This window comes from Anomaloglossus baeobatrachus, chromosome 1, assembly GCF_048569485.1.
Source record: "Anomaloglossus baeobatrachus isolate aAnoBae1 chromosome 1, aAnoBae1.hap1, whole genome shotgun sequence".
NCBI lineage: Eukaryota > Metazoa > Chordata > Amphibia > Anura > Aromobatidae > Anomaloglossus > Anomaloglossus baeobatrachus.
In genome coordinates, this window is record NC_134353.1 from 89042153 (window position 1) to 89110424 (window position 68272).

Below are 68272 nucleotides of genomic sequence, written 5' to 3' on the forward strand. Positions count from 1 at the left end.
ACCAGTGATCACAGCCATATCTGCACCAGTGATCACAGCCATATCTGCACTAGTGATTACAGCCATATCTGCACTAGTGATCACAGCCATATCTGCACTAGTGATCACAGCCATATCTGCACTAGTGATCACAGCCATATCTGCACTAGTGATCACAGCCATATCTGCACTAGTGATCACAGCCATATCTGCACTAGTGATTACAGCCATATCTGCACTAGTGATCACAGCCATATCTGCACTAGTGATCACAGTCATATCTGCACTAGTGATCACAGCCATATCTGCACTAGTGATCACAGCCATATCTGCACTAGTGATCACAGCCATATCTGCACTAGTGATCACAGCCATATCTGCACTAGTGATTACAGCCATATCTGCACTAGTGATCACAGCCATATCTGCACTAGTGATCACAGCCATATCTGCACTAGTGATCACAGCCATATCTGCACTAGTGATCACAGCCATATCTGCACTAGTGATCACAGCCATATCTGCACTAGTGATTACAGCCATATCTGCACTAGTGATCACAGCCATATCTGAACTAGTGATCACAGCCATATCTGCACCAGTGATCACAGCCATATCTGCACCAGTGATCACAGTCATATCTGCACTAGTGATTACAGCCATATCTGCACTAGTGATCACAGCCATATCTGCACTAGTGATCACAGCCATATCTGCACTAGTGATCACAGCCATATCTGCACCAGTGATCACAGCCATATCTGCACTAGTGATTACAGCCATATCTGCACTAGTGATCACAGCCATATCTGCACTAGTGATCACAGCCATATCTGCACTAGTGATCACAGCCATATCTACACTAGTGATCACAGCCCTATCTGCACCAGTGATCACAGCCATTTCTGCACTAGTGACCACAGCCCTATCTGCACCAGTGATCACAGCCATATCTGCACTAGTGATTACAGCCATATCTGCACAAGTGATCACAGCCATATCTGCACTAGTGATCACAGCCATATCTGCACCAGTGATCACAGCCATATCTGCACCAGTGATCACAGTCATATCTGCACTAGTGATTACAGCCATATCTGCACTAGTGATCACAGCCATATCGGCACTAGTGATCACAGTCACTGTCGGGGTGATCAGTTATATGTCTGCGCTGGGTGTTCCAGTCACTGATGAGGGTAATCACATATAGTGGACGCCAGAAGTTTCCATCCACTCTCTAGAAAGACATATCTGCAGGTTTTCTCACTATCTACCATGAAATCAGAATAAACCTTTCCCATTTTAGGTCAATTATGAACCAAAATTATTTATATTTGCCAAATGCAGAATAATGAGAGAGAATGTTTGTTTTAAGATATTTTTATTACTACACCTTTAAACAATATGGGACAGCCTATATGATGATGTCATGCCTTTGAAAGCTTCTGATAGGCTTATTGGCAACATCTGAGTTAGAGACACACCTGTGGATGTATTTTAATGCACACATGAAACACACTGCTTCTTTGTATAGCATCATGGGAAAGTCAAAAGAAATCAGCCAAGATCTCAGGAAGAGAATTGTGGACTTGTCTGGTTCATCCTTGGGTGTAATTTCCAGATACCTGAAGGTGCCTCGTTCATCTGTACAATTATGTGCAAGTACAAACAAGATGGGAATGTCCAGCCATCATACCACTGAGGAAGGTGATGGGTTCTGTGTACCAGAGATCAATGTGCTTTGGTCAGACATGTGCATATCAACCCAAGAACAAAAGCAAAAGACCTTGTGGAGATGCTGCCGGAAGCTGGTAAGATTGTGTCATCATCCACAGTGAGACGAGTACTGTATCAACATGGGCTGAAAGGCCTCTCTGACATTAAGAAGCTATTACTCCAAAAGAAACACAAAAGAGCCAGATTAATATTTGCAAATGCACACAGGAACAAAGACCTTAATTTTTGGAGACATGCCCTGTGGTCTGACAAAACTAAAATTGAACTGTTTGGCCATAATGACCATTCTTCATGAAATAACAATTTCGGAGCATCTTTTCTTAAAATCTGTCCACTCCTCTGTTATTCCTTGTGGTAATGTATGGATAGATAGAGCAAGGTGTTATCAGTGTGGGGGGGGGGGGGTCCCTACATGGTCTCACGCTGTCCAATCAGTGCTGTTAGTACCAGATTATGCCAAGACACACCTATTTGACAGGAATAGTTACACCAAGTTGTCAATTTATATATAGATTTTCGGGATGAAAAATAAAGGAATGGCACAATATCGAATTATACATTTCTCTTTTATAGGGAATGCAAGTGTAAAACAGACACGTCAGGAGAGCTGGAGGCAGAAAAGCCATGGAAATAGTTTTCATCGTAAGATCTGTCCGTCTCGTGCTGCTGTTTAGCAAATGTCATCTGAGTATTTACAGAGGAGACAATGCAGCGGTCTGGTGAAACAGTATCAGGGCCCGGAGATAGGGTTACCGCCTCCAGGATCCAACCTATACCAGTCACACTCTGCTGCACATCTTCATTGCAGGATGCCCCTCCACATACAACCTGCGCTGCACGAATTCCTCCATATCGGCCCTGATCTTCACTTTCACCCCAAGTAACACAAAGCTAACGATGGAATATTCCCAGGCCCTGCACCGACCAAGATATGTGAGCGGCAACACGCAGTGTCCTCACTGCACGGCAGTGCCAGGGATGATTTCTTGAACATTTTATAATGCCGGGGTGCTTCAAGAAAACCATATTCTCCTTAGCTTCTGCGTTAAGTTTCGTGTCGTTCTTGCTGATCGTTGTTGCCATGGCGACACAAAAATGGATGACTGGGAAGACACTATGTCAGACAGGAGTTGATTTGGTCAACGCTTCGGATCCGGAGCTGGTCAAGTTTATTGGGGATATCTACTATGGACTTTTTCAAGGGGGCAAAGTGCGCCAATGTGGATTGGGAAAGCGGAGTTTCACGTTCAAGAGTGAGTACACTATTATTGTGACTATGATGCTATTCTGTATGGGGGGCTATGTGGGGCCCATTATTCTGTATGGAGGGCTATGTGGGGCCCATTATTCTGTATGGAGGACTATGTGGGTCCATTATTCTATATGGAGGACTATATGGGGCCCATTATTCTGTATGGGGGGCTATGTGGGTCCATTATTCTGTATGGAGGGCTATGTGGGGCCCATTATTCTGTATGGAGGGCTATGTGGGGCCATTATTCTGTATGGAGGGCTATGTGGGGCCCATTATTCTGTATGGAGGGCTATGTGGGGCCCATTATTCTGTATGGAGGGCTATGTGGGGCCCATTATTCTGTATGGAGGGCTATGTGGGCCCATTATTCTGTATGGTGGACTATGTGTGGCCCATTATTCTGTATGGAGGACTATGTGGGGCAAATTATTCTGTATGGAGGACTATGTGGATCCATTATTCTGTATGGAGGGCTATGTGGGGCCCATTATTCTGTATGGAGGACAATGTGGGTCCATTATTCTGTATGGAGGACTATGTGGGGCCCATTATTCTGTATGGAGGACTATGTGTGGCCCATTATTCTGTATGGAGGGCTATGTGGGGCCCATTATTCTGTATGGTGGACTATGTGGGTCCATTATTCTGTATGGAGGGCTATGTGGGGCCCATTATTCTGTATGGAGGACAATGTGGGTCCATTATTCTGTATGGAGGACTATGTGGGGCCCATTATTCTGTATGGAGGACTATGTGTGGCCCATTATTCTGTATGGAGGACTATGTGGGGCCCATTATTCTGTATGGAGGACAATGTGGGTCCATTATTCTGTATGGAGGACTATGTGGGGCCCATTATTCTGTATGGAGGACTATGTGGGGCAAATTATTCTGTATGGAGGACTATGTGGGGCCCATTATTCTGTATGGAGGACTATGTGGGGCAAATTATTCTGTATGGAGGACTATGTGGGGCAAATTATTCTGTATGGAGGACTATGTGGGGCCCATTATTCTGTATGGAGGACTATGTGGGGCCATTATTCTGTATGGAGGACTATGTGGGGCCCATTATTCTGTATGGAGGACTATGTGGGGCCATTATTCTGTATGGAGGACTATGTGGGGCCCATTATTCTGTATGGAGGGCTATGTGGGGCCCATTATTCTGTATGGAGGACTATGTGGGGCCATTATTCTGTATGGACGACTATGTGGGGCCCATTATTCTGTATAGAGGACTATGTGGGGCAAATTATTCTGTATGGAGGACTATGTGGGGCCCATTATTCTGTATGGAGGGCTATGTGGGGCCCATTATTCTGTATAGAGGACTATGTGGGTCCATTATTCTATATGGAGGACTATGTGGGGCCCATTATTCTGTATGGAGGACTATGTGGGGCCATTATTCTGTATGGAGGACTATGTGGGGCAAATTATTCTGTATGGAGGGCTATGTGGGGCCCATTATTCTGTATAGAGGACTATGTGGGGCCCATTATTCTGTATGGAGGGCTATGTGGGGCCCATTATTCTGTATGGAGGACTATGTGGGGCCCATTATTCTGTATGGAGGACTATGTGGGGCCCATTACTCTGTATGGAGGGCTATGTGGGCCCATTTTTCTGTATGGGGGGCAATGTGGGGCCCATTATTCTGTATAGAGGACTATGTGGGGCCCATTATTCTGTATGGAGGACTATGTGGGGCAAATTATTCTGTATGGAGGACTATGTGGGGCCCATTATTCTGTATGGAGGGCTATGTGGGGCCATTATTCTGTATGGAGGACTATGTGGGGCCCATTATTCTGTATGGAGGGCTATGTGGGGCCCATTATTCTGTATGGAGGACTATGTGGGGCCCATTATTCTGTATGGAGGACTATGTGGGGCCATTATTCTGTATGGAGGACTATGTGGGGCCCATTATTCTGTATGGAGGACTATGTGGGGCCATTATTCTGTATGGAGGACTATGTGGGGCCCATTATTCTGTATGGAGGGCTATGTGGGGCCCATTATTCTGTATGGAGGACTATGTGGGGCCATTATTCTGTATGGACGACTATGTGGGGCCCATTATTCTGTATAGAGGACTATGTGGGGCAAATTATTCTGTATGGAGGACTATGTGGGGCCCATTATTCTGTATGGAGGGCTATGTGGGGCCCATTATTCTGTATAGAGGACTATGTGGGTCCATTATTCTATATGGAGGACTATGTGGGGCCCATTATTCTGTATGGAGGACTATGTGGGGCCATTATTCTGTAAGGAGGACTATGTGGGGCAAATTATTCTGTATGGAGGGCTATGTGGGGCCCATTATTCTGTATAGAGGACTATGTGGGGCCCATTATTCTGTATGGAGGGCTATGTGGGGCAAATTATTCTGTATGGAGGACTATGTGGGGCCCATTATTCTGTATGGAGGGCTATGTGGGGCCCATTATTCTGTATGGAGGACTATGTGGGGCAAATTATTCTGTATGGAGGGTTATGTGGGGCCCATTATTCTGTATAGAGGACTATGTGGGGCCCATTATTCTGTATGGAGGGCTATGTGGCCCATTATTCTGTATGGAGGGCTATGTGGGGCCCATTATTCTGTATGGAGGACTATGTGGGGCCCATTATTCTGTATGGAGGGCTATGTGGGGCACATTATTCTGTATGGAGGACTATGTGGGGCCCATTATTCTGTATGGAGGACTATGTGGGGCCCATTATTCTGTATGGAGGACTATGTGGGGCCCATTATTCTGTATGGAGGACTATGTGGGGCCCATTATTCTGTATGGAGGGCTATGTGGGGCCCATTATTCTGTATAGAGGACTATGTGGGGCCCATTATTCTGTATGGAGGGCTATGTGGGGCCATTATTCTGTATGGAGGACTATGTGGGGCCCATTATTCTGTATGGAGGACAATGTGGGGCCCATTATTCTGTATGGAGGGCTATGTTTGGCCAATTATTCTGTATAGAGGGCTATGTGAAGCCCATTATTCTGTATGGAGGACTATGTTAGGCCAATTATTCTGTATGGAGGGCTATATGGGCCCATTATTCTGTATGGAGGACAATGTGGGGCCCATTATTCTGTATGGAGGACTATGTTGGGCCAATTATTCTATATGGAGGACTATGTTGGGTCAATTATTCTGTATGGAGGGCTATATGGGGCCCATTATTCTGTATGGAGGACAATGTGGGGCCCATTTTTCTGTATGGAGGACTATGTTGGGCCAATTATTCTGTATGAAGAGCTATATGAGGCCAATTATTCTATATGGAAGGCTATATGGGGCCCATTATTTTGTTTGGAGGACTATGTGGGGCCCATTATTCTGTATGGAGGACTATGTGGGGCCCATTATTCTGTATGGAGGGCAATGTGTGGCCCATTACTCTGTATGGAGGGCAATATGGGGTTCATTATTTTGTATGGAGGGCTATGTAAGACCCATTTCCCTGTATGGAGGATTATAATTAAGAAAAAGCAAAGTTCATTGTGCGTTCCGTTCACACTGTGTAGTGGATGTTTGGTTTATGCAGTGGGAAAGCTCTTAGTATATATGTCCAACATAGCCATTTGCCCCTCTTCATCCAAAAGAATATGCATATACCTTTATTTTATATATATATATATATATATATGTATATATATATATATATATATATATATATATATATATACGTATATACAGGCCAAATGTTTGGACACACCTTCTCATTCAAAAAGTTTTCTTTATTTTCATGACTCTGAAAATTGTAGAGACACATTGAAGGAATCAAAACTATGAATTAACACATGTGAAATGAAATACTTAACAAAAAAGTGTGAAACAACTGAAAATATGTCTTATATTCTAGGTTCTTCAAAGTAGCCACCTTTTGCTTTGATTACTGCTTTGCACACTCTTGGCATTCTCTTGATGAGCTTCAAGAGGTAGTCACTGGAAATGGTTTTCACTTCACAGTTGTGCCCTGTCAGGTTTAATAAGTGGGATTTCTTGCCTTATAAATGGGGTTGGACCATCAGTTGTGTTGTGCAGACGTCTGGTGGATACACAGCTGATAGTCCTACTGAAAAGACTGTTAGAATTTGTATTATGGCAAGATTAAAGCAGCCAAGTAAAGAAAAACGAGTGGCCAGCATTACTTTAAGAAATGAAGGTCAGTCAGTCCGAAAACTTGGGAAAACTTTGAAAGTGTCCCCAAGTGCAGTGGCAAAAGCTATCAAACGCTACAAAGAAACTGGTCACATGAGGACTGCCCCAGGAAAGGAAGACCAAGAGTCACCTCTGCTGCGGAGGATAAGTTTATCCGAGTCACCAGTCTCAGAAATCGCAGGTTAACAGCAGCTCTGATTAGAGACCAGGTCAATGCCACACAGAGTTCTAGCAGCAGACACATCTCTAGAACAACTGTTAAGAGGAGACTTTGTGCAGCAGGCCTTCATCGTAAAATAGCTGCTAGGAAACCACTGCTAAGGACAGGCAACAAGCAGAAGAGACTTGTTTGGGCTAAAGAACACAAGGAATGGTCATTAGACCAGTGGAAATCTGTGCTTTGGTCTGATGAGTCCAAATTTGAGATCTTTGGATCCAACCACCGTGTCTTTGTAGAAAAGGTGAACGGATGGACTCTACATGCCTGGTACCCACCGTGAAGCATGGAGGAGGAGGTGTGATGGTGTGAGGGTGCTTTGCTGGTGACACTGTTGGGGCTTTATTCAAAATTGAAGGCATACTGAACCAGCATGGCTACCACAGCATATTGCAGCGGCATGCTATTCCATCCGGTTTGCGTTTAGTTGGACCATCATTTTTTTTTCAACAGGACAATGACCCCAAACACACCTCCAGGCTGTGTAAGGGCTATTTGACTAAGAAGGAGAGTGATGGGGTGCTACGCCAGATGACCTGGCCTCCAGTCACCAGACCTGAACTCAATCGAGATGGTTTGGGGTGAGCTGGACCGCAGAGTGAAGGCAAAAGGGCCATCAAGTGCTAAACATCTCTGGGAACTCCTTCAAGACTGTTGAACGACCATATCTGGTGACTACCTCTTGAAGCTTATCAAGAGCATGCCAAGAGTGTGCAAAGCAGTAATGAAAGCAAAAGGTGGCTACTTTGAAGAATAGAATAGAAAAGAATATAACACATATTTTCACTTTTTTGTTTAGTATTTCATTCCACATGTGTTAATTCATAGTTTTGATGCCTTCAATGTGAATCTACAATTTTTAGAGTGATGAAAATAAAGAAAACTCTTTGAATGAAGGTGTGTCCAAACTTTTGGTCTGCACTATATATATATATATGTGTGTATATATATATATATATATATATATATATATATATATATATATATATATATATATATATATATATATATATGTACATATAAAGCTCAGTGTATGTGTGCATGTATGTATGTATGTCCGCTAAAGGAATTTGCACCATCGCATTTACAATCACAAAATTTTGCACAAACACCCCAAATTTAACCCGCGCTTTATAGTTACTCTCCAAAATCCTGCATCCATTAAACTGAATGGAGGTGGGAGCTAAATGCTTTTAATAGCAACTGTCAGTGGTTGCTATAGGAACAAAATAAACTGTTATTATAAGAAGCTTATGTGTGAGGTAATATGATCTCGGTGGAGAGACGAATAGAGAGAGACAGAAAGAGACAGACAGAGACAGACGGGCAAAGAGACAGACGGGCAAAGAGACAGACCTGGAAAGAGACAGACGGGAAAGAGACAGCCCTGGAAAGAGACAGCCCTGGAAAGAGACAGCCCTGGAAAGAGACAGACCTGGAAAGAGACAGACCTGGAAAGAGACAGACCTGGAAAGAGACAGACCTGGAAAGAGACAGCCCTGGAAAGAGACAGACGGGGAAAGAGAGAGACGGGGAAAGAGACAAAGACAGATGGGGAAAGAGAGAGACAGACAGACACACATATAGAGACAGACACAGAGATAGAGAGAGACAGACAGACACAGAGATGGAGACAGACATACTGATACAAATACAGACAGAGATAGAAACAGACAGACAGAGACATAGACACAGACAAAGAAAGAGACAGACAGACAGCGACACACAGACAGAGACTGGGAGAGAGACAGAGAGACAGTTACTATCCCCCTTGAATTTTTCAACCTTTCCCCACTTTTCAGGCTTCAAACATAAAGATAAAAATGTTAATGTTATGGTAAAGAATCAACAACAAGTGGGACACAATTGTGAAGTTGAACGATATTTATTGCTTATTTTAAACTTTTAAAAAAAATAAATAACTGAAAAGTGGGGTATGCAATATTATTCTGCCCCTTTACTTTCAGCACAGCAAACTCACTCCAGAAGTTCATTGAGGATCCCTGAATGATCCAATGTTATCCTAAATGACTGATGATGATAAATACAATCCTCTGTGTGTAATCAAGTCTCTGTATAAATGCACCTGCTCTGTGATAGTCTCAGTGTTCTGTTTAAAGCACAGAGTGCATCATGAAGACCAAGGAACACAACAGGCAGGTCTGTGATACTGTTGTGGAGAAGGTTAAAGCCGGATTTGGTTACAAAAAGATTTCCAAAACTAAACATTCCAAGGAGCACTGTGCAAGCGATCATATTGAAATGGAAGGCGTATCATACGACTGCAAATCTACCAAGACCCGGCCGTCTCTCAAAACATTCATCTCAAACAAGGAGAAGACTGATCAGAGATACAGTTAAGAGGCCCATGATCACTCTGGATGAACTGCAGACATCTACAGCTGAGGTGGGAGAGTCTGTCCATAGGACAACAATGAGTCGTACACTGCACAAATCTGGCCTTTATGGAAGAGTGACAAGAAGAAAGCCATTTCTCAAAGATATCCATAAAAAGTGTCGTTTACAGTTTGCCACAAGCCACCTGTGAGACACATCAAACATGTGGAAGAAGGTGCTCTGGTCAGATGAAACCAAAATCGAACTATTTGGGCACAATGCCAAACGATATGTTTGGCATAAAAGCAACACAGCTCATCACCCTGAACACACCATCCCCACTGTCAAACATGGTGGCGGCAGCATCATGGTTTGGGCCTGCTTTTCTTTAGCAGGGACAGGGAAGATGGTTAAAATTGATGGGAAGATGGATGGAGCCAAATACAGGACCATTCTTGAAGAAAACCTGTTGGAGTGTGCAAAAGACCTGAGACTGGTATGGAGATTTGTCCTCCAACAAGACAATGATCCCAAACATAAATGGAATGGTTCACAAATAAACATATCCATCGTATAGCTATTTGCAAAGGAAGAATGGGCAAGAATTTCAGTCTCTTGATTTGTAAAACTGATAGACACATTCCCCAAGCGACTTGCAGCTGTAATCGCAGCAAAAGGTGGCGCTACAAAGTATTAGCTTAAAGGGGACGAATAATATTGCACGCCCCAAATTTCAGGTATTTATTTATTAAAAAAGTTTAAAATAAGCAATAAATTTCGTTCAACTTCACAATTGTGTCCCACTTTTTGTTGATTTTTCACCATAACATTAAAATTTCTATCTTTATGTTATTATATATATATATAATAATATATAATATAATATATAATCAGTGCTCAGCAAAGATGAGTCACCCCCTTTGAAAACTAAGATGTTAATCAATATCTCACTGAACACAGGAAGGATTTCATATAGTTTTCATGTAACATTTTTTAACCCATAACATGAAAGTAAAGGTAAGATAACTTTTGCTACAAAATAGTCAATTGTACTCAAATTAGTTGATGCAAAAATGAATACACTCCACATCAAAAACTAATTTATCTAGTATTTTGTAGGACCTCCATGATTTTTAAGGGGAGCATCAAGTCTTCTAGGTCTGGAATGTATGAATTGGTGACATATTGCAACATCTATCTTTTTTCCATTCTTCAAGTGCGACCTCTTTTAGAGCCTTGATGGAGAATGATGACAACTTGTCTCTTCAGAATTCCCTATAGGTGTTCAATTGGGTCCAGATCAGGAGACACTCGGCCACTGAATCACTTTCACCCTGTTTTTTTTCAGAAGTGTAACAGTTGTGTATAGGATCATTGTCATGTTGGAAAACTGCACTTCTACCAAGAGCACGTAGTGATGAAGGCATCTTTTCTTTCACTATAGAGCAGAACATCTGGGAATTCCTGATACAATCAATGAAATGTAGCACCTGACATCAGCATTACTCATGCAGCCTCACATCAGGTCACCACGTTTCACTGTAGGCACCATACATTTACAAAAATGAATTTAGAAAATACGTGGTGTCCACAATGAAACCTGGTGGTGGCAGTGTCCATATTTGCGTGCGGGCTGCTTTTTTTGGAAAATTCAATTTGATTTGAACTTATTTGATGCAAATAATAAACATAGAAAAATAATTTAAATAATCATACTCACCCAGCCTTAACCTGTCCTGGTCCGCTTGTCGTCTTCTGTCCAGTCCCTGATGTATTCTCAACATCTCATCTCTAGAATGCTTCTATGTAAGATGATGGTATATTAAGCTGTGATAAAGCAACAAAGCTAGACAATGGGAAATTTGTAGTCATCGCTTGTTAAAGGGAACCTGTCACCAGTTTTTTGCCCTATAAGCTGCCGCCACCACCAGTGGGCTCTTATATACAGCATTCTAACATGCTGTATATAAGTACCCAGGTTGCTGTGTAAAACATAAAAAACACTTTATAATACCTAACGATCTCGCTGTGGTGGATTCTAGTCACATGGGTGTCTCCGTTGTCCAGTGCCGCCACTGCCTCTTTCAGCCATCTTTGTTCTTCTTCTTCTGTAGCCACGGTGCATGACACGTCCTACGTCATCCACACTCGCTGTCATTGAGGTCCGGCGCAGGCGCACTTTGATCTACCCTGAGCAGGGCAGATCAAAGTATTGTAGTGCGCCTGTGCGGGATCGGCGAGTGTGTATGATGTAGGATGCATCATGCACAAAGGCTTCAAGAGGAGGACGAAGATGGCCGAAAAAGGAGGCGCCCGTATGGCCCAACTCCACCACAACGCGACCGTTAGGTGAGTATTTTAAAGTGTTTTTTTATGTTCTACACAGCGGCCTGGGCTCTTATATACAGAATGTTAGAATGGTGTATATAAGAGCCCAGTGGTGGTGACCGCAGCTTATAGGGCAAAAAACTGGTGACCGGTTCCCTTAAAGCTTCCTCCCTTCCCTTTAAGCTTTTTCCCTTGCTTTTGCATAAGGAAAATATGCGGGCGAGAAGGATCGAAAAGTTGAAATTTAAACACCCGATCCTTTTGTTTTCAGGAAATATATGAAGCTTCTGGCAGCGACTTTTTCCTCTTTCTCATGTGCCCATGTGATGTGTATGGGGGGGAGAGATAGTGAGTGTTTGGACAAGAGCTATCTGATATATATGGCCAATTTTAATTCATAATTAATAGCTTTTGCGTCTTTGCTATAAACTTGATACTTATCGTTTTGGTATTTTGGTTGCATAATGTGCCACTGTAAAACGAAAGGGAAAAATTTAGGTAAGACTCCTAATGGAATCTTTGTTTAAGGTAGATCCAGAGGACGGGGCCAAATTAGCTATCTGTACAGATATAATATATAACTCAGAAGCAATGACCACAGAAACTGTGTTCACTCTTTGAGTCAGTATAGGTGACTGACTCGTGTAATGAATAGCTCAGATATTAGTATAACATTTCAACCTTCAGACATGTACAAAAGTATCAAAATCTGTCTTTTCTCATACATCAAAACCGTATAGGGAGGTTCAGGGAGGAGCGTAGGAACATAGAAACACACATTTCATCCCACAGATAACACATTCCTTCTTTGTGTGAAACCACTAATAAGACTTTTACTTATTATTATAAAAGCCTTCACTGTTCATTGTTCATTATGGCTTCATTATCTTTGTTAACCCCCTCTTGAACATACAGCTTAGAATCATATTATGGCGTCTGTGCGATTGTCATATAGACACACAGATAATTATGCAACAACATCTATATTTTGATTATTTACGTATACAGATAATCTTATTACATTTGATCAAACAACCTATAGCCCAGGCTACCCTCACAATAGCATTTGAGGAATTAAGGAATTTTTGATTCATCCATCAAAACTATATACAGTTAGGTCCAGAAATATTTGGACAGTGACGCAATTTTCGCGAGTTGGGCTCTGCATGCCACCACATTGGATTTGAAATGAAACCTTTACAACAGAATTCAAGTGCAGATTGTAACGTTTAATTTGAAGGTTTGAACAAAAATATCTGATAGAAATTGTAGGAATTGTACACATTTCTTTACAAACACTCCACATTTTAGGAGGTCAAAAGTAATTGGACAAATAAACCAAACCCAAACAAATTTTTTTTATTTTCAATATTTTGTTGCGAATCCTTTGGAGGCAATCACTGCCTTAAGTCTGGAACCCATGGACATCACCAAACGCTGGGTTTCCTCCTTCTTAATGCTTTGCCAGGCCTTTACAGCCGCAGCCTTCAGGTCTTGCTTGTTTGTGGGTCTTTCCGTCTTAAGTCTGGATTTGAGCAAGTGAAATGCATGCTCAATTGGGTTAAGATCTGGTGATTGACTTGGCCATTGCAGAATGTTCCACTTTTTTGCACTCATGAACTCCTGGGTAGCTTTGGCTGTATGCTTGGGGTCATTGTCCATCTGTACTATGAAGCGCCGTCCGATCAACTTTGCGGCATTTGGCTGAATCTGGGCTGAAAGTATATCCCGGTACACTTCAGAATTCATCCGGCTATTCTTGTCTGCTGTTATGTCATCAATAAACACAAGTGACCCAGTGCCATTGAAAGCCATGCATGCCCATGCCATCACGTTGCCTCCACCATGTTTTACAGAGGATGTGGTGTGCCTTGGATCATGTGCCGTTCCCTTTCTTCTCCAAACTTTTTTCTTCCCATCATTCTGGTACAGGTTGATCTTTGTCTCATCTGTCCATAGAATACTTTTCCAGAACTGAGCTGGCTTCATGAGGTGTTTTTCAGCAAATTTAACTCTGGCCTGTCTATTTTTGGAATTGATGAATGGTTTGCATCTAGATGTGAACCCTTTGTATTTACTTTCATGGAGTCTTCTCTTTACTGTTGACTTAGAGACAGATACACCTACTTCACTGAGAGTGTTCTGGACTTCAGTTGATGTTGTGAACGGGTTCTTCTTCACCAAAGAAAGTATGCGGCGATCATCCACCACTGTTGTCATCCGTGGACGCCCAGGCCTTTTTGAGTTCCCAAGCTCACCAGTCAATTCCTTTTTTCTCAGAATGTACCCGACTGTTGATTTTGCTACTCCAAGCATGTCTGCTATCTCTCTGATGGATTTTTTCTTTTTTTTCAGCCTCAGGATGTTCTGCTTCACCTCAATTGAGAGTTCCTTAGACCGCATGTTGTCTGGTCACAGCAACAGCTTCCACATGCAAAACCACACACCTGTAATCAACCCCAGACCTTTTAACTACTTCATTGATTACAGGTTAATGAGGGAGATGCCTTCAGAGTTAATTGCAGCCCTTAGAGTCCCTTGTCCAATTACTTTTGGTCCCTTTAAAAAGAGGAGGCTATGCATTACAGAGCTATGATTCCTAAACCCTTTCTCCGATTTGGATGTGAAAACTCTCATATTGCAGCTGGGAGTGTGCACTTTCAGCCCATATTATATATATAATTGTATTTCTGAACATGTTTTTGTAAACAGCTAAAATAACAAAACTTGTGTCACTGTCCAAATATTTCTGGACCTAACTGTACACCATCAATATGTACATAAATAAGTTAACATGCAGATTTCGGAGTCGGGGTACGCTCACATTAGCACATGATATCTCATGCAAGAGAATCGGCCTGATTACACAGGTCTACGAAAAAATATTTATTTGTAATTATCGCAGGTAACTTTGTACTTTTCTAAATCATTTTTTTGTCCTGATTTCAAAAATGTATAGTTTTTCTGTAGCACATATAGTTTCCTTGGAGCAGCATCATTATTATAAGGTATAGGAAATATACTGGCGACATTAAGAGAACAGTAATCTAAATATCAGAAAAAAAACAACGCTTCACCTTACAAAACAGTTTTTATTGAACCAAAATAATTTCACATGTACAATAGAAACCAAAATATGAGCAGAAATTAAAAGTGCTGACATTAGACTGTCGCTGATACGATTTTTCACGGTTGTCCCTATATAACATCCAACAGTAATCTGCGGGAATCTAAAGGGGGCTTTACACGCTACGATATCGTTAATGTTTGGTCGTCGGGGTCAAGTTGTTAGTGACGCACATCCGGTGTCATTAACGATATCGCAGCGTGTGACACTGACTAGCGACCTTAACCCCTTCACGACCGGCCGATTTTTCGCTTTCCGTTTTTTTTTTTCGCCATTCTTTTTCTGAGAGACGTAACTTTTTTAGTTTTCAGTCAATATGGTCATGTGAGGGCTCATTTTTTGCGGAACGAGCTGTACTTTTAAATGAAACCATCAGTTTTACCATATAGTGTACTAGAAAATGGCAAAAAAATTCCAAATGCTGAAAAATTGCAAAAAAAGTGCGATAGCACTATGGATTTTGACATATTTTATTCACTGTGTTCACTATATGGTAAAACTGATGTGTGGTTGTGATGCCTCAGGTCAGTGCGAGTTCGTAGACACCAAACATGTATAGGTTTTCTTTTATATAAGGGGTTAAAAAAAATCGGAAGTTTGTCCAAAAAAAGTGGCGCACGTTTTACGCCATATTCCGTGACCTGTAGCGTTCTCATTTTTTGGGATCTATGGCTCATTGACGGCTTATTTTTTGCATCTCGAGCTGACGTTTTTAACGGTACCATTTTTGTGCAGATGCTACGTTTTGATCGCCTCTTATTACATTTTGCGCAAAAGTTGTGGCGACAAAAAAACATCGTTTTGGCGTTTGGAATTTTTTTGCCGCTACGCCGTATACTGATCAGATTAATTGATTTTATATTTTGATAGATCGGGCGTTTCGAACGCGGCGATACCAAATGTGTGTATATTTTTTATTTTTTTAACCCTTTAATTTTCAATGGGGCGAATGGGGGGTGATTTGAACTGTTAGGTTTTTTTGTTTTTTTTTAATTTTTTAAAACTTTTTTTTTAACTTTTTTTTTTATTTTACTAGTCCCCCTAGGGGGCTATTGCGATCAGCATTCCGATCGCTCTGCAGTATCTGCTGATCACAGCGAACGTGAAACCAAGTCAGGTGTAGTACAGGAGTCATCACATGACCCTGTGCTACCATGACAACTATCGGGAGTCACGTGATCGCGTCACGTGACTTCCGGTATCGGGCGGTAAGGAAAACATTACCGCAATCGTGCTTATAATGGCTCTGTCACGTATTGACAGCGCCATATAAGGGGTTAATCGGCACGAGCAGATAACGATTCTGCTCGTGCCTAGCAGGCACACATCTCAGCTGTGAAAATCAGCTGAGATGTGCGCCGATCGCAGCATGCTGCCGCCGGCAAACCGCGGGCAGTAACATTATGTCATTTAGGACGTAATTTTACTGCCCACGGTCGTTAGCGACCTCAAAAATGGTGAAAATCGTTCACCATGGAGAGGTCGTCCCAAACTCAAAAATCGGTAAGGGTTGTTTATCCAGGTGGTTCATCGCTCATGCGGCAGCACACATCGCTGTGTGTGACACCGCAGGAGCGAGGAACGTCTCCTTAACTGCCGCCGGCCCCAATGCGGAAGGAAGGAGGTGGGCGGGATGTTACGTCCTGCTCATCTCCGCCCCTCTGCTTTGATTGGCCGGCCGCTTAGTGACGTTGCGGTGACGTCGCTGTGACGCCGAACGTTCCTCCCCCTTAAAGGAGGGATTGTTCAGCAGTCACAGCGCCGACGCCGACTAGGTAAGTATGTGTGACGCTGCCGTAGCGATAATGTTCGCTACGGCAGCGATCACAAACAATCGCATGCGCGACGGGGGCGGGTACTTACACGCTCGCTATCGCTACAAATTGCTAGCGATATCGCTACCATGTAAAGCCCCCTTAAATGTGAATGCAAAAAGTCAATTTTCAGAGACACGCGACATCCAAGACACAGGTATGCATTTAGCAGTTCCTCAACACCTTCAACATATTCTGGAGATTTATTTTTTTCCTAAGAAGTTTTCACATATCCACTTGAAGCTTTTCCAAGATCTCAATTCCTTATCATATAGAGTTCCTTCAAACACATCATCTCTCATAAGCTCTCTGATCTGAGGACCAACAAATACCCCTTCCTTCAGTTTTGCTGGTGAATTACTGGAGAATTTCTGTGCAATGTACTGGAACCCTTGTGAATTTGTCTTTGGCTTTCACAAAGTTTTTAATCAATCCTAACCTTATATGTAGTGGAGAAAGAAAGATTTTTGCTGGAGCAACTAACGGATTATGCTGAACATTGTCTGTACCTTTAGCATACATGTTTCTCTGTCCTGAATCATGAGGAACACAATGCTCTACTGTATTTCTACTGTCCCATAAACACAAGACGCAACAATATTTTGTGAAGCCTCCTAGCATTCCCATTAGCAGACTAATCACTTTCAAATCTCCACAGATATTCCATTGATGATGCTTATATTGTATAGCATCCAAAACAACTGACAGATTTTCATAATTTTCCTTTAGATGACATGAGTGAGCAATAGGGATTGATGGTTTCCTATTTCCATTGTGAAGCAACACTGATTTCAAACTTCTCTGGGATGAGTCAATAAACAATCGCCAATCTTCAACAAAATACTCTTGATTCAGTTCTTCAAAGAGGCCATTCCCATTGTTACAGTATTGGTCCATCAACTGTGGAAAAATTGTGTTAGTGTTACTTCTGTTTCAGTAATAACACACTGACATCATCATGAAGAAGATTCTTCTGTTTCAACCTAGATGCAAGAAGTTCAACTTTATCTTTTGTCAATGAAAGGTCTCTGATGAGATCATTTAATACATGTTGAGTAAAGCATTCTGGCTGCTCGGTTGTTCCATCAGCTCCATCAGCTACATACTCATCTTGACTTGAGGTCTCTATGTCTTCGCCAGTAGCTTCATCTCCATAGTCTTCATATTCTACTTAATTTTCATCCAATACAGACAATGGTGGTACAGGAACTGGCAAGGTACCATCACAAGGAACTGGCCTACACGCGGATTCAAGTTCAGGGTAATTAATCTTATGTTTGTTCTTTGTAGAAAAGCCCTTCAGTTTGACAAAACAAAAGTAGCAGTCATCACTATGATTTTTGGGTTCTCTCTAAACCATGGGTACAGCAAATGGCATAGCCACTTTCGTCATATTCAACCAGTCACAAAGACCAGCATACATTGAAAATGCAGAAATAACGTAATAACAAAAATACTTCTATCTCTGAAACTTTATGTGAAAGAGCAAAATGAAGCATATTTTTGGAATCAGCACATCAAACTCCATAAAACAGACATATTACCTTTGCTGATGATTTTTTTGAGTTGATCAGTGTTATGCAAAATGACACTTTGCTCAAACTCTGCTTGCGTGTGAGAATCAGAGCACAGGTGAGGAGAAGATGGAGAACTTAATGTTCTCCATCTTCTCCATTGTTTATATCAGACTGCACTCGGATGACATCAGAGTGCAGTCCAATGTTTTGCACGGACCCATTGACTTGTCTGAGTGTGCGCCGTCCAATATATGCTGTCAATCGCATCATGCAGAGATTTTGTTTCTCGGCATTAGAAGCAAAGCGCTGGTCAGCCCTGCCTTATAGTATATTGGTTTGAGTGCTATCCGAATAAACATCAGATACGCTAGTGTGAGGGTACCCTAACTGTGAATGTCCCCAGGCACATTAGACTTATGTTGGCCAAACACGCCGAGATTGACAGGTTTGACCCACACTCTAATATATATGTTGGCGCCAACAGTCTACTGTAGATGTCAATCGCGCATGTCCTACTCTAGGCAGCTGATCACGTCAGTTGAGGCTGTGTCATAGAAAACAGGACACTCAGCTAAGCGAGCGCTCCTGTGTATGGGAAAATCGACTGAGATGACTGTCAACCCAGTGATCAGCCGAAGCATTGTTCAGCTGACACCCATCTAAGGGGTACTTTGCACGCTGCGACATCGCAGGCCGATGCTGCGATGCCGAGCGCGATAGTACCCGCCCCCGTCGCAGCAGCGATTTCCTTGTGATAGTGTAGTGGGTGAACAAATCCCCTACCAAGAAAAGTGTAGTTAGCCCGGAAATGCTGTTAATAAAAATGTTTGACTTTTATTATTGTGTATGGTGGTAGGGCACCCCTAGTGGCCGGGTGGGACGGCTGTCGCCACCGGGAAGGAGGAGCCGGCTGAATCACAGGGGAATGTGTGTGTGTGTGGGGAGTTGGATCCGGGACGGGAGAGTGAGAACATCGAGGGGCAGAGTGTGTGAGCGGGACCAGCAGGGGGCACCGGAGAGCAAGGAGTGGAACGTAACCTCAGGGTGTGAAGCAACTGGTGTGGGTCCGGTGTGCGTGAAACCGAAGAGTGGGAGCCCGGCGAAGTGGAGTACCCCGGGCATATCCCCACCAGAGGGTGCGTTAGGGCAGGCTGCCCCCAGCTCCACCGAAGGTGCTTGATTCTGTTGCCGGATGAATATGTACAATAAAGGATGTCTTTTATTACCACCACCCTTTGCCTGAAGATCGTTTGTACACCGTCCGGCGAATGCACCATCACACTCTGCCCCACCAAGTCAGCTCCCGACATTGAAGTAGTGGTGAAGCCAGGGACAAGCCTGAAAACTACCGCCACGACTACAAGGCCGGAGGCTCCCCTGGCTCATCACTACATGTGGCGTAGTCGGCACGATGCGAATTCCCTGCCAGGGACCCAAGAAGTCGGAGATCAAGTGGTGCCTAGGGCACAGGATCCGAACTGTGATAGAAGATTTCCGATCCCATGGTGGGAAGAAGAAGCTACAATGCCTGCAGCGTTGGACCGGGCACAAGATGGCGGCAAGATGGCCGTCATCTGTGAGGAAACAAAAATGGCGCGAAAAATTGGCGCCAAAAGAAGAGCCTGGGGCTGGCCGGTGCCGAAAAAGAAGTGCAGAGTACTCTGCCCAAAGAGGGGAGGTGCCGGTCCCAGGGCACGAAGAAAAACATACGAAGTGGGCGGTGTTCTGAAGAAAAAGAAGGACCGCCGCGGAGGAGTCAAGATGATGTGTGAGGCTGGGGGTGGAGTATGTCCAAGAGCGGGAAACCTAGGCCCGCCTCCACTTCCTTCAGTCTCAGCATCGACTCCGCCGCCATTACTAGCGACACTGCAAGATAAAGAGATGGAGACCTCCGGCCAACAGCAGGAACTCGCCACCGCCATGGCCCTGACTAGCCTAGGCCGGGAGCGTCCCAAGCACGCTACCGCAGCAGAAGCGTCCCTGCGTGATATCCCTGCCGTGCCAGGAGGCGCAGAACGTCCAGCGAAGGTGACCTGGCTGACCACCTGGGACGCTGCAACCGGAGGCACTACAACTGAGGTACGGGCGACTTATGCCTCCCAGCTACCGTTGGGGAATCGGCCCCTGGGGATCACTTATGCCCCCTTGGTGACACCTTCGCTCGTCGCCGCGGTCGCAGCACCATCCGTCCCCGTGCGGGAGCCGGTCGAAGAACTTGCCGGGAAGCTGGAGCAAGACCACCGGGGCTTCTTTTGGGACCCCGTGTACCCGTCTCCCAAACCGTACCCAAGAGCTCCGTCCCCGGTACCAGACCCCGTCCAAGAGCGGCTGCTCGCGGAGACCATCGCCCGGGAAATGATGGCCGGTCCCGGCGGCGAAGAGCTGGCGCTGCAATTCACCACCGGTATAGTGGTGAAATTTAATCAGCAGGAAGGTTATGGGTTTATCCGGGAAGAGAGTACCAGAGATGACTATTTTTATAACCGGGTACACCTGGATGTGGAGGGTCTACCGCAGCGTCTTCACACACTTTACCCGGGTGAGAAAGTGCAGTTTTTACCCGAGGCGGGAAGCCGCGGCCTTTTCGCGGTCGGTGTAACTAGGATGCCGACCCCACGTGAAGCGGCCCAATGGCAACAGGAGTTAGAGTGGGAAGAGCACCAAAGTCGGCGACGCAACCAGCCAAAACCGGTGTCGACCGAAGCATCCCACCCCCGACGTACCTTAGCGGTAGCACCGGAGGCAATGTCCGGTCCAGCCGCTGACCCAGAAAAGAGCACCCCGGCGGTGGTGGCGGTCAATCAGAGTGTTACCAATCGCCCGGTAATTGTCCTGGATGTGCCGCAACCCGTGACCCAACCACCCCGGGTAGCGCCTCCATCACCCCCGGCAGGGACCGAAGAGGCCACGCCATCAGAGGCCCCCTACGCTCCTGTGTCTTTCCGGAGGGTACGCCGACAACCTGGGCAGACCCTGGGCGATTACATCCAGGCTCAAACAGCCGAATGGAAACGGTCCTGGCCTCCAGAGTAGATCGTCCTAGACGGCTTGTATGAAGACCGGTACTGTTGATTGACCGGCAGAAGTTTGTATTCCAGTTGCTAAGCCCGGAGAGAGTCCGCTGCTAGACTGAGCCAGGGACTCCCCCGCAGGGCGAAGAGTTTGCAGTTTGTTACAAGTTTTACATGCCTGTTGTTCACCAGCAAAGACCGGGAGCGCTGCTAAGCCTCCGGGCACCAGCAAAGACCGGGAGCGCTGCTAAGCCTCCGGGCACCAGCAAAGACCGGGAGCGCTGCTAAGCCTCCGGGCACCATCAAAGACCGGGAGCGCTGCTAAGCCTCCGGGCGCTGCCGAAGACCGGGCGCTGAACTGGTGCCCTTTTCCCCGTACGGGCCGCCTGTTGTGGACTGGGCTGAAGGTTATCACCATGTTATGTCCGTTTTTAAAGTGTATGTGTTTATGGATAGAGCCTTGCCGGGAGGCTCGGGTTTTAAGAGGGGAGGAGTGTAGTGGGTGAACAAACCCCCTACCAAGAAAAGTGTAGTTAGCCCGGAAATGCTGTTAATAAAAATGTTTGACTTTTATTATTGTGTATGGTGGTAGGGCACCCCTAGTGGCCGGGTGGGACGGCTGTCGCCACCGGGAAGGAGGAGCCGGCTGAATCACAGGGGAATGTGTGTGTGTGTGGGGAGTTGGATCCGGGACGGGAGAGTGAGAACATCGAGGGGCAGAGTGTGTGAGCGGGACCAGCAGGGGGCGCCGGAGAGCAAGGAGTGGAACGTAACCTCAGGGTGTGAAGCAACTGGTGTGGGTCCGGTGTGCGTGAAACCGAAGAGTGGGAGCCCGGCGAAGTGGAGTACCCCGGGCATATCCCCACCAGAGGGTGCGTTAGGGCAGGCTGCCCCCAGCTCCACCGAAGGTGCTTGATTCTGTTGCCGGATGAATATGTACAATAAAGGATGTCTTTTATTACCACCACCCTTTGCCTGAAGATCGTTTGTACACCGTCCGGCGAATGCACCATCACACTCTGCCCCACCAAGTCAGCTCCCGACATTGAAGTAGTGGTGAAGCCAGGGACAAGCCTGAAAACTACCGCCACGACTACAAGGCCGGAGGCTCCCCTGGCTCATCACTACAATAGCTGCCGTAGCAAACATTATCGCTACGGCAGCTTCACATGGACTCACCTGTCCTGCGACCGTCGCTCTGGCCGGCGACCCGCCTCCTTGTTAAGGGGGCGGTCGTGTAGCGTCATAGCGACGTCATAGCGACGTCACACGCCAGGCGGCCAATCGGAGCGGAGGGGCGGAGATGAGTGGGATGTAAACATCCCGCCCATCTCCTTCCTTCCACATATCCTACGGAAGCCACAGTGACGCCGGTAGGAGATGTTCCTCACTCCTGCGGCTTCACACACAGCGATGTGTGCTGCCGCAGGAGCGAGGAACAACATCGGACTGTCGCGTCATGGATTATCATCATTACGCCGACGCTGCACCGATAATACGATTACGACGCTTTTGCGCTCGTTAATCGTATCATCGAGCCTTTACACACTACGATGTCGCATGCGATGCTGGAAGTGCGTCATTTTCAATTTGACCCCACCGACATCGCACCTGCGATGTCGTAGTGTGCAAAGCCCGCCTAAGGTGTTTGGGCAACTTTCTAGACCCAAGTAACAATGGTGCCTCGTAGCGAATCTTGAGTCCCCACTCACCATGACCACTCTCAGCGGGACATTGAGAACATGAAAAGTGTACGATTATTTTGGCCTCCACCCTTTTTCACTACTTATAAATCCATCGTCACATCTGGCAATCCTAATCACTCTCCACTTCATCTCCATTGTGTTACACAATAGACGATAAAGACCTTAGTAGGTTATCGTATCACAACTGTCCAAGTGCATCACAATGTTGTTATATGTTTGGTTTTCACCCGAAAATGTCATTGCCTTTTATTGTGGTTTCTATGCCGGAATCGTTACCATATTGTCTTGTATTAATAATATTGTTTTTTCTGCTTCCAGTATTTCCAGACATGGTGAAAACACTGAACACGACCCTCCATGTGATCATCATCCTCTTCCTCTTTGCAGCCATTTCTTTTGCTCTGATCAGTGCTGGATTCTGTATATATAATGTACTTAAAGTCCCTTATCGCTCCATTAAGGGTCCGGCGGGTATATGTCTCTGGAATTTCATTGCAGGTAAATTCACAAGTACACATTACATATCTCAGGTGTAAGGATGCACCTACCAGATAGCTAGGTCAGGTCCTGCAGCTGATATGGGGGTTCAGGGCTGGATGGTCCCATATCTGTTGGGTTTGAGTATTGAGATCTTGTGTAGGACTCCCCCATATAGAGGAGCGGCATTGTTAGCAAAGAAAGGGATGTGGAATTGGTAGAATATATCACAGTGGGGTAAAGAAAAAAAAGATTTTTGTATGTTGGCTGCTAAAGTCCCACACAATAATGGGGAACTCATAAAGTATATCCATCATTTTAGGTTTTCATATATTGCCCCCTTATAGGGGCGGCTGAGACTCCCAATTATCACTGACAAAAACAATTCTGAAGGGCGCTTGTCAGGAGGATGAGATCGTATCACAGCTGCGGAGAAGAGGGAGGGAGCACTTTCTCCCCATCTCCTCAACTGCTTGTCTCTGGGTACATTGCACTGCAGATGACATGTGAGTGCAGTGTGATGTTTCACACGCTCCCATAGACTTGTATGGGGGTGCGTGAACTGAAAATGGCTACCAAATGCAGCATGCTGTGATTCTTTTCTCCTGCCGGCATGAGCTATCAATTGCAGATCGACACTGCTTCATAGTTTTGCACTGCAGCGAGTGCAGTCCGATGTTGCAGTCCAAGTCAGACTGGACAACTGTAAAACTGTCCAGGAAGGTACAGCAGGGACCAGATGACAGGTACAGGTAAGTGGATATGGGAACAGGTAACGTACAGTGGTCAAATGGGACCTGACAACTAGCTAATAAGACGGACATAACTACTAACTGATCACGTTGCTCTGGCATCTCTCCTAGTGGGAGAATGCCTTAAGTACTTAGTACCGCTCAGTCTACGGCTGAGAGGCACTTCCGGGAATTAGTGCCCTGGCCCTTTAAGAGAGAGGATTGTAGCACCCAGTGATATGGGGTACTCGGTTCCGGGTAGTGTCTCTCTTGGGGATGTCATGATGGTGGCCGTTACCCGGTTCCGTGCCCTGGGCCCTTTTTGTAATGGGGATATTTACAGGGTATATTTGTGATGCCACTTGCAGTCTTGCGGCTAAGTGTAGGGAGCCGCCGCTGCTGTAATGTCTCTACTGGGGCTGATGGTGTGAGCAGCTAGTATGGTAGTCCTTCTGCAAGTAGGGTATTGTCCCAATGGGTGTAAGGTGCGGTGAGCGTCGGAAGAAGGAGTCCAGACAGGTATACAGTGCAACTGGTTTACTCATTTTTAGGCTGTTAACTGGTTGCCCGAGGCCTGCTGCTTTCACCTCCAGGTCCCCTTCATCCCAGTGCCAGTCTGGTTCTCTGGTACCTTCTTCCCATGGTAAGTGGGTCCCCGTGGTAAAGAACACTGGGGGTCCCTGGTCTGTAGTTTGTCCACTTCTGTTCACCTGACGGTATGTGTGAACTCTGTAGGGATGGAGTCTCTGGTCCAGTCCCCGGCTCTCTCTTTGCTACTGAGTCTTCGGATTCTTTAGGGTTAGCAAGACCCTGGTACCTCTCCTGGGTACCAGGTCATCGTTAATGCGAGTCAGGACGTTGCTCAGTCACCTCTTTACACTTCCACTGTCAACTTTGTTCAACCATTACACACGTTCCGACTACTGTCTTCCTGTGTTCTGACTCTCCACAGTCTGCCCCTCCCACCTGGTCAACTAGTGGACTGGAGTGGCTCCACCTCTAGGCGGCCATCCATTGGTCCCACCCTAGCTAAGCACCATTATATGGGGGAATGTTGAGGAAAACTGAGATTACCTGGGTTCTTGGTGGTATCGGCACTGGGGTTCTGGGTCCCTAAGGGGGTAGGTCCTGCATCCTGGTGGGAATGCAGAACCAGGTAGCACCCTGATGGGTTCAGGTCGCTACACAAGCGTGTGCAAGCGTTTCTGGGAGACTTCTGCTGTGTGCACAGGCCCTGGGAGCACAAGGCAGGAGACATGATGTCAGCTCTACAACGATTCTCTTTCATAAGAGAACAAACATACGCTTGTGTGAGCACAGCCTTAGAAGGGAAAATCAACTGTGAATGAGACTGAGCAAGACTCCATGAACATCTCCTTTAAGAACATTATTGATAGATATGTGTCATTTCGGGTAAACTTAGAGCGCAGTTTTCGTCAGTCTGCCTCCTGTTGGGAACTTACCTTCGCTGTCTGTAATTATTAATGCTTGTTTCCAGGCTGATGCTTCCATGCACCTTCTCAGCGTCGTCTATCCCTATGTGGACCCTGTGAGCATAATATCACTGTATTACATGTACCAAAACAAAGCCAAAGTATAAATATACACTAAAGCTGAGAACAATACATGCTCTTTGGTTTTCAAATCGCCAAATAACATCAATAAATAGTGTGATAATAACCAGCATACATGTGATATTGTGCTCACAGGTACCGGATAGGGTCTAAAAAGGGATAGACGACGCTGAGCGGGGGTGCCAATACACAGTAGGACATCATACCATCCGCTGTCAGGTAGGGCATAAATATAGGGTTAACGCAGGGTCATTGTAGTCCTTTAAGGGTTGCACTATATCAGTGGGCCCTTTTGTGTGTTTTTGCTCATAGACGTTTACCCACCTACATTACCTTCTATTCCTAATTGCTTGGATATTAGACCCTACTGGTACCATTTCTTTTTGAGTTACTGTTTGCAAGAAAAAGAGCAGGAACAGGTCCTCATTAAAAAAAAAAAAGTTTATAATAGCCAAAAAGTAGTCACCAAAAAAATTCTTAAGTTTCTTAAATGTATTCATATCAGAAGTCCCTTTAAACTAGGGTTGATCTGCAGTAAATAAATGATTACCTATGCACTGGAGAGGTGTTATTATTTACATTGGTGTGGACCACGTGGACCAATTGCCATAATGGGGTCCTTGTGTGGTCTTCCCTGGCCACAAGAGTCTATCACACTGTTAGTTTTATCTAATTTAAAGGAGTATTCCATGTTTATTTTTTTTTAGTACATACAGTCTTGCCCGGAAGTGTTTGCACCCTTGAAATTAATCCAAAAAATTAAATATTTCTCCCAGAAAATTATTGCAATTACACATATTTTGTCATATTCAAATTGGACATTATTTCACATAAAACTCCAAAAATGCAAAGACAAAATTGTTGGCACCTTTCCAAAATTATGAGTAAACAACTGTCTCACAAGCATGTGATGCTCGTTCAATCTCACCTGTGGCAAGTAACACGTGTAGGCAATATGAAAATCACACCTGAAACCAGATAAATGTTGACTCAGTCTTTGCATTGTGTGCCACACTAAGCATGGAGAACAGAAAGAAGAGAACTGTCTGAAGACTTGAGAATCAAAATTGTTGAAAAACATCAACAGTCTCATGGTTACAAGTCCATTTTCAGAGATCTTGGTGTTCCTTTGTAAATCTCCTCACTATTGTTGCCCACCGTGGACAACTCATGGCATGGACGGCAGAGAAAAATTGATGAAAAGTTGCAATGCAGGATAGTCCGGATGGTAGATAAGCAGCCCCAATCAAGTTCCAAAGAAAGAAATTCAAGCTGTCAGTGTCAATGCAAACTATCCATCCACATTTGAATGTAATGAAATGCTACTGCAGAAGACCCAGGAGGACCCCACTGCTGACACATAAAAAAGCTAGACTGCAGTTTGCTAAAATGTACGAGAGAAATTAAAATATTTCTGGAAAGTGTCTTGTGGACACATGAGACCAAGATAGAGCTTTTTGGTAAAGCATATCATTCTGCTGTTTAAAGGGAACCTGTCAGCAGAAATTTCGTAATAAACCTAAAAGATTCCTCCTCTGCAGCTCCTGTGCTGCATTCTAGAAAGGTTCCTGTTGCTATTCTGCCCCATTTGAGAACTAAATAAATAGTTTATAAAGTCTTACTTTTTGTATGCAAATATTTTTTTCTGTACACGGGGGCGGGCTTTCTGGCATCCGTTATTCTCCCTCCTGCTGCTTTATGCCGTCCTCCATTGCTCATTTCCATACTGAGGACGCCGCCCCGTGATCCCGAGGTCTCGCGCATGCGCCGTGCCACTCTCGCGGTACCGTGCACTGTGCACAGTGTGACCGCTGGTGACGTGATTGCGCAGGCGTGAGATTATGGGCGGCGCTGTGATTGTCATCAGCAAGTACCCGCCCATAATCTCGTGCCCGCGCTTTCCCCTCTGCCTCCACCGTTCTGCGCAAGCGCTGCCAGATGAACCCACGTCACCTCTTACCCATCTTTCCCTGGAGCAGGAAATAGATGGGAGGAGCGGAGCACACCACCGATCAACAGGGTTCATCTGGCCAGCACTTGCGCAGAATGGTGGCGGCGGAGGGGAAAGCGCGGGCACGAGATTATGGGCGGGTACTTGCTGATGACAATCACAGTGCCGTCCATAATCTCAGGCCTGCGCAATCACGTCACCAGCGGTCACACTGTGCACAGTGCACGGTATTGCGAGAGTGGCACGGCGCATGCGCGAGACCTCGGGAGCACAGGGCGGCGTCCTCAGTATGGAAATGAGCAATGGGGGACAGAGTAAAGCGGCAGGAGGGAGAATAACGGACGCCAGAAAGCCCGCCCCCGTGTACAGAAAATATTTGCACACAAAAAGTAAGACTTTATAAACTATTTATTTAGTTCTCAAAGGGGGCAGAATAGCAACAGGAATCTTGCTAGAATGCAGCCCAGGAGCTGCAGAAGGGGAATCTTTTAGGTTTATTACGAAATTTCTGCTGACAGGTTCCCTTTAACGAATACAGAAGGAGACCTACAAAGAAAAGATCACAGTACCTACAGTCACATATGGTGGAGGCTCAAAGATGTTTTGTGGTTGTTTTGCTGCCTCTGGTACTGGGGGCCTTTACTGTGTACAAGGCATCAAGAAATCTGAAGATTACCAAAGGATTTTGGGTCACAATGTACAGTCCCTGACAGAAGTTCTGTCGCTTATCCATGTTATGTAAATAAAAGCTTATAACCTGACTTTAAAGTCATCCACTGGTTTCATAAATTACTATTTTGAAACTTGAAACCCTCCCAAATATGGTTTAGGTTATGAAAATTAAGTTGCTGCAAAGCTGAAATATTGATTATTTAATGAACACAGAAAGGTCAGATTTTGGCAAGACAAAAGTTTTGTCGCCTTGTCATATAATGCACCCAATCCTAGTTTACATCCTCACCTGCGCTCACTAAATGATCGGTTAATTAGTGGGTGTGTATAAAAAGAAACCCAGCATCCCAGACCTTCACTTGAACTACAACTTGACCTCTGACAACATGCTGAAAATCCACCCTGTGACCAAAGCCTTGATTATCAAGAGGCTGAAGACCAGATCCACTGCAGAAGTGGCTGGCACCTTTAATGTGTCTCAGCATCAAGTACAAAGAATTAAAAAAAGATTTGAAGAGATTGGAGATGTTTTTGACAAGCCCAGGTCCAGCAGACCCCGCAAGACAACTGCTCAGGAGGAAGGTTTGTTGGTTAGAAAATGCAAAGCCAGCCCCTCTTCCACTGCAGCAGAGCTCCAAAAGGCCTGGTCACCTCAAGTCCCTGTGTAAACTAGAACAGTTTGTAGGATTTTGTCTCAAAATAGCCTCCATGGTTGAATCAGTGCCCAGAAGCCAGCACTAAACAAAAGGCAATTAAGAAACCGTGTGGCATTTGCCAAGTCCCACAGTCTGCTAAACAGATGGATGCTGGAAAAATGGCAGAAGGTGTATTTCTCTGATGAATATTCAGTTGAATTACACCAAAGCTGCTGCAAATACTGCAGGAGACCTACTGGAGCCCGTATGGATCCAGAAAACAGTTAAGTTTGGTGGTGGAAAGATCATGGTCTGGGGTTACTTTCAGTATGGGGGTGTGCGAAACATTTCCAAGGTGGAAGGCAATATCAATAGCCTAAAATATAAAGAAGTATTAGCTACCTCTTACATTCCCAATCATAAAAGGGGTCAAATTCTGCAGCAGGATGGTGCTCCATCTCATACATCCATCTCTACAACAAAGCTCCTCCTGGCAAAGAAGATCAAGGTGCTCAAGGACTGGCCAGCCCAATCACCAGACATGAATATCATTGAGCATGTTTGGGGTAGGATGAAAGAGGAAGCTTGGAAAACAAAACCAAAGAATCTAGATGAACTCTGGGAGGCATGTAAGACTGCATTCTTTGCTATTCCTGATGACTTCATCAATAAATTGTATGAATCATTGTTGAACCGCATGGATGCAGTCCTTCAAGCTCATGGACGTCACACAAAATATTAAATATGGCTCTAATAGCACCACAACTTCATTCACCAATGTTATGCAGCATATCTTTGTATTAGAAGTTAATTATTTGTTTGAATTTCACATTACTTTCTGTGGTCAACAAAGCTTTTGTCTTGCCAAAATCTAACCTTTCTGTGTTACATAGTTACTTAGGTTGAAAAAAAAGACCTAGGTCCATCTAGTTCAACCTTCCTCCACCAGTTCTACATTTGGTCACTAAGTCATTTATAACCAACAATGTTGTGTGTACTGAGGAAATCATCCAGCCCTTTTTTAAAAGCTGTTATAGTATCTGCCATTACTACCTCTTGTGGTCGGGCATTCCACAGTCTGACTGCTCTAACTGTAAAGAACCCTTTCCTATTTAGCTGTCGGAATCGCTTTTCTGCCACTCGCAGTGAGTGCCCCCTGGTCCTTAGTACTGTCTTTGGAAGAAATAAGTCATGTGCCAGTCCTTTATATTGACCACACATGTATTTATACATATAAATAAGATCTCCTCTGAGACGTCTTTTTTCTAAGCTAAACATATCTAACTTTTTCAACCTGTCATCATATGTGAGGCCTCCATTCCTTGTAGTAGTCTAGTTGCCCGCCTTTGAACTGACTCTAACTTCTGAATGTCCTTTTTAAAATGTGGAGCCCGAAACTGGATCCCATATTCCAGATGTGGCCTTACAAGTGATTTATAGAGGGGTAACAATACGTTGGGATCACAGGATCTAATCTCTCTTTTTATACACCCTAGAATCTTGTTTGCTTTTGCAGCTGCTGCTTGACATTGAGTGCTGCTGCTCAGCTTATTTGTAATGAGAATACCCAAGTCCTTCTCCTGTTCTGTAGTCCCGAGTTTACTTCCATTTAATGTATACGTAGTTATAGGATTACTCCGTCCTAGGTGCATTACTTTACATTTATCAACATTAAATCTCATTTGCCAAGTATCTGCCCATTCTGACATCTTATCCAGATCTTTTTGTAATATTGTACTATCAAGGTCAGTTTTTAATATCCTACATAGTTTGGTGTCATCAGCAAAGACTGACACTTTACTATCAATCCCATCCACAAGGTCATTAATAAAGAGGTTAAAAAGAATCGGTCCTAGCACAGATCCCTGCTGTCCCCACTGCTGACTATAGCCCATTTAGAGAATGTACCATTTATGACTACTCTTTGTTTCCTATCTTTTAGCCAATTTCTTGCCCAATTGCATATAGTTTCCCCTAGTCCTTGCTTCTGGAGCTTTAGTATAATGCTATTATATGGTACAGTATCAAATACCTTTGCAAAGTTCAAATAAATCACATGAGCGGCATTAACAATATCCAGGTTTGCACTTACCCCCTCATAGAACCCCAACAGGTTGGTTAGACACGTCTTATCTTTCATGAATCCATGCTGTCTGTCAGTTATATTATTTTCTGCAATATATTTTTGCATATCATCCCTTAAAATGCCCTCAAAAACTTTGCATACTACTGATGTCAGGCTTACTGGACAGTAGTTGCCTGGATCTACCCGCTTACCTTTCTTAAATATCGGTACCACATCAGCAATCCTCCAATCCTGAGGCACCAACCCTGTTACAAGCGAGTCTAAAAAGATGAGATACAGCGGTCTGTCGATTACGGAGCTCAATTCCCTCAATATTCGTGGATGGATGCCATCTGGCCCTGGGGATTTGTCAATGTTTAATTAATGTTCATTAAATAATCAATATTTCAGCTTTGCAGCAACTTTATTTTCATAACCTAAACCAAATTTGGGAGGGTTTCAGGTTTCAAACGAGTAATTTATGAAACCAATGGATTAATTTAAAGTCAGGTTATAAGCTTTTATTTACATAACATGGATAAGCGACAGAACTTCTGTCAGGGAGTGTACTGCCCAGTATCTGAAAGCTGAGTTTGCATCCTAGGTCATGTTCCAGCAGGACAATAACTCCAAACAGCCGCCAGAAATGGATGGAAACAAAGTGCTGGAGAGATCTGAAGTGACAGCAATGAGTCCGGATCTAAATCCAGTGAACACCTGGGGAGAGATCTTAAAATTGCTGATGGGAGAAGATGCCTTCAAATATAAGAGACCTGGAGCAGTTTGTAAAAGAAGAGTCCAAAATTCCAATTGAGAGGTGTAAGAAGTTTGTTGATGATTATAGAATTCATTGCAGTTATTATAAAGGGTATGCAACCAAATATTAACTTGAGGGTGCCAACAACTTCGTCCTTCTCATTTTTGACGTTTTGTGTGAAATTATGTCCAATTTGACTTTTTTTCTCTGTTTTTTTTGTGTTGTTCCAACTCGTGTAATTGCAATAATTTTCTAGGAGAAAAATTTCATTTTCTGGAGCAATTTCATGGGTGTCAACACTCTTGACCATAACTGTATGATATCTCTGTGTACAAATAAAAAAAAGGAAATGGACACCAACCTTATAGAACCCATGTTTCTTCAGCGATGCCTTTACGTATGGCCTTAGCATTGATACCATGGCTTGATCATGTAAACACTACATCCAATCACTGGGGTCAATATTAATGTACCGTGTACAGCTGAGCACAGTGATTGGATGTCCCATGCTGTTTCCTAGACATCATCACAGCTGCCATGTCAAAAAAGACCAGTAGCAGTGGCGGAGATGTATCACTGGAGTGGACTGGGGTAAGTAAGGTTGGCTTTCTTATTTTTACAAACTACCAGTATTTGCACAAAAAAATTCTAAACTTGGAAAAGTCTTAAGATACTGTAAGTTAACATAAATATTTCAGTTGGACATAGACATAATATAGTTGTGTTTAGCTTGAGCAGAGAAGGGTGGGCACCGAGGGCTGAGGTCCAGGTGAGGCACCATCAAACCTAATTACTGTGGCCAGAGTATTTTTATACAGGTGTAGGAGCGGCAAACTTAGTTCTAGGTTAATGAAAGCACACCTCCATCTTTGAGGTCAGGTAACGGCAGTGATATTTATGGCATATCCTGTGTCCATGGCAGAAAAGTCCTAAAACCCCCCTTTAAAAGTTCTATTAAGTTGTTTTTACCTTTAACGGGAATCTATCAGCACAATACTGACCCCAAAATCTGTTGTTGTTGTTGTTATTATTATTATTACTATTATCGATCAGAGAATGTTATCCATACCTTTACCAATGCAATCTTGGTATTCCCATCTCCAAGATCCTATCCCAATATGTAGTAAGTGTAGTATTAATAATAATAATGATAATAATAATAATAATACTAATATCAAATACCTAGAATTAGAAATGTAGTATAGTTCTTCTGAAAAGCTATGTCACTTACTTCATGTGCAGGGCATTATAGTAACCTAGGTATCCAAGATTACAACCACGCATATAGGGAGTTAGTTAATTGCTGCTAGTGGTTGTAACCATGCATACCTAATCTAGTGCATCACCTGCACATGAGGTAAGAGACATAACTTAACAGGAAAACTAGACTAGATTTCTAATTGGAGATATTTGCTAATATTCTTATTATTACACCTATGACATATTGGGATAGGATCTTGGAGAAGGGAATACCCCTTTAAATGCTCTGGGAGAGTCCAAGCACTATTCCCATCCAGCCTCACCTTCCTATGCCTCTATTCCACATCCAGCCTCACCTTCCTCTGCCTCCATTCCCCACCGAGCCTCACCTTCCTCTGTCTCTATTCCCCATCAAGCCTCACCTTTCTCTGCCTTTATTGCCCGTCCAGCCTCACCTTCCTCTGCCTCTATTCCCCGTCCAGCTCACCCTCCTCTGCCTCTATTCCCCGTCCAGCCTCACCCTCCTCGGCCTCTTTTCCTCATCCAGGCTCCACCTTGTCTGCCTCTATTCCTCATCTAGACTCCCTTTCTGAGCCTCTGTTCCACGTCCAGGCTCCCCTGCCTCTGCCTCCATTCCCCACTCAACCTCCCCTTCCTCACCCTTTATTCCCCACCCAGCCTACCCTTTCTCTGCCTCCATTCCCCATCCAACCACACTTTCCTCTGCCTGTATTCCCCGGCCAGCCTCCCCTTCCACTGCCTCTATTTCCGGTCCAGCCTCAACTTCCTCTACTTCTATTCTCGATACAGCCTCCCTTTCCTCTGCTTCCACTGCAGCCAATAATCTAAGTGATACATCGTTGGATTCAGGATCTCTTTGCCTACATCATACTGCTCTCAGATGAGGTAGCAAAAAACGGCTGACATACTCCCTTTAATGTGTGCACATAACCTAAAGGTGGCCATGATGGTTTTATAATTGGTCTTCCAGGAAAATATTAAAGATTATAATCTAAATTTTTAGTACTACTGTTGCTCCAGTATTAGTTGTGATATCATTATGTGGATTTCTCTTGTGTATCGCAGGTCTGTTCGTTGTGTTTGCCGTTACCAGTTTTATTGCCGCTGTCCATCTTCACCAACTAACAGAGAGGATCGCAAATTTCCGAGAAAATGTCTTCAGAATTGTCATCCTAGAAGAACATTACGAAGACTCTTTCTGGTTGTGTGTGGCAAGTGGAGCGACTCACGCCTTTAACATTCTGCTTATGGCAGTGAGTACGATCCGCCTTCCTAAATTTAAGACGAAGACTGAGGAGGCAAATGTAACTGCGGAGGACATCATGTACTAGGCCTAAGGGTTTGGGTTTTTTTACAGGAGGATATAGGAGCAGCAGATATTCCATATTTTGGTGTAGTAGTTTAATGGAAGATATAATAAAAACTTGCTTGTATCAAGTGAACCTTCCGTGTGGATCAGGTGGTTCTCCATGACCTGGATGTGCTGTGGACCTCCTGCTTTGGACATGTGTGGATGGGGCTTGATCCTTCACAGCTAATGGATCTCACATATGATTGGGTAGAAGATGTATCTAACGTAACTCAGAAGAAAGAAGCTGGATGTAGGACCTCGCTCTACATGGCGTTTCTTTCACTATCACCACATCCCGACTCTCAATCTGATTTCAGCATCTTTCTTATTTCCATTCCTCCTCTATTACTTCTGACAAGTCCCTGATATATAAATCTTTGTACTTTCTTGAGGATAATTGACTGTCTTCCACAAGAACACATAAGTTATCTTATTTAGCCATCTGATTTATTCCTTCATTTGTTCTGTCCATCAAGGTGAGATTGATACGCAACGTATGTTTAGACCTTGATAAACCTATAATTTGGACTACAATTGTATTGGTTTCCAAAAAAAGACACTATAATCAGAGAGAGAGAGAGAGCGAGAGAAAGGGACCAAGTATAATAATGTACCTGTACACCCCGGGGTCGAGGGGTTTTCACCCGACACGTCGCCGGCCCGGGGTGCAGATCCTCTGTGCCGTCATGGGCTGGCCTGTCCGGTTTCGTGACCCCGAGACGTACAGGAGGGAAAGAAAGGCGGTGTAAGGGAGGAAGGATGGAGGATGGGGATGGTAGTGATGGTGAGGAAAGTCTTTTATGATTTTGACACCACCTGTGGTCCACGGCCAGGGAGAGGCCGCCGCTGTGGGTGCTGCTCTCCGGGGCTGATGGTAATGGTCGCAGCCAGGATGGTATCACTCCCCACAGGTGGAGCGGGATTACCCCGGGGAGGATGGACAGGGGTGGTGGTAGTCCCCGTTGACGTCGCAGCACTGGGCGCTGGTAAAGGAGAGGCAGAGGCAGGGGCTGTGGTTCCAGGTCTTTTACTCACAGGTAGTTCATGCCCTACCCCAGAATACCGATCTCTGCCACGATGGGCTCCAGTCGATCCCAGATAGTCGGCGGTCACCGCCGATGCCCGTGAAAGTCTTTCTAGCAAAGTGTCCCTTGGTTGCTATACGGAACCCAGACTGAGCCTTCAGCTCCAAGCTACGGGCCCAAGTAGAGAGAGGAACGCTCAACTCTCGTTGTCTGTGTCAGATGTTATCTCAAGCCGTGCCCGGAAAAGACTGCTCTAGTGAAATGGTTTCGTCTACTTCTTACCTCAAGTGGTACCCGCCCCCAGTGGTTGTCCTAGTGACTGGGGAAGTCCCATGCTTCGTGATGGCTAACCACCCTGTCTGCCCTAGTCCACCCCCCTATGGGAAGCACCATATTGCTTTGTGTGTGTGGTTTTGTGAAGGCACTGACAGTTAACCCTCTCCTAACCCGGGATGGATGTTACTCCTTAAAAGTGGTGTAATACCCTGTGGTGCCTAAAGCCCAGGGGTGCCACAAAAATATCTTTTATTTAATTCATAGTAAGCAAGTTAAAAGTATTTAAATCAAGGGGTAGTGAATCAGAAAGGCAAAAAAGCCTCTATTGCAAAGATTCCCAAGTACTGGCACATAATGGTGTTACTAAATAGATTAGTGTGGCCCAATAATGGAAAGTTCCCAACAAGGAATATATATTCTAATGAAGATTTACAGAAAAAAAATCTATAGAAAAATGCCAGTGAAGCATAATTGAAAATACTGCAGTATTACACAAATATCGCAACATATCATGAGCATGAAAAGAGGATAAATTGTTGCAACTTATTTACAAAAAAATGCAAGTGCAAAGGAATAAATAGCTGCCAGAACTAATATTAGTACCTATATGGTGTATATGGAGATTACGTTGTGGCTCTAATAAAATCTAATGTAAAGCTGAGTATGTATATGTGTGTACCCTCTAAAGCAGGGGTCGGGAACCTATGGCTCGCGAGCCAGATATGGCTCTTTTGATGGCCGTATCTGGCTCGCAGACAGGGCTCCTACCTGTCTATGGGAAGGATCAGGGCCGGCGCCAGCACCCGGCTACTCAGGGGGGCCCGGTGGCCGCGCTGTCACCGCCCCCCGCCGAGGATCGAGCTTTCAATTGCATCGGCATCGCAGGTGCCGATACAATTGAGAGCAATGATGAGGCAGAGGGAGTGAGCGGCGGCTGCCTCTCTTATCATTCTCCCCGCTGTGACTGTTGGCGTTCTTCTGACAGCTCTGCAGCGAGCGCGGTGACGTCATCACTGCGCGCCTGCTGAGAGGTCAGAGCGAGCGACAGCAATGGACGATGCGCCGAGGAGACCGGATCAGCGGGGGAACGAGAAGTGAGCCGCCCCTCTACTGACACTGGGCTCCCCTGACTCACAGGCCGGCCACTACACAGCGGCACTAGTACACATAGGGGCCCGGCAGCCGCTCTGCGTCTATGTGTAGTGCCGCTGTGTAGTGGCCGAACTGTGAGTCCGGGGGCCCAGTGTCAGTAGAGGGGCCCCTGACCTGGAGAGGCCACCAGCCGTGTCTGACCTGGAGAGGCCACCAGCCGTGTCTGAGCTGCAGGAGTGCTCCTGACCTGCACAGCAGACGGAATCTCCATCCTGCAGGACCTGCGATGATGTCACGCCCATGTGACTGTGTGCGAGGAGACACAGGAGGCCGGGCAGAAAGCAAGATACTGAATCCTGAAGGAGATTTGGACACATGATGACTGGTAATAAGAAAAGAGGGGACATGAGGGTGAGGGGGGCTGCAGGGTGAGGGGCATATGAGGGCTGCAGACTGTGACAGAAGCATGTGAAGGGGTGCAGAGTGTTTGAGAGGGGTAAGTTGGGGTACAGGCAGGGTGAGATATGTGAGCAGGGTGTGTGAGATATGGGGGTGTAGTGTGTGTGATATGGGGGGTGCAGGCTGTATGGGAAGCAGGGTATGTGACATATGGGGGTGTAGTGTGTGAGATCTGGGGGGTGCAGGCTGTATGGGAAGCAGTGTGTGTGTGTGTGATATGGGGGGTGCAGGCTGTATGGGAAGCAGGGTGTGAGAGATATGGGGGTGTAGGCTGTATGGGAAGCAGGGTGTGTGAGATATGGGGGTGTAGTGTGTGTGATATGGGGGTGCAGGCTGTATGGGGAGCAGGGTATGCGACATATGGGGGTGTAGTGTGTGGGATATGGGGGGTGCAGGCTGTATGGGGAGCAGTGTGTGTGTGTGTGTGTGATATGGGGGGTGCAGGCTGTATGGGGAGCAGTGTGTGTGTGTGATATAGGGGGGTGCAGGCTGTATGGGAAGCAGGGTATGTGACATATGGGGGTGTAGTGTGTGAGATCTGGGGGGTGCAGGCTGTATGGGAAGCAGTGTGTGTGTGTGGGATATGGGGGGTGCAGGCTGTATGGGGAGCAGTGTGTGTGTGTGGGATATGGGGGGTGCAGGCTGTATGGGGAGCAGTGTGTGTGTGTGATATGGGGGGTGCAGGCTGTATGGGGAGCAGTGTGTGTGTGTGATATGGGGGGTGCAGGCTGTATGGGAAGCAGGGTATGTGACATATGGGGGTGTAGTGTGTGAGATCTGGGGGGTGCAGGCTGTTTGGGAAGCAGTGTGTGTGTGTGTGATATGGGGGGTGCAGGCTGTATGGGAAGCAGGGTGTGAGAGATATGGGGGTGTAGGCTGTATGGGAAGCAGGGTGTGTGAGATATGGGGGTGTAGTGTGTGTGATATGGGGGTGCAGGCTGTATGGGGAGCAGGGTATGCGACATATGGGGGTGTAGTGTGTGGGATATGGGGGGTGCAGGCTGTATGGGGAGCAGTGTGTGTGTGTGTGATATGGGGGGTGCAGGCTGTATGGGGAGCAGTGTGTGTGTGTGATATAGGGGGGTGCAGGCTGTATGGGAAGCAGGGTATGTGACATATGGGGGTGTAGTGTGTGAGATCTGGGGGGTGCAGGCTGTATGGGAAGCAGTGTGTGTGTGTGGGATATGGGGGGTGCAGGCTGTATGGGGAGCAGTGTGTGTGTGGGGGATATGGGGGGTGCAGGCTGTATGGGGAGCAGTGTGTGTGTGTGATATGGGGGGTGCAGGCTGTATGGGGAGCAGTGTGTGTGTGTGATATGGGGGGGTGCAGGCTGTATGGGAAGCAGGGTATGTGACATATGGGGGTGTAGTGTGTGAGATCTGGGGGGTGCAGGCTGTATGGGAAGCAGTGTGTGTGTGTGGGATATGGGGGGTGCAGGCTGTATGGGGAGCAGTGTGTGTGTGTGGGATATGGGGGGTGCAGGCTGTATGGGGAGCAGTGTGTGTGTGTGATATGGGGGGTGCAGGCTGTATGGGGAGCAGTGTGTGTGTGTGATATGGGGGGGTGCAGGCTGTATGGGAAGCAGGGTATGTGACATATGGGGGTGTAGTGTGTGAGATCTGGGGGGTGCAGGCTGTATGGGAAGCAGTGTGTGTGTGTGTGGGATATGGGGGGTGCAGGCTGTATGGGAAGCAGTGTGTGTGTGTGGGATATGGGGGGTGCAGGCTGTATGGGGAGCAGTGTGTGTGTGTGATATGGGGGAAGCAGTGTGTGTGTGTGTGATATGGGGGGGTGCAGGCTGTATGGGGAGCAGTGTGTGTGTGTGATATGGGGGGTGCAGGCTGTATGGGGAGCAGTGTGTGTGTGGGATATGGGGGGTGCAGGCTGTATGGGGAGCAGTGTGTGTGTGTGATATGGGGGAAGCAGTGTGTGTGTGTGTGATATGGGGGGGTGCAGGCTGTATGGGGAGCAGTGTGTGTGTGTGATATGGGGGGTGCAGGCTGTATGGGGAGCAGTGTGTGTGTGGGATATGGGGGGTGCAGGCTGTATGGGAAGCAGTGTGTGTGTGTGTGATATGGGGGGGTGCAGGCTGTATGGGGAGCAGTGTGTGTGTGGGATATGGGGGGTGCAGGCTGTATGGGGAGCAGTGTGTGTGTGTGATATGGGGGGTGCAGGCTGTATGGGAAGCAGAGTATGTGACATATGGGGGTGTAGTGTGTGAGATCTGGGGGGTGCAGGCTGTATGGGGAGCAGTGTGTGTGTGTGTGTGGGATATGGGGGGTGCAGGCTGTATGTGGAGCAGTGTGTGTGTGTGATATGGGGGGTGCAGGCTGTATGGGAAGCAGGGTATGTGACATATGGGGGTGTAGTGTGTGAGATCTGGGGGGTGCAGGCTGTATGGGAAGCAGTGTGTGTGTGTGTGTGTGTGTGTGGGATATGGGGGGTGCAGGCTGTATGGGAAGCAGGGTATGTGACATATGGGGGTGTAGTGTGTGAGATCTGGGGGGTGCAGGCTGTATGGGAAGCAGTGTGTGTGTGTGTGTGGGATATGGGGGGTGCAGGCTGTATGGGAAGCAGTGTGTGTGTGTGGGATATGGGGGGTGCAGGCTGTATGGGGAGCAGTGTGTGTGTGTGATATGGGGGGTGCAGGCTGTATGGGAAGCAGTGTGTGTGTGTGGGATATGGGGGGTGCAGGCTGTATGGGGAGCAGTGTGTGTGTGTGATATGGGGGGTGCAGGCTGTATGGGAAGCAGGGTGTCTGGGCCACTGACAGATACAATTGCTCCAGCGGTCACTTAGTACACAAAGGAGTGTTCCTCTCTGCTGCACTAAGCCACCGCTGGACCTAAACAATAATTCGCTGTAAAATAATAAAATAGATAATTGACATAACTGACAATGCGTTGTGTGACATGTCCAATATTCCAGCTTCTTTCTTCTGCGAATGCCTCAAAGCTGGCATTCTCTCAACATCAGGTGGGAAGAATGCCAGCTTCCAGTCATGCGCAGGAAAAAGAAGAAGCCAGACTGCTGGACTGATGTCATGCATCGCAAGTTCACAATGTAAGTTATTTATTTGATTTTTTTACTGCTAATTACCATTGTTTCAGTCCAGTTGTGGCTTTATACAGCAGGGAGGAGCATTCCTTGCTGTACTAAGTGAACATTGGAGCGATTGATCTGTCAATGGCCCTTTAAACATATTGTACGGCTCTCGCGGAATTATATTTCAAAATATGTGGCGTTTACGGCTCTCTTAGCCAAAAAGGTTCCTGACCCCTGCTCTAAAGGAAATTTTGCACAGCCGCCTCATTTGACTCAGGGACAGTTATAGACTTTGTTTTAAAGGTACATTTAAACCCTGCACTTTACAATTATTCATCCAGTAAACACTAACATACTGTTTGGATGTGTGAGATAATATATTGGCTGTTTTGACAGTTACCCTGGATATTTATTTGATGGCCTATAGCAACCAATCACAGCTCTGCCTCTATTTTGCTACAGAGGAGGAAAAAGCTGTGGAGAGAAAGCGCAAAATAGGGTCTTACCCCAATATGTACAGGGTGGAGGGGGGGGGGGGTGAAACTACTCACCAATTGTCGTTGTTAAAGTCACAACAACTATAATCGCATGTAGAATTGATCAAAGGCTGCAGCCACCCAAAACCGGCAGATAACAGGGAAAAGTAGAGAGGGGTGTTCAATACTGCGCCAAAAGATCACTTGGACAGATGTTCAGATTAATGTATCTTTATTATCATCCAGGTCTACGCGTTTCAGGAGCTTCTGCCCCCTTCCTCAATTTCTCTATTTGATGTTTGTCTTTCCTGACGGTCCTGAGGAAGGGGGCAGAAGCTCCTGAAATGCGTAGACCTGGATGATAATAAAGATACATTAATCTGAACATCTGTCTAAGTGATCTTTTGGCACAGTATTGAACACCCCTCTCTACTTTTCCCTGTTATCTATTTTGCTACAGGTCATTAATAGGAACTCTGATTGGTTACTATAGACAACAAAGGACATTCTTAGTATAAGAGCTTATGTGGCAGCTAATATGATTTTGGTAGTGAGAGGAGGGTGGGCAAGAGGGAGAGTGGGAGACATTGAGAGTGGGAGAGAGTGAGAGAGAGGGAGAAAGAGAGACTTAGTTACTATCCCAGGCAATGGCAGGTACTAGGGTACTACAGATAGTAGAAAATAAAATATAAAAAATATTCTTAAAGTCAAAGTGATAGGAAATACTCAGTAGATGTTACACTGCACAGAGGAGACCCCTATGTTTTACTTGCTTTTAACTTGCTTTCTATGAATTAATTAAAATATATAATTATACATTTCGCATGGTCCCTTTCTGTCTCTCTAGGATTATATGTTCCAACCTTGATAATGCCTTCCATAACTGCAGTATATAAGCAAAATGTTATTGAATGTTCTCAGTGAGAGGAACAAAATTATAATTTTGTGATACCTTTTAATGGCTAACTAAAATAAAATAAAATAAAGTGATGTTACAAAGCAAGCTTTCGAGACATCTCAGGTCCCTTCATCAGGCATTGTATGACAAAATATCTGAAGAAACACAAATATATGTGTGGCGCCCCTGACCTGGTCAGGCACCACAGAGTATTGCACCCATGCGGGAGCAATGCTTCCAGGTAATCTCCAAAGGCCAGGATGAGGTGCACACACAAACATATAGTGACCAGGCCTCCCACATTACCAGAGGGGACCCTTGGGTAGCCAGAAGGGGTTAACTTTCAATTCCCAGCTGGGGGTGTGTTCAGGGGCTGGTTGCTAGGAAGCAGGGCAGAGAGAGAGAGGAAGAGGGGAGTCTGGAGGAAGAAGTTGAAGTGTGTGGAAGGGAGCAGAGGAGGTCTCGTGTCAGACAGGTCCTGAGGAGTGCAGTAGCTGAAAGCGGGGGAGAAAGGGTACCGTGGGTCGGCCTGAAAATCATCCAGAGAGAAGGGTGGCTGAGTACGGAGATCCCGGTATCCGAGCACACAAGGGGAACTAGATCCCCAGTACAGGCAGCAAATCATCCAGAGCTGCTTAACCTACAGGTGGGGGGGTACTTCATGCCCTCACCACGACTACACAGAGCTTGAGCCAAGCAGCAATCACCAGGCCCATAAGGGGACAGGGCCAGAAGCCATCCCACCAAGGCCACGCTGCCGGCAGACGAGCCAGAGAGAGGGGAGCAGGGTGGTAACAGCTTCCCTGGAGGGGTCCTACCACGCTTCAAGCAAAGGATCCTCCTAAAACAGAAAGAGTGCAAGGAAGGCGAGTGGACAGCTACCCTCAGAACGGCCTCCTGGAATTCCTGGTTCCACCTGGTTATCACAGTGTCGCCCGGGCATCTCACCGTGACCTCCAAACAGTGAGTAAACACGTTGAAAGATTTCTTGGACTGTGTTTGAGTCATTCTGCGACCTGTGGTCCCACACACATACACCGGGGCCTGGGGCTTGCCTCACTCTCAGGGGGCTAATATACTGACTGCACCCACCATCAGCCCCAGGCATCCCTTAATCTGCAGTGGCGGTCCCCGCTGACCGCAATACTGAGAGTGGCGTCACGACAATCCTAAAAGAAGGTTCCCTACCTGTGACCAGACTGTTCCATCCACGTGGAGTCCCTGAAGGTACTGCACCGACACATACTAGCGGGGCTTCACAACTTCTGGCGTCACGAACAGGATATGGACTAGACCTGTTCAGACAGGTGACCGTGTGCCTCAGAGGTCCGACCGCAAAAATTGAACCGCCGCCATATTGTCATCTTCAAAAGCGCGCGCTGCAGCCCGCGCGAGGGAGAAGAGCACCGCCCACGAAGAGGTGTGGCCGCCCCAGAATCCCCACAATTCAGAGAGCGTACTGACCCAGGAAGTGGAAAGGGAGCGCGCAGATTTTTGAAGAAAAATGGACGCTGCAGGAGGTAATGCCCCTGGTCAGGGCGACGCAGCCCAAGCGATGCCAGCCCCCGTCGCGCTGGACGCAGCAGCGCCCGGTGCCGGTGCCGCGGTCGCAGCTGCGCCGGCCGAAATCTCCCCCATAATGCCAGTTTCCTTGCTGTATGTCCCAGGAGCGCAATGGCTGCCCCAATACGCCGGTAAAATAGACACGCTGACCGGGTTTAAGAAGAAGATCAACACCCTGCTAGACATGCACGCGATGACTGGTAAGCAGAGGGCCGCTGTGGTGCTGGGACAATTGACTGAAGCAGCAGAATTGGAAGCTGAGTCCTGGACCAATGATGACCGGAGCTCTGTTGAGACCATCTTTGCCAAACTAGCAGCTGCTTTTGAACACCGCACAGAGGGAGAGCTGAGGACGGACTTCTATAACTGCCGTCAGAAGCCCCAAGATAGTATAAGAGACTATGCCCTCAGGCTGCAGGCTGCACTACGGGCTCTCAAGCTGGTGGACCCTGTCAGTGATCAGGAAGGAAACCGGATGATGAAGGAACAATTCTTGCGGGGCCTGCGCTCTCCTGAGGATGGGAAGCAGATGAAGCTGTGGTCCCTGGAACACCCTGACGTGGACTTTGACATTCTGAAAGACAGGGCAGTGAAAGCACTCCAACCTCCTGTGGACACAGACCCCGTCGCACCAGCATGGCCTGCCAGTTCCACGGCTGCAGGAGCGGAATCCTCCTCGCAGACCCTAATAACTGCAAAAGGACTCAACGCGCCAGCAGAGACCATAAGTACGCTATCCTCCCAGGTGCAACAGCTCACTAAGGACGTCGCACAAATCCTGAAAGCAATGCAGTTGCCCTCAGAGACCAAAGTCCCTCATCGGATCCTGCTAGCTGACAACCCAGAGGACGTCCCTTGGATGCGGAGGAGAAGAGGTCCCCCAACCCGAGGCAGGAGCAGTGATCGCTATGACTCATCTGGACAACCCATCTGTCGTCGTTGCCAGGAGGCAGGACACTATGCAAGGGCCTGTCCTTTAAACGAGCCAAACCTGGGGCCGGGGGCCAGTCCTCAGGATTAAGAAGATCAGGCCCAAGTCGCTGCTGTGATCAGTACGTGGGTGGACGTCCTGTCCTGTCCATCGTCCTGGACGGGATCCCTACCCCGGCGTTATTGGACACCGGCTCTCAGGTCACCACGATCCCGTATGTCCTTTATCGGAGGTTTTGGTCGGACGACGATCTCCGACCACCGGACCACTCCCTCACCATCTATGCTGCCAACGGACAACCTATAGACCAGATCGGGGTCAAAGAGGTAACCATAAAGGTGGGAAGGCAGGAAATGAAGGGACAAGGACTGATTGTTGTGGACACTGATATTAGAGAAAGGAACCCGCAAATGATTTTAGGCACTAATGTCATAGAAAATTGCCTAGGGGAAGTGTTGTTGTTGCTTCACCAGATTGTTGAAGGTGCTGAGGGCAGGTCGCAAAGAGCCTTGCAAAAGGAGATCCGAATCATTCTGAGGAAGCAACAGGTAAAACAGGCTGGCGGTGAGATTGGTAGTGTACGGGTGATGGATGCTAACCCCATTGTGATACCCCCACGGAGTGAAATGATGATGTGGTGTAGAGCAGCGGTAGGTCTCCGAGGACAGGATTACCAGGCTGTACTAGAGCCCACTCATTCAGACCACTGGCCCACGATTCTGACAGCCAGGGGGGTAGTTGACGTACACAAGGGACGAGTGCCTGTACGAGTGTTGAACTGTGGGGAGGAAGAAGCCAGACTACCAAGGTACGCTACCATAGCCAAACTGTTTACATGCTCAGATGACGCCATAACACCTGTAGGTCCCCTGACACAAGCTGACTCAAAAGAGGGCGAGACCTCCCAAAAGCAGTTAGAGGATTGGTGCCAGAAACTACACGTGGGGACTGACTCTACACCCGACTACCAGAAACATGGGGTTTACAGGGTCGTGCAGGAATATGAGCAGGTCTTTAGTAAGAACCCACTAGACTTTGGTAGGATCAAAGGGGTGCAACATCACATACCCACAGGCAGTCATCCTCCCATTAAGGAAAGACATAGGCCTATTCCACCAGCCCATTACCAGCGCACAAAGGACATGCTGAAGGACATGAAGGAGGCAGGCGTCATAAGGGACAGTTGTAGCCCCTGGGCGGCTCCCCTGGTCCTGGTAAGAAAGAAGGATGGCACGATGAGGATGTGTGTGGATTACAGACGGATAAATCAGATAACACACAAGGATGCCTACCCTTTGCCAAGGATAGAGGAATCCCTCGCTGCCTTGAAAGCCTCTAACTACTTTTCTACCCTAGATCTTACTAGTGGCTACTGGCAAGTATCTGTAGCAGAAGAAGATCGGGAGAAGACGGCCTTCACCACCCCAATGGGCCTCTGTGAGTTCAACAGCATGCCATTTGGACTCTGCAATGCCCCCGGGACCTTCCAGAGGCTTATGGAATGCTGCCTAGGGCACCTCAACTTTGAAACCGTCCTGCTATACCTGGATGATGTCATCGTGTACTCCAAGACCTACGAGGACCACCTGAAACACCTGGCTGAAGTCTTTGAAGCACTATCCCGATATGGAATGAAGCTGAAACCATCCAAGTGCCATTTAATGAAGCCAAAGGTCCAGTACCTGGGTCACGTGGTCAGTGCAGAAGGAGTAGCACCGGACCCAGAGAAGGTCACAGTCATCCAGGAATGGCCCACACCTACTACCGTCCGGGAGGTACGTCAGTTCCTTGGCTTGGTAGGCTACTACAGAAGGTTCATCAAGGGCTACACGAAAATGGCAGCGCCTTTGCAAGAGCTCCTGGTAGGCCACCCAAAGAAGAGAGGAAAGATCTCCGTCCCGCCATTTCATTGGGGAGAAGCAGAAGAACACTCCTTCAGACAAATGAAAGGGGCCTTGACGGGTGAAGAGATCCTAGCCTACCCTGACTACGGTCTGCCATTCGTACTGTACACAGATGCCAGTAATGTGGGACTGGGAGCAGTGCTTTCACAGGTGCAGGGAGGCAAAGAGCGTGTGATTGCTTACGCCAGCAGGAAGCTCAGGCCTACTGAAAGAAACCCGGAGAATTATAGCTCATTCAAGCTAGAGTTCCTGGCCATGGTATGGGCTATCACAGAGCGGTTCAAGCACTACCTGGCAGCCACCAAATTCACTGTCTTCACGGACAACAACCCCCTGACCCACTTGGATACTGCTAAATTGGGTGCCATGGAGCAGCGTTGGGTAGCCCGACTGGCGAATTATGACTTTACCGTCAAGTATCGAGCTGGCCGCAAGAACGGCAACGCAGATGCTCTGTCCAGGATGCCTCACCTAGCAGACGAGGGTGAAGATGTAGATGATCTTGAAGAGATTGAGCTGCCAGCGTTCCATCGCCATGGAGCAAAACAGTGTCGGCAGTCGCGTGCCAACCGCCAAGAGGTGACCCTGAACCCACTACCTCACTACAACTGGAAGGAGACCCAGGAAAATGATCCAGCGGTAGGCTTGGTAAAGAAACTGATCAGCCAGCCTGGCGCCAGCCTTGACAAAGGAGCCCCACCTGAGGCACAGTACCTATGGAAGGAGAGGGGTCGATTATTCATCTATCAAGACAAACTTTACAGGAGCATCATTGACCCGAGGACGCATGAGAAGGTGTGGCAAGTGATTGTACCACAGAAGGATACGAGGATGGTGCTAGAAGCCTATCACAATGGTGCAGGCCACTTTGGTTGGAAGAAACTGGAGGCCCTACTTAAAGTAAGATTCTACTGGGTGGGCATGAGATCTGCCCTAGAGAAGTGGTGTCGAAACTGCGGGCCCTGCAATCTTAGAAGAAAAGACCAGCACAGCCAGAGAGCACCACTCCAGCCAATCCAAACTAAACGGCCCTTGGAGATCGTGGCCCTGGACCATGTAAAGTTGGCACCCAGCAGACAAGGCTACAACTACGCTCTCACTATGGTTGACCACTACTCCAGATTCCTGGTGGTAGTACCAGTCAAGGACTTGACAGGTCAAACTGCAGCCAAAGCTTTCCAGACACATTTCTGTCGACCACATGGCTATCCAGATCAAGTGCTCACTGACCAAGGACCAGCCTTTGAAGCTGAAGTGTTTAAGGAGTTTTGTAACCTGTACGGCTGCCAGAAGATCCGTACTACGCCTTACCATCCTCAGACCAATGGCATGTGTGAGAAGATGAACCACATCATTCTCGACCTTCTGAAGACTCTCCCACTAGAAGAACGAAGTCAGTGGCCAGAAAAACTGCCCGATCTAGTGGACATGTATAACAACATCCCTGTGAGTTCCACGAACTGCACACCGGCATACCTGATGAGGGCCAGACCAGGGAGATTGCCAGTAGATCTGGAAATGGGAGTTGAGACCCCTGAAGACCATCAACAAGGTGCTGATTGGGATTCCAACCGCCAAGCCCAATACAAGAAAGTACAAGAGTGTGTGGAGCGAAGCCTGACTCAGCAGCGTGAGAAACAAGAAAAGGCCTACAATCGAAAAGCACCTGCTGTTCCTTTGATGCCAGGAGATATAGTTCTCAAAAGAAAGAGAAGACATCATAAACTTGACAATCACTGGGAAGAAGAACCCTATACTGTGTTACCATCGACGCTTAGCAATGAAAAGACATGCCGTATCAGCAAGGATGGAGGAAAAACAACAGCTGTCGTTTCTAGAGATCGCTTAAAGAAATGTCCTGAACAACTAAGAACCCCTGAAGAAAGTCCCAACCCTTTGCCAGTTCAAGAACCAAAAGAAAAGATGATCCATACTGTACTTGGAGATTTTCCAGCAAGTTGGCCTCAATACAATGGAGCAGTAGTTATTCCGGTTATTACATTCCCTCAATCTGGAGAAGTAAGAGACCCAGAAGAACCTGTTCAGAACCTGGAAGAGCCAAATGTAGCTGAAGCAGAAGACCATGCACTGGTATCAATACCTAGTACACCCATTATTCACATTGAGACACGTACATCGGGTGGGAGGGCACAACCTCAGACAGATGACAGTATAGGACTGCGTAGGTCAACCCGCAGCAACTTTGGTCAGCTCCCATTACGCTATAGAGAAAGTACAGTTTAGTTCAAAGTGACCGTATGAAATGTAATGTTTAACCTGTTTACAGTTAGGTAACGTTTAAGCGAAATGTGCCCACAAGGACTATTGTGAGATCTCCTTAAAATGTTAGACCACTGGTTATGAACTGGATTTAACCACAAACTTTTGCATTGTAAAAAGTTGCCTCCTTGGTACCAACCACAGAGTCTGCCTGTTGAGGGGCATGGCTCTGCACCAACAAGGGGGCACGCCTGTTTATGGGGCCTGCCCTCCAACACTCGGAAGCGGGTACGCCTGTTTATGGGGCCTGCCCTCCAACACTCGGAAGCGGGTACGCCTGTTTATGGGGCCTACCTTACACCACTCTCCTCAGGAGAGGAAGATTGGAGGAAAGGTCTGGGGAATGTGATGGCCCAGCCCTGGTCACCAAAAGGACCGGCGACCTACCTCCTGGAGGTTTTTGGGTGGGGTTCGGACATGTGGGTGGTTGGTGGTGGAATGGTACCTGGTATGTTTAAATGTAAATAATTGCCCCTGTGTGGGAAAAGTTTGTATTTACCTTTTCTCTTGTCTTTGCAGCCCGAGGACGTGCTGATGATAACTAAGGGGGAATGTGGCGCCCCTGACCTGGTCAGGCACCACAGAGTATTGCACCCATGCGGGAGCAATGCTTCCAGGTAATCTCCAAAGGCCAGGATGAGGTGCACACACAAACATATAGTGACCAGGCCTCCCACATTACCAGAGGGGACCCTTGGGTAGCCAGAAGGGGTTAACTTTCAATTCCCAGCTGGGGGTGTGTTCAGGGGCTGGTTGCTAGGAAGCAGGGCAGAGAGAGAGAGGAAGAGGGGAGTCTGGAGGAAGAAGTTGAAGTGTGTGGAAGGGAGCAGAGGAGGTCTCGTGTCAGACAGGTCCTGAGGAGTGCAGTAGCTGAAAGCGGGGGAGAAAGGGTACCGTGGGTCGGCCTGAAAATCATCCAGAGAGAAGGGTGGCTGAGTACGGAGATCCCGGTATCCGAGCACACAAGGGGAACTAGATCCCCAGTACAGGCAGCAAATCATCCAGAGCTGCTTAACCTACAGGTGGGGGGGTACTTCATGCCCTCACCACGACTACACAGAGCTTGAGCCAAGCAGCAATCACCAGGCCCATAAGGGGACAGGGCCAGAAGCCATCCCACCAAGGCCACGCTGCCGGCAGACGAGCCAGAGAGAGGGGAGCAGGGTGGTAACAGCTTCCCTGGAGGGGTCCTACCACGCTTCAAGCAAAGGATCCTCCTAAAACAGAAAGAGTGCAAGGAAGGCGAGTGGACAGCTACCCTCAGAACGGCCTCCTGGAATTCCTGGTTCCACCTGGTTATCACAGTGTCGCCCGGGCATCTCACCGTGACCTCCAAACAGTGAGTAAACACGTTGAAAGACTTCTTGGACTGTGTTTGAGTCATTCTGCGACCTGTGGTCCCACACACATACACCGGGGCCTGGGGCTTGCCTCACTCTCAGGGGGCTAATATACTGACTGCACCCACCATCAGCCCCAGGCATCCCTTAATCTGCAGTGGCGGTCCCCGCTGACCGCAATACTGAGAGTGGCGTCACGACAATCCTAAAAGAAGGTTCCCTACCTGTGACCAGACTGTTCCATCCACGTGGAGTCCCTGAAGGTACTGCACCGACACATACTAGCGGGGCTTCACATATGCACAAACAGAGCAGAGGGATGGCATAATAAAAGACATTTAAATAAACAAACACTGAGCTTAAGGCCCCGTCACACTAAAGCGGGCTTTACACGCTACGAGATCGCTACAGTGATCTCATTGGGGTCACGGATTTTGTGACGCACATCCGGCCGCTGTAGCGATCTCGTTGTGTGTGACTCCTAGGAGCGATTTTGGATCGTTGCAAAAACGTCCAAAATCGCTCCTCGTTGACATGGGGGTCCATTCTCAAATATCGCTGCTGTCGTGTGGGTGAAGTTGTTCCTCGTTCCTGTGGCAGCACACATCGCTACGTGTGACGCCGCAGGAACGAGGAACCTCTCCTTACCTGCCACACGACTGGAAAGGAGGTGGGCAGGATGTTCGTCCCGCTCATCTCCGCCCCTCCGCTTTGATTGGCCGGCCGCTTAGTGACATTGTGGTGACATCGCTGTGATGCCGAACATCCCTCCCCCTTGAGGGAGGGATTGTTCGGCAGTCACAGCGACAACGCCGACCAGGTAAGTGCGTGTGACGCTGCCGTAGCGATAATGTTCGCTGTGGCAGCAAACACAAAATATCGGCATAACGATAGGGGCGGGTGCTATCATGCTCGCCATCGCTAGCATCGGCTAGCAATGTCGCAGCGTGTAAAGCCCGCTTAAGCAACGCTCCAGCGATCCCACCAGCAACCTGACCTGGCAGGGATCGCTGGAGCATCGCTACACGGGTTGCTGGTGAGCTGTCAAACAGGCAGATCTCACCAGCAACCAGTGACCAGCCCCCAGCCAGCAGCAACGCGTGGAAGCGATGCTGCGCTTGGTAACTAAAGTAAATATCGGGTAACCGATAGCGCTGGCTCCCTGCACTCCTAGCCAGAGTACACATCGGGTTAATTACCCGATGTGTAGTCTGGCTATCTGTGCAGGGAGCAGGAGCCGGCACTCGCAGCGTGAGAGCGGCGGACGCTGGTAACGAAGGTAAATATCGGGTAACCAAGGAAAGGGCTTCTTGGTTACCCGGTATTTACATTGGTTACCAGCGTCCGCAGAAACCGGCTCCCTGCTCACTGCACATTTAGTTGTTGCTCTCTCGCTGTCTCACACAGCGATGTGTGCTTCACAGCGGGAGAGCAACAACTAAAAAATGGTCCAGGACATTCAGCAACAACCAGCGACCTCACAGCAGGGGCCAGGTTGTTGCTGGATGTCACACACAACAACATCGCTAGCAACATCGCTGTTACGTAACAAAAGTCGTGTCTCAGCAGCGATGTTGCTAGCGATATTGCTTAGTGAGACGTGGCCTTTAGAAAGTGAATCCTTAATTAGCTTTGATTAGTGGTGTGAGAGTTTTATTGTCCCAATATCCATGTAGGATCAGAGGTCTGGTGAGTCTCTGGAATGACTTCTCAGATTTTGTAATGGGCCATGAATCCTCCTGACAGATTGAGTCATGATATTTTGTCATACCATGCCTGATGAAGGGACCTGAGATGTCTCGAAAGCTTGCTTTGTAAAATCACTTTATTTTATTTTATTTTAGTTAGCCATTAAAAGGTATCACAAGATTATAATTTTGTTCCTCTCACTGAGAACATTCAATAATTTTTCAACTGGCTAACACGGTACCAAAACCTTTTCACTTGTAAGCAAAATGTATCATATTATCCAGAACCCGGGGCTTCCTCTCCGGTTAGTCATATACATTACACTAAATTCATTTGAACCTGCTCCAATATGGATAAGATCAACTGACATTAAGGGTATGTTCACATGGTGCATTTTTTCTGCAGCAAAACCAGAGTTTTAGCAGGAGAAACACTGCGTCAAACACACACATTTTTGCCTCATTTCTATAGGCGTTTTTTGTGTGTTTTTACTCATTCATTAGATTAGGAATACACCTGAAAAAAAAATATGGACATACCCTAAAAGGTACGGGGGGGCCTCCCAACTGTCCCTTTCCCCCCTGAATGATGATGCTGCAGAGGAGAAGGATCAGCAATTTGGAATTCCAACAGACGACCCTTTTATTCAGGTCACTGATGAGCGGCTTCCCAGGATTCTGGCAGTGACTCTCACCTCGAGCTTATTAGACTGGACATCCATCCACTAGAGCGTGGAGATCCGGTATTATCCCTTACCCACCCAATCCTTTCTTCTGAATATATTTTATATATAGCTTCTGCTAAACAATCTGTCTACCCCAAAATATCCATTATGGAATATGAAGCACTTAGTATTATTTGCTATTTTTGTTAATTGATTTTTTTAAAGACGTTAACAGTGGGATGACTTGTCATGGTTGATATGCAGCTGAAAAACCACAAAGGCGCTTTGTAATACTCCAAAAACGTGTGGCAAAAAATACTGCATATTTGCATGGATATACAGTAAAATCTCATACAGTAAGGAAAAATGGTTGGAACCAGTCATCTGATAAAAAAATGTCAATCTTTATTTCACATACAATTTGTATAAAATCCCCATGATGGCAGTATTAGAACACTCAACGCATTTCTGGCATTACCGCCCTTAATCACTAACTAAAGCGGGCTTTACACGCTGCGACATCGCTAGTCACACGGCAGGCGTCCAATAGAAGCGGAGGGGCAGAGATGAGCGGGACGTAACATCCCACCCACCTCCTTCCATCCGCATAGTCGGTGGAGGCAGGTAAGGAGATGTTCCTCGCTCCTGCCGTGTCACACACAGCGATGTGTGCTGCCGCGGGAACGAGGAACAACATCGCTAATAAAAAGAAAACGATTTTTTGTTTCAGGACGACCTCTCCGCGGCAAACGATTTTGACCGCTTTTGCGATCGTTTAAGGTCGCTCATAAGTGTCACACACTGCTATATCGTTAATGACGCCGGATGTGCGTCACAAACACCGTGACCCTGACGATAATACATTAACGATATCGTAGCGTGTAAAGCCCGCTTAAGTGTATTATATTATCTTGGTCTTAGGATTATCATTATACACAGTGAGGCATTTCTCCTTTTCTCCTTTTCCTTAAAATCTCATACAGGTGTCATCTAAACCTTACCCCCAGAGAACTTGTCACTATGTTCATGTACTAAGGGGTACTTTGCACGCTGCGACATTGCAAGCCGATGCTAGCGATGCCGAGCGTGATAGACTTAGTACCCGCCCCCGTCGCACATGCGATATCTTGTGATAGCTGCCGTAGCGAACATTATCGCTACGGCAGCTTCACGCGCACTTACCTGCCCTGCGATGTCGCTCTGGTCGGCAACTCGCCTCCTTCCTAAGGGGGCGGGTCGTGCGGTGTCACAGCGACGTCACGCGGCAGGCAGCCAATAGAAGCGGAGGGGGGGGGAGATGAGCGGGACGTAAACATCCCGCCCACCTCCTTCCTTCCGCATTGACGGTGGAGGCAGGTAGGAGATGTTCCTTGCTCCTACGGCTTCACACACAACGATGTGTGCTGCCGCAGGAACGAGGAACAACATCGTATCTCCTATTGGTGCGACATTATGGAAATGTCCGACACTACACAGATTACCGATTTACGACGCTTTTGCGATCGTTTATCGGCGCATCTAGGCTTTACACGTTGCGACGTCGTTACCGGTGCCGGATGTGCGTCACTTTCCATTTGACCCCAACGATATCGCAGTAGCGATGTCGCAACGTGCAAAGTACCCCTAAGAGTTAGGGCAGGGGCAGATATAGGTGTGCTAACATGCTAAGAGGGCGGAGTGAGCACAGAAACTAACGCCCTTGCGACTAGTCCCCGCACTCATTAGCATATCATAAAGGATGTTTAGAAATACTTTTTCTAAAGATTTCTTTATCTATGCTACTAGATACAGGGATGGTTAGGCAGGGATTAGAAATACGCATCCAGAACTGCTCGTGGTTCTGGGTGTATATTACACCTGACAGGTTCCCCTTAATGATGCACATTGCATCACTTAAAACAGATTGGGGACCATTTAATATGAAAAAAAAAACACAACATGACAGATTCCCTTTAACGGCAAAGTCACACTTGCGAGTGACACGCGCGAGTCTCGCATCGCATCACCCGGCACGGCCGCACACTCTCCTGACTCAACCGTCTCAGCTGCATAGAAATACATGCAGCTGACCCGCTCCTGTCCAGAGAGCGTGCGGCCGTGCCGGGTGATGCGATGTGAGACTCACGCGAGTCACTCGCAAGTGTGACTCTGGCCTAAGGCAAAGTTTCTGCAGTCTGATGCTTTTCGAAACCAGGTCTATCTGTAGACAATGAATGGCAAAGCACATTTTAGGCTGGGTCGGTAAGGTTTCGGTCACATCGGAAGCAAGACAACTTCATTTTATCCCCTGTGAGATCCGTTCAGAAAATGCAAGTGGCTCTCACTGAGGAGCCGGATTCTATCGCTCTTTTTGCCAGATAAGTCCTGAATGACCTATCACTAATTTCAATCATTTTTTGTGACAGGAAATGGGGTGTTATAGGATTTTCAGAGGTGTAGAGCATGTGAAGTGACACTAATAAGATTCTATCTATACTATACTCACTAAAATCACAATCGTTTATTAATAAATGTAAGAAGAAACAGGTACAGGTATAAACCACATGAACACAATGAAACATCATTGCCAATCCAAAAAAGGATAATGTGCAATGATAGCACAGATTATCTTTAACATGCCGATGTACACATGCGTCAACCTCCCCAACGTACGTTTCGGCATACCTTCTTCAGGCAGTAGCTCTGTACCTACCATTGTTGCCATTATTGCCATTATTAATTGGAATAATTGATTGTACATTATTACCTCGTATAATTTAAATCGTGTGTTATCCTTTGATGTTTCATTGTGTCCATGTGGTTTTTACCTGTACCTGTTTTTTTCTTGCATTTATTAAGAAACAATTGTGATTTTATTCATACTAGACCTTATGTTGGCTTTTCTTTTTGGTGAATTTGGTTTTTGATTCCGATTGGTCTTCATATACTTGTCCTTGGTTCTTTCACTTATTCGAATTATTTATGGTTATTATTGTATATTCAGATTTGTGGTTGATTTATGTGCCCCTTTTATTCGGTTCTTCTATACTCACAAGTACTAAAGTATTGCCCAAAAAAATTATTATATCACATGATGTCTGGTGCACAATAAAATAACACAATAAAACCTAAAGGAACTTTTAAGACCAACAGAATATGACCCAAGTGTTTCATTTGTAACCCATGAAATAATGATTCAGTTATTGCCAGTCCGGCTGGATGTGGGGACAGAAAGCTGAACTGTATGCGCAGAGTCATCTTTCAGCTGAATGGATCACGTTACCCTGATTACTGCACTTATCCGAGTATTCGGCTCTGGAGAGCAGGATACAGATAAGGACCGGCTCTGTGACACAGTATATAGTGCTTTAACTAATTGTACGATTTCAGGCCGTCTATTAGAGGAGTACGTTACAAGTAAGAAATGTTACCCCGTATTATGCCTGATGAACAAACGTGTTTCATGGACTGTTTACCTCACACTTTATATTGTTGTTTTTATATTTTTCTCGATGGTATACTCATTTACTTCTTGCTGGATCTACTTTGTATTCCATTTGGATTTCTCCAACCAGACGCATCGAAGGTTCTGTACTTCATGTTAGTGTGGCGCCCTGGACTAGCCAGGTCGTCACAGGTACTACAACATACACCCCCACCCTGAGACAGGCACATCAGCCAGACACAAAATCCTTGTTTGCCTCCCTCCAGGGGCTGATGTCTACACCAGGTGGGGTGGAGCCAGGCGGTTGGCCCCACCCACTGAGGAGTTCACAGTCCTGGAGGCGGGAAAGGAAGTCAGATGAGTTAGGGAGGTGAAGGAGTAAGGAGTGAAGTAGAAGTGGAGGAGCAAACTGACCATGTCCGGGTGTGTGGCCCGGGCACTAAGAGCAAGGTTGGCAGACGGTGGTGGCCGTCTGCAGGAGAGGCGAATCAACGCAGAACCGTAGGACCGGGGACGGGCGTTGGCCCGCAGGTACCGAACCGGGGAGCGAAGTGAAGCCAGCACACACAGGCAGGGCCTGCGGACCCCGACCAGGCTTGGAGTCGCCATTAGAGGTCAAATCCGTCAGTGACCGGAACCCCAGGGGTTTCCTAACAGCCAAGACCCGATTGAAGGCAACTGTCCGACCAGCAAAAGGAAATACAGCTACCGCCACAGCTAGAGTTCCAAGGGCCAGAGCCTGCGGGCAAAAGGACTCCTCCGGCACATACAGCGGGTTACCGGTGGGAATCCATCGGGACCGAACATACACAAAGGTGCAGGGAAAGGCAGCCACCACCAACCGTCCGGGAGAAGTCACAGCAGCCGGCTGCGGGACCCGTCCATCCAGCCGTTTGGTTTACCAGAGACATTGTGTACATTTGTGGCTGAGTGAGTACTACCGTGCCATCCGGCACCGCGCTGCGCAGTCCAGGCGACCCTGCACCTTGCCAACCCTGCCTCCCTGTCACTTCACCGGGCCCCGGGACCACCAACCCCTACCCACGGAGGGGGGAAACAACATCCCAGCTGCTCCCTACCATCGCTCCCGGGATCCCCATCACCAGCAGCGGTGGTGCTCAACCTCACCACAACCCGTGGGTGGCGTCACGGACCAAATCCCCAAGCCAAACTACCCCTCTTTCACTCACGGATCCGGCCGACCGGTCAAGCCACCGAGCAGCCATCGCAGCATCGCCGGACCCGAGCGTTAGCGAGCGCAGCGGCGTCCTCCTTGCCCGCGACATTAGTTTTCTGTTTTTATGTCCAGACATGTCGAGCTCCTGACCAAGTTCTGCAGCTGGTGCCTCAGTCACTCAGACCTGTAAGGCTGCTTTCACACATCAGTTTTTTCCTGTGCGGCATATTTAGCCCATGCGGCGGACGGATGGAATGTTGCCTGGCACATTTTTTTGTCCGGCAAAAAAACCCGCATTGCGCCGCATCCAGCCGATGCGGCACTTTTTCCAATGCATGCCTATGGATGCCGGATGCTGCGCAATGCAGCAAAAATCGCATCCGGCCACCGCATGCGTTTTTTTTTGCACTGCGCATGCTCAGTAGCGTGCCACAACCGGCAAAAACCGGACGGGCCGCATGTAAAAACTTATGCAAAGGATGCGTTTTTTTCGCCGCATCCGTTGCATAGGTTTTAGAGCCGGATTTAGCCGCACTGCTAAAACCGGATGTGTGAAAGCAGACTGACACACGCTGCCCCCAGTCTTGTGCCTGCTCACTGCCCAGTCTCCTGAAGGCTTGTCCACAATTGTCGTTTTTGCCTCATTTTTCCCTCACGCACTTTTGCTACCAAAATACACAGCATTTTATGCTACCAGCAAAGTGAAAGAAACTTCTAATTTTTTTTCTTTCTAATAAATGGGGAAAAATGCATCAAAAAGGCGCATATTTTAAGCAGTGTTTTTTCCCATCAAGTGTTACGCTAGGTATGGGGAAGTACAAAGCACACGGTGAACAGGAAAGGAAACCCTGTGTCTAGGGAAGGGTAGGATGGTGACCCCTGACCAAACCTACTGCTGGTCCCTGGGGTCTATCACCACCCTAGATAGGCTCTGCCCCTATGCACCGAGCCAGATACCTTACCCTAAGTATCCCTAGTGCTGGACCCTAAATAGGGCACAGATGGGATGAGCTCTTCATCAACCTCACTAAACACTAAAGAAGACACAAGGGGGACACACAGGGGAAAAGCATAAACTACTTATCATAAGGTGACTCAGGTAAAAGTTCAGCAGAGCTTTCAGCAATGATACCACAGAGGAGTACAAGCCACCTGCTGGCAACCAAGGTTTGAAGGAACTGAAAAATATCACCCGCACCAGTCCAAAGAAAGGAAGAGGTATATAAACACCAAGGGAATACTGAAGATCAAAAGCTGGGTGCAGGCGAGCTCCTGCTGGGTCCAAAAGGGTGAGAGTTGAATCCAGCAGAAAAGCTACCTATAACAATGAATACTGACAACAGGAACAATAGAAAGTCTAAGAGCATTCTGTGCAGCCAGATGCCGTGACCTTCTATGGCCAGAAACCACATGACTGTCACCCGTGAAACACCCGTGACAACAAGGGACACTTATTGGTGCAGATGTGTCTGATGCAAATAGGTAATGTGTTCACATACCCTGCTTTGAGTCTCTCTGTGGTTAGTTAGAACCAGCCTGTGGCCATAAACCTATCTTAAAGTTATTACTCTAAAGGGGGCCATGTTTCTCGATTGTTCTCCCCCCTAGCCCCTTAGAATACAGAAGCATCAGGGGTGTACACAGAGAAGAGGAGTCCTTGTAGGAAATAAATACATTGCAGACCCTGCTGGTGCCGGTGTGCGTCCACACGAGAGAGAGGAGAACCCTCCACCTGCTGAGGGATCAGTTGCACATTAACTCCTTTCCAAAAAAGGTGATTTTTCATTTTAGCTCTTTTGTTTTTATCCTCCTTTTCTCATACGAGATTGTTTTTGTAGAAATATGTGGGCTTATTATAGTTTTGGATGAGACCATTCACTTTCCCATACAACACTGGTGGACACAGGCAGAAAAGGGCCGTGTGCAAGAACAGTATATGGGCACTTTGCAGCCCAAGAGCTCATTAAAATGCACAGTTCCCCCTACATTGGAGGTAAAAATGGGCCCCAAACCTCTTGGGCTCTTGGTTACACCAATGGTATCTCTGCCCTTGCCATATGATGTACTGAAAAGCAGGGAAAGAATTCCTTTGTTGATGAGGCTATGTGAGGGCATGTTTGTTGTGTGACTACAGTGGCATTCCTAGCACCAAACACATGTGGCATGAGCACCAAACATCTTGCCCGATGGCCCGGATCTCTGACGAGCGCCACTTTCAACTATATTGGCGTCAACATGACTCCAATACAGTTTGATCTTGTAGTAAAATGCTAAATATTGGGTTCCCTGGCCGACTACTCTGTCCTGTAGGCAGCAGGACGCTGTAAGCTTGTGGTCTACAAGACATCGCCATCCTGGCACCATGATGCCACTCTCCTGCACCATAGGGCAGAAGAGGGCTGCATCAAGGAATAATATTAAGTATACACTTTTTATTTTGGAGTTTTGCCACTCAGAAGACATTATTACTGTGGGATGGGGGCATTATTACTGAAGGGAGCGCTCTTTGTAGCAATATTACTGAAGGGGGGCACTGTTGGGGCAATATTGCTGAAGGGCACTCTGGAGAGGTTCTATTACTGAATTTATTATTCTATTACTGAAATTGTTATTTATTTATATTTGAGGGGAAATTGCTGAACAGGGTAATATTAGGGGCATTATTTTTGAAGGGTGCACTTTGGGGGGGCTTTATTACTAAAGGGGGCACTCTGGGGGACATTATTACTAAAGGAGTCACTTCTGGGGAGGCTCCATTACTCAACGGGGAACTCTGGGGGAATTATTGTTGAAAGCAGCACTTTTGTGGGGTTATTGTTTCTAAAGGGGATACTGGGTGGGCTTAATTTCAGGAGAAGGTGCTCTGAGGGTCATCATCAATAATTGGGGCACTTCCTGGGTGGCACCATTACTGTACAGAGCACTCTGGGGTGGCATTATTGTTGAAATCTGCACTCTCTGTGGGCATTATTATTTAAGGGGATACTGGGTAAGCTTTATTTTGATAGGTCACTTTGGGGGTTATCATCAATAAAGGGGGCACTCTGGGGATTATTATTACTGGACGGGTCACTTGGAGGGTATTAATTCTTCAGCTGTAGAAATGGGGGTAGCAGCAGAATGGGAAGTTTGTTTGAGTTGGGAATAATGGAGAGTATGCTGGAAATGTGAAAAGTAAAATGTGTCTGTGTTACAAACTCTGCAGATACAAGTCGTAAAGAAATCACCATCATCGTGGGAGCCGGATGGAAAAGACGGGAAACATGAATGACTCAAATCAGAAGAAACGTAAAATGTGAGTCTATAAATAACTGTACCGTGATCACAGCCTACAGCAAAGGTATCTACCATTATATGGTCACTGTATGGTAATAATATACAGGTGCAGCTTAATAAATTAGAATATCATGAAAAAGTGAATTTATTTTAGTAATTCAATACAAAATTGGAAACACATATTATATAGAGTCATTACACACAGAGGGATCTATTCTTATATATTATATAGAGTCATTACACACAGAGGGATCTATTCCTATATATTATATATAGAGTCATTACACACAGAGGGATCTATTCCTATATATTATATAGAGTCATTACACACAGAGGGATCTATTCTTATATATTATATAGAGTCATTACACACAGAGGGATCTATTCTTATATATTATATAGAGTCATTACACACAGAGGGATCTATTCCTATATATTATATATAGAGTCATTGCACACAGAGGGATCTATTCCTATATATCACACAGTCATTACAAACAGAGGGATCTATTCCTATATATTATATAGAGTCATTACACACAGAGGGATCTATTCTTATATATTATATAGTCATTACACACAGAGGGATCTATTCCTATATATTATTTAGAGTCATTACACACAGAGGGATCTATTCTTATATATTATATAGAGTCATTACACACAGAGGGATCTATTCCCTTATATTATATATAGTCATTACACACAGAGGGATCTATTCCTATATATTATATAGAGTCATTACATACAGAGGGATCTATTCCTATATATTATATAGAGTAATTACACACAGAGGGATCTATTCCTATATATTATATAGAGTCATTACACACAGAGGGATCTATTCTTATATATTATATAGAGTCATTGCACACAGAGGGATCTATTCCTATATATTATATAGAGTCATTACACAAAGAGTGATTTATTTCAAATTTATTTCTGTTAATGTTGATGATTATGGCTTACAACCAATGAAAATCCAAAAGTCATTGTCTCAGAAAATTAGAATATTATATAAGACCAACTGAAAAAATGATTTTAAACTCAGAAATGTTGGCGCCTTCTGAAAAGTCTGTACAGTAAATGCCTCAATACTTGGTCGGGGCTCCTTCTGCATGAATTACTGCATCAATGCGGCGTGGCATGGAGGCGATCAGCCTGTGGCACTGCTGAGGTGTTATGGAAGCCCAGGTTGCTTTGATAGCAGCCTTTAGCTCGTCTGCATTGTTGGGTCTGATGTCTCTCATCTTCCTCTTGACAATACCTCATAGATTCTCTATGGGGTTTAGGTCAGACGAGTTTGCTACTAGTATACTAGTACTTCTATGAGCAGTTGGTGCTCGGATGGGTGCGACTCGAGTACCAGAGTAAATGAAGAACTTGATCACTTTTTTGGAAGATTTTCTGGAAAAATTCTTGAGTTTCCCATTGACTTCCATTATACTCGGGTACTTGCGTCGCACCCATTTGAGCACCAACTGCTCGTTACAAGTACTAAGCCACCGAGCATGGTAGTGCTCACTCATCTCTAGCTTATAGAACTAGTAGAGTTCATATATTTATTAACTGTAGTGTGCTGACACATAAGGCCTCCTTCACATGTCCGTGTATTATCCATTTTCACGAGCACCGGAGACACATTCACACGCATACTCTGTAAAGTCAATAGAAATCTTCACACCTCCGTGTTTTCACATGGACCGTGTGTCTGTGTGGACAATCTGTGTGTCCATGTGCTCCACATGGAGACATGTCCGTTTTTAGCCGGCAGCATGGGTCAAATACGGGCAGCACCCAAATGGCATCCATGTGATATATATTGCCACGCTTCCCGGCTCCCCTGCCACGCTTCCCAGCTCCCCTGCCACGCTTCCCGGCTCCCCTGCCACGCTTCCCGGCTCCCCTGCCACGCTTCCCGGCTCCCCTGCCACGCTTCCCGGCTCCCGTGCCATGCTTCCCCGCTCCCGTGCCACGCTCCCCGGTTCCCCGCTCCACAGCCTCCATGCTCCCTCACCTGTGTCCTCCAGGCAACCCGGTCACCGCTCCCGGCGCCCGTCTGCGATGCTGAGCCAGCCCGGCACTCCTGCCTCCTGTGCACCACTTCCTGCTCTGGCTTCTGGCACCCGGGCCTTGCGCATGCGCATTAGGGCGCGCGCGCGGTCATTGACCCTCTCTTAAAGGGCCAGTGTCCTCCAACAGTATATTGAAGATCCAGGTACAGGGTATATAGGGGGATCCTTCCAAGTGGGCGGGGTCTGTTCTTCGTGTTTCCTAAGCTAGGAGTCAGGTCTCCCTGTGCTTTGTCCCGTACTCACCTATCTTGTATCTACTCTTGTAGAGTCGCTCCTGTCTCGCCAACCGGTCCTAACGGTTCAGGAACCCCGAACGGTGACTGTCCGCCATTTCGTCAGTCCCTACCGTCTCCGATCCCTGGATCCGTGTGGTGACCGACCTCCTCGCTCAGCTGGTTCCGAACTCTGCCTGACATCATCTCGGCCTCCGAACCTGAGCTCCGTCACCTGGACTACCTTCAGAGACTCCGTGGTCCCAGGGACTTCTTCACTCCACTCCTCTGAACGGTCTGTTCTGCTACCCGTAGTGCTCCGGCTACCGAGCACCTTGCCCTCGGTGGGGTGCTCAGTCCAGTGGATCCACCTCCTGGGCCTAACCGTCCTCCTGGTCCTAACAGTAAGAACAGGCCATGGATCCCGCCAAAGCACTAGCGTCCCAGCTGGCCGGATTGCAGCAGGAACTCGGACGACAGCGCGAGACCCAGTGCCGCATGCTGGCCTTCATGTCCTCGGTGGACACCCGCCTGAATACGCTGCAAGCAACCGCCACGTCCCTGGCATCTCAGTCTTCACCAGCACAGTCCACGGCCGCAGTTCCCATGGCAGCTTCCTCGGAAGCCTCTAAACTCCGCTTGGCCTCTCCACCCCGATATGCCGGAGATCCTAAGACCTGCAGAGGATTCTTGAATCAGTGCTCCCTCCACTTTAAGCTGCTTACGCATCTGTTTGCCTCCGACCAAGCCAAGGTGGCGTTTGTGATGTCCAATGTAGAAGGTGAGGCACTGGCCTGGATGAACCCCTTGTGGGAGAAGGAGGACCCTGTAACTACTAACATCCAGGAATTCCTGCAGGCGTTTAGAACCACCTTTGACGAACCCGGTCGCGCCTCCGCGTCTGCCTCATCACTCCTCAGGCTACGTCAGGGGACCTTGACGGTGGGTCAATATGCCATCCGCTTCCGCACCTTGGCCTCAGAATTAGGGTGGAACAATGAGGCCCTAACTGCCGCCTTCTGGGAAGGACTCTCCGGTCGTATTAAGGACGAGCTGGCCGGCCGCGATGTTCCTTCCACCCTGGATGCCCTGATCGCACTAGCCATCCACGTGGACCTCCGTTTTCAGGAACGATCCAAAGAGGTTTCCCGCGAGAGACGTCCGATAAGGCGTTCCTCTCCTCCGCAGAAGCCCATCGTACCTCAATCGGCGGCGTCTGGCGTCTCTGTCCACGAGCACATGCAGATTGATCGTTTGCGGCAGTCCGAACAACGCCGAGCAGAACGGCTCGCCAAGGGCCTCTTCTTCTACTGCGGAGAGGGCACACACCTGCTACGTTCCTGTCCAGAAAGGCCGGGAAACTCCAAAGCCTAGGATTGGTAGGAGAGGCCACCCTAGGCACTGGGACTCTCTCAGACCCGGTTACGTGGACTGTTCAAGTGACAGCGGGAGAGACGCGGTTCACGGCAGAGGCGTACCTCGATTCCGGGGCAGCAGGCAATTTCATCCAGCAGGCCACGGTGGACAAGTACCAGGTGCCGGTTACTCCACTTGACAAACCCCTCGTGATTGCCTCTGTAGACGGGAGACCCCTCGCTGACACCATCTCGTGGATCACCAAGCCGGTAGAACTACATATCGGTGCCCTGCACACCGAGAAAATCACTCTCTACGTCCTCCCGCACATGTCTCATCAAATCCTGCTGGGACTCCCCTGGTTACGGACACACGAACCGTCGGTCAGCTGGCGTGCTGGCGAAATTACCCGATGGGGCTCTTCTTGCCACGAGAACTGCCTGAAGTCCATACAGCCCATCCGACGACCTCCGGTTCCGGAGTCCCTACCAGGACTGCCTTCGGCCTATTGGTCCTTCGCGGACGTTTTTGATAAAAAAGAGTCAGAGGTACTGCCGCCACATCGCCCTTACGACTGTGCCATCGACCTACTCCCGGGAACCACACCACCTTGAGGACGGATATATCCTTTGTCCCCTGCTGAAACAAGAGCCATGTCTGCCTACATCACTGAGAACCTGGCAAGGGGATTCATCCGGAGATCCTCCTCTCCTGCTGGAGCAGGCTTCTTCTTCGTTAAGAAGAAAGAGGGCGACCTGCGCCCCTGCATTGACTACCGGGGATTGAACCAAATCACCATCAAAGAATAAATATCCCCTGCCGCTCATCCCCGAATTGTTTGATCGGCTTAGAGGAGCTCTTGTGTTTACCAAGTTGGATCTTCGTGGTGCCTACAACCTTGTCCGCATCCGCTCTGGGGATGAATGGAAGACTGCATTTAACACTCGCGATGGGCACTACGAGTATTGTGTGATGCCCTTCGGCCTGTGTAACGCACCAGCAGTCTTTCAAGAATTAGTGAACGACGTGTTCCGGGACCTTCTCTACATCTGTGTGGTGGTATATCTGGATGACATCCTGGTCTTCTCTCCGGACCTCCAGACCCACAGAGAGAACGTGCAGCTAGTACTACAAAGACTGAGAGAGAATCGCCTGTACGCCAAGTACGAGAAGTGTGTCTTCGAGCAGTCTTCTCTTCCCTTCCTGGGTTACATAATCTCCGATACAGGCCTGCAGATGGACCCGGAGAAGGTCTCTTCCATTCTCAACTGGCCCCCTCCTTCTGGACTGAAGGCAATTCAACGTTTTCTTGGCTTTGCGAACTATTACCGTCAGTTCATCCCTCACTTCTCTGCCCTGACTGCGCCTCTCTCTGCCTTGACCAAGAAGGGGGCTAATCCGAAGGACTGGTCACCAGCGGCCGACGCCGCGTTTGGCTCCCTGAAGCGGGCATTTGCTTCCTCTCCTGTGCTCCACCGTCCTGAGTTAAACCGACAGTTCACCTTGGAGGTGGATGCCTCCTCCTCTGGAGCCGGGGCAGTGCTCATGCAGAAGTCCTCCACCGGGAAGATGGTTACTTGCGGTTTCTTCTCCAAGAGCTTCTCAGCGCCTGAACGCAACTACACCATCGGTGACCGAGAGCTATTAGCAGTCAAGCTGGCTCTGGAAGAATGGCGCTACCTACTGGAGGGAGCAGTGTACCCCGTGATAAGTTACACGGACCACAAGAACCTGGAATACCTGCGGTCTGCTCAGCGACTGAACCCACGACAAGCCAGGTGGTCCTTGTTCTTTGCCAGGTTCGATTTCCAACTCCATTTTCGGCCCACGGATAAGAATGTGCGAGCAGATGCCTTGTCCAGGTCATTCGTGCCCATGGAACAGGAGGAGGAGACATCCCAACCCATCATCTGCCCAAGTAAAGTCATTCCGGTGGCTCCTGTCACTCTGGCCCAGATACCGCCCGGGAAGACCTATGTCTCTGAAACTGACAGACAAAAAGTCCTGCACTGGGGCCATGCCTCGAAAATAGCCGGCCATGCCGGTCAGAAGAGAACATGGAGTACAATTGTACGTCACTATTGGTGGCCATCCCTTCGCACGGACGTCACGTCCTTTGTCTCAGCCTGCTCCTCTTGTGCCCGGAACAAGACGCCCAAACACCTGCCATATGGTCGTCTTCTGCCGCTGCCAATTCCCTCCGTTCCGTGGCAACACATTGGAATGGACTTTATTACGGACTTGCCCTTGTCCTCCGGACACACGGTCATATGGGTCGTGGTGGACCGTTTCTCCAAGATGGCTCATTTCGTCCCTATGGCTGGACTGCCCTCTGCCCAGGAGCTCGCGGACGCCTATATACAGCATATCTTCCGGTTGCATGGCTTTCCATCACACATTGTGTCTGACAGAGGAACTCAGTTTACCTCGCGCTTCTGGAGGGCTCTCTGCAAACATCTGGGAGTGGCTCTGGACTTTTCTTCAGCCTACCATCCTCAGTCGAATGGCCAAGTGGAACGAGTCAATCAGATCCTGACCTCCTTCTTGCGTCACTACGTTAACACCCATCACGACGATTGGTCCACGCTCCTTCCCTGGGCTGAATTCTCCCATAACCATCACGTCAGTGAGTCCTCCTCCAGCTCTCCCTTCCATGTCATTTACGGACTTCAGCCTTCCGTCCCATTTACCTGTATCTTCTTCCTCGGATGTCCCTGCTGCTGATACCGTAGTCCGTGACTTTTCAACAATTTGGGACTCTGTCAAGACGTCCCTTGGACGCGCTTCCCTGCGGATGAAGAGACACGCGGACAAGAGGCGTCTGGATCCTCGGTGTTTCTCCCCAGGAGATCTGGTCTGGCTTGCTTCCAAATATGTCCGATTGAAGCTACCATCGTACAAGCTGGGTCCTCGATACATCAGGCCGTTTAAAGTCATCGGCAAGATCAATGAGGTCTCCTACAAGCTGCAGCTCCCGGCCACGATGAGGATACCCAACTCCTTCCACGTCTGCCTGCTCAAGCCGGTTGTCCTTGGTCCCTTCTCCGCTGCTGCCAGTTCTGCTCCTCCTCCTATTGCTGATGATGACATCTATGCGGTAAGGGATATCATGAAGACCGTGCGGGGCCGACAGTTCTTCCTGGTGGACTGGGCTGGGTATGGTCCTGAGGATAGGTCCTGGGAACCCCGGGAGAATGTGGGTACTCCTCTGATACGTGCCTTCCTGTCCCGGTTGCGGGGAGGGGGCATGGAGGAGGGGATACTGTCACGCTCCCCGGCTCCCCTGCCACGCTCCCCGACTCCCCTGCCACGCTTCCCGGCTCCCCTGCCACACTTCCCGGCTCCCCTGCCATGCTTCCCGGCTCCCGTGCCACGCTCCCCGGTTCCCCGCTCCACAGCCTCCATGCTCCCTCACCTGCGTCCTCCAGGCAACCCGGTCACCGCTCCCGGCGCCCGTCTGCGATGCTGAGCCAGCCCGGCACTCCTGCCTCCTGTGCACCGTTTCCTGCTCTGGCTTCTGGCACCCGGGCCTCGCGCATGCGCATTAGGGCGCGCGCGCGGTCATTGAGCCTCTCTTAAAGGGCCAGTGTCCTCCAACAGGATATTGAAGATCCAGGTACAGGGTATATAGGGGGATTCTTTCCAAGTGGGCGGGGCCTGTTCTTCGTGTTTCCTAAGCTAGGAGTCAGGTCTCCCTGTGCTTTGTCCCGTACTCACCTATCTCTCTTGTAGAGTCGCTCCTGTCTCGCCAACCGGTCCTGACGGTTCCAGAACCCCGAACGGTGACTGTCCACCATCTCGTCAGTCCCTACCGTCTCCGTGTGGTGACCGACCTCCTCGCTCAGCTGGTTCCGAACCCTGCCTGACATCATCTCGGCCTCCGAACCTGAGCTCCGTCACCTGGACTACCTTCAGAGACTCCGTGGTCCCAGGGACTTCTTCACTCCACTCCTCTGAACGGACTGTCCTGCTACCCGTAGTGCTCCGGCTACCGGGCACCTTGCCCTCGGTGGGGTGCTCAGTCCAGTGGATCCACCTCCTGGGCCTAACCGTCCTCCTGGTCCTAACAGATATGTACCGGAAAAAAACAGACTTACCTAAAATAAATGTTTTTTTATGTGTAAAAGATGTGCAAAGCTTGCAAAATGATAGATAGAATAGATTGAATACATTGAATAGATAGATGAATATAGATAGATATATATATAGAGAGAGAGAGCTTGTACAGCTATTTTGCCAATTTAATAAGTAATCAAAGGAAAAAAAAAGACGTATGGTTGCCCCAAATTTTTCATAAGCAGCACACATATAGCAGCAGCTACGGGCTGAAACTCTCAGCTGTCAGCTCTACCTTTGCTGGTTTTCAAAAATAGAGGGGCTCCCACTCTGATTTTTTTAATTATTTGAAAAATGAGTTAAAAAAAAGGCATTGGGTCACCCACATTTTTCAAAACCATCAAAGGGACAG

The 68272-nt window shown here is 47.4% G+C and overlaps 1 protein-coding gene across 1 annotated transcript; it reads left to right on the forward strand.

Moving 5' to 3' along the window:
* The first annotated feature begins 2626 nt into the window (after window positions 1-2626).
* On the forward strand, window positions 2627-35369 carry CLRN2 (clarin 2). The gene is made up of 3 exons (XM_075333587.1): window positions 2627-2969; window positions 23527-23706; window positions 34357-35369. The coding sequence occupies exons 1-3, from the start codon at window positions 2717-2719 to the stop codon at window positions 34620-34622; spliced, it is 699 nt and encodes a 232-aa protein (XP_075189702.1). The 5' UTR covers window positions 2627-2716; the 3' UTR covers window positions 34623-35369.
* Window positions 35370-68272: the final 32903 nt, after the last annotated feature.

What these genes read in the sequence shown, in the direction of transcription:
- CLRN2 (XM_075333587.1), top strand. Translation starts at nt 2,717, where the DNA reads ATGCCGGGGTGCTTCAAGAAAACCATATTCTCCTTAGCTTCTGCGTTA. An exon ending in GCGGAGTTTCACGTTCAAGA is followed by an intron (nt 2,970 to 23,526) that starts GTGAGTACACTA and finishes TTCTGCTTCCAG; the next exon opens with TATTTCCAGACATGGTGAAA. An exon ending in TCTCTGGAATTTCATTGCAG is followed by an intron (nt 23,707 to 34,356) that starts GTAAATTCACAA and finishes TGTGTATCGCAG; the next exon opens with GTCTGTTCGTTGTGTTTGCC.